The sequence below is a fragment of the Lathamus discolor genome, chromosome 5, assembly GCF_037157495.1.
Source record: "Lathamus discolor isolate bLatDis1 chromosome 5, bLatDis1.hap1, whole genome shotgun sequence".
Lineage (NCBI taxonomy): Eukaryota > Metazoa > Chordata > Aves > Psittaciformes > Psittacidae > Lathamus > Lathamus discolor.
The window spans coordinates 34,411,925-34,482,775 of NC_088888.1; the positions used below are offsets into that span (position 1 = coordinate 34,411,925).

Here is a 70,851-nt window from a genome sequence, read left to right on the forward strand (position 1 = left end):
TGTTGGATACATCATGTCCCTGAGCTTCTGTGGGCACTTAAATGCCTTTAACGTCTTACCCCCTTGGCTGGGATCCCTCTCACTTGACTACATGCATTTAATAGGTGAGCAGCTTCCCTAAGGTAATCTATGAGGGTCTGTCTACAGGCACATGAAAGACACAGTCAGCTCCAGCAGGATCTTATGGATGAGTACACAGTGAATCACTTTCTGGAGGTGTCAACTTTTTGTGCTGAGTGTAAAAAAGGCTGAGGTGAATAGCTAGGACTCTATTCTGCAGACCTAAACAGCCACATATGGAGCACGAGACCCAACTCTTCTCACATGTTTGGACAGTATCCATACATTTGGACAATGGGAACTTGGTCTCAGTAGGGAGCCTGCATACGTCAACAATGGGTGCAATTATAGGGAATAAACATGGGAATATATACTCTGAGAAAGAAAGCTTTCCTCACAGCACCGCTGTGAAAAATAGCAGAACAGAAAGAAACTAATTCTGTTTCACCTAATTGCTTTCCATAAATCATCTCTTGGCAGCCAGCTCGACTGGTCTACAAAGGGCCAATTAAAGCAAACTGAGGCTGAGTGCTGTTTGGACCCAGGGCTGTGTTTTGTATTACAGGAACTGTAATTTGTTCCAAGAGGGTGGCATTTTTTTCCCTTTCCAAGCAGAAGGAATACCCATGCCCATCTGGCTCTGAGCCTTGATGTTATTCCTTCAGAGCATCCATGGCGCATTGAATGGTGTCCTCTCCAGCACGGTGTTTTACTGTCCAGTGTGAGATACGATGCTGCGGGTAAAAGCGGTGTAGAGGAAGAAGCACAGTGACAGATGAACGATGTTATGAAACCTGGACATTAGTGGCAAGTATCTATGTATTTGTTTTAAAATCCAAATGTTGCAATGCACACAAAACTCCATCAACATGAGCCCGTTAAAATCCCTCCTCAGTGTAACATTTTCTGCTACTTTCCCTGTTGCTCAGTACACGTCCTGCTCCAAGCTCTCCCCGCTAGCTACCACCACCCCTCCCGCACACACCAAGCCCTTGCCCCACAGCCAGACCCCTACCGGGAGAGCAGCCGTGGCCATGGCCACTTCTCAGCCCTGCTGTCCCTCCTCATGTCACCCGACGGGACAGCACCGTCCCTGCTGCCGGTAACACCGGGCTGCTCCCCTACCTGTGAGAAGCTCACACAGAGGATACACCCTGCCGTGCGGCTCTGCTTGCTCTCCTCGGGCTCGCCATCACCGCACAATTCAAGGGCTGGGCACTGCAAGCCCTGAAGCCATCCCAACCTGGTGGCACCACGCACGCCCTTCCCGGCCGGGCGGGCGCAGTGGCTCTGCCCCAGGCGAGGACAGGGCACCCCCACGCCGCTCCCATTCCAACCGTGACCAGGGCCAGCCGCTTTCCCTCCCTGTTTGCTTTCAGGGTGGTTGTCTCTGCTGCTGTTCAGAGCAGGAGGCTGGTCTTGTACTGCAGTCCAAAGAGGCGCGACGGAGGAGGGCTGGAGGGCACTGCCAGCTCCCCATAGCACACTCTTTTCCTCTGCCCTTTATTTCACAAGACACTAGAGGTATTATTGCTCCCTTTTCTTTTCCTGCCTGCTCCTGCCAAGCCTCAGCTCCCCGGAATCAAATCTCTCTGGCAGGTGGGAAGGAGCCATGCCCTACCTCTACCGGGACTTGAAGCCGAGGTCGCCTGCACTGCCTGGTGCTGCATGTGCCACACACAGCTCGGGGAAGGCCTACGAGGAGCTGAAGCAGGAGTGCCTGCACAGGGGAGTCCTCTTTGAGGATCCCGATTTTCCTGCCTGCGACTCCTCTCTCTTCTTCAGTGAAAAGCCACCTATTCCCTTCATCTGGAAGAGGCCCGGGGTGAGTATGACATTGCGCTCTCGCCTTTCATCCCGCCAAAAGTCAGACCCTGCTGTGCTTTGGGATTGCACCAAACCATGGTGCGTTCAAGGAGATGAATTGCAGGGAAGATACTTCCCATCTCAGGGGAAGTGGTGTGGTGTTGGGATGTCACCCACACATTGCTCAAGCTGTGGGATGGAAGGGCTGGAAGGGCTCACACCACATCTCAGATGTAGCTCATTGTACAGTCACACTCTGTGGATGTGTATTGATGTGTGTGCTCAAACAACTGGTATCAGCCTTCTCTCTTACATGACATGCCAAACAGCTAAGATGAAAATAAGAGGACGAGCAAGGAATTAGGGGTAAAATACATTATGATGCTGTTCTAACTGCGTGAAAATCAAGTGCTGTCAATGTTGGAAACTTGTAATTAAGGTTAAACTTAAAAAATTCAAACCTTTCAGAGTATGAGACCCTTACACTTCCTCTCTTCCATCATGAAACACTGAGAGATTACAGATACATGTCATGGTTACTGAGCCATTCAGCAGTAGCCAAGGGCTTGAAAAGTATCTCTTAATGCATCTTGCATAACAACCATTAATGACACAGTGAGAGCCCGAAGCTTCAATAGTCACATGCTCTCAGATCACAAACCCAATATCACTCTAGGTTCCTTCTCCCCACTTAACTCTGTAACTAATAGCCACAGAAAATTTGTGGCTACGTTTAATTTCATTTCTTTGCTAATGACTGACATTTATTCTCTTTTTCTTCATAGTCTGAAAGCTTCTTTCTCCCTTAGTAGAAAACTTTCATTTGGTGACATTAGGAGAAAAAGAACCAAGGGAGAAAAAGAACAAAATATGCTTAAAGAAGGGTTTAAATTTTGGCTTAACTTAATCTGCTATGACAGGCATTCAAATGCCTCTGATGATAGCTAACACAGTGCCACTGCAGAGCAGAATTAAAGCTATTCTCCTGGAAAAGTTTCAGCTATGAAAAATAGGAGATCCATACACATGGCAAGTGCAGCCCCTGCAGGCACTGCTGCCTGCCTTGCCTACCTGTGCCACAAAAGCCAGGTAGGCTATGGGGTTGGTCCCCAGCACAGTATGGGGCTGTGGGGCTGAGATGCTTCTGGTGTGGTGACTCTGGAGTGCTGTGGAGCATAAGAAATGCAAGTGCCTGAAACATTAAATCAGAAAGACTGCTTTTCCTTGGGCCAGCCATTAGGTCCTAGTTTGTCTTTTTTTTTTCCATTTGGGGTTTCACAATAGTTGAACTTGTGACCAGGAGCAGCTGAGAGCTTGTGTGTCCTTGTGCGTGGTACCCAGGGACAGCGATCTGTCTGTTGTAGCTGTTGCAGTCTTCTTTGTGATCTTTGTACATTGAACTGGAAACATTTACAGAATAAATTGCCTGAAACGGGATTTGACTTTACACTCCAATTCCCACATGAAGGAAGGTGAACTTCAGCGAGCTGCACAGCAAGAAATAAAGCTCTGGGGAGTCTTAGAGGATGTGTAAGGACAGGGTTTTAGTTATGCTCTTCTCTGGCTCTTCAGCATTTCAGCTATGTCACTTTCATCTCTATTATCCATCAGGAACAGTACCAACATACAGACACTGCAACACCGTTGCAAGGAAACACATTTTACTCTGCAAGTGGGATATAGGCCTGGAGCATGACCCAGATTAGCTGCCACAGCTGGGCTGGCAGGGCTGTGGTGCTGGAGATAGTGAGCACAAGAGCACAGCCTCTGTAGGGCACCTGCATTCAGACTGCTTTTCACAGTGAATGGTTTTTACCGCCTTTCCTAACAGTAGTTTACAATAGCTTGGATGAAGTGTAGCACAATACATGTGGGTAATTGCAGGGTAACGTCAGTCTGCAGATTTACACTCTGCTAAAGTTTAATCTTTAGTCATGAGAGTAGAAAAGACTTTTTTGTTATTTTGACATGCATATACCTGCATGTATACATGTTTGTACACACTGTGAACAAGACCCTCAGACAGCTCTAATCTGTAAACCTCCCACTGCAACCAGTGAGCTACATGGATATCCACCAAATGAATATCTCTCTACATAAATCTGAAATGTGCTAAGATTCAGAAAGCAATTCTCTTTAGCAATCCCTTTTCATTGCAAATAAAACCTTTGAAACTGTAACTTATCAACATTTTAGAACAATCCAAAGAACAGAAGACCCTTTTCTCATTGTATTTTCCCCTTTTTCCTTTCCTTTCCTTTCCTTTCCTTTCCTTTCCTTTCCTTTCCTTTCCTTTCCTTTCCTTTCCTTTCCTTTCCTTTCCTTTCCTTTCCTTTCCATCTAAATTTGGCTGCTGGGATAAATTCAACAGCTCAGTGTCTGGAAACGTCAGTCATATAAGCTGAAGAATGAGAAAAAGAAAACAAAAACGAAAAAAGGAAAGACAAATGTGTTTTACCAATGCCAAATGACTCTATGGTCTGCAGAAGGAAGTAAGAAGGAAATTCTCCTAGTAAGAACAGCCATTGGTGCAATCACAAATAGAAATAAGGCCACCTAAATAGCCTCACCCTCAACCTGTCTTGGGTCTCTGTTTACCCTGCCTGCCAATGTGAGACAGGTGGAGGGGCTGCAATTTGTTTTCTTTTTGAGTCTAAAGAAAGCTTTGCTGTAGCATCGGGAGAGTTACAGGTCACCTCGTTTCATCTCTGTGAGGACTGCATGTCCCCACTTGTAGGTAATATCCTTGCACAGGCAAATCCATGAATGCTTGTTTCATGTGCTGTTTGTGAATGCAAGATCCACCTTTGGGGTTTGTCCCTTAGTATGTTAAAGCCCCGATACACATAATTACACCATCCAGTCTGAAAATCCCCTTGAAATTAATATTATTTTTGCAATATGGTTTTGTTTTGTGTAGCAGAGAAGGTGGCACAGGCCCAGCCAAAATCCTTTCTATCCCTTTCTATTGATTTTTTTACTTTTGTTTTCTGCTTTGGCATAAGAGATTGAAAGTATTTTTCCATATGTCAGTTGCAGAGCTGTGTAATAAGCAATGAGCCATGAATCTAATGTTCATACTCATGTCAGTGGAAAGGTTTTTTATCTTGCCCCTTGCTAACATGTGGAGTTTCCTGGTAAGAGCTAAATACATTTCTTGTCACGAGAACTATGTTTCCCAGGAGCAATGGTGCTAAACCAAGGCATGTTATTGAAGTTCAGCTACTTTATCAGCTGTTGTTATATTGACTTGTAAAGGCAATGAGCTGTGTTTTTTATTGTTCAGTTCCAGTCCCAACAATATGGAGTGTATTTAGCAAGCAGGTGGGCCAGATAAGGAGGGGCTGCTCTTTGATTTCCCTTTGCTCCACACACCGGTGACAGGATGTGCTGTGTTACCTCCCCCCTGGGTTACTGATGGCTGAGGCACAACCTGGCCATCACTTCCTCCTCAGCATAGGCAAACAAAACCATATGCAAACCAGCTTCCTCCAGAATATTATATTGCCTATGGAGGGTGAGCTTCACAGGAGCAGTGCTGGTTCACTTAGTGCAGGAAGCACAACAGAACTATCCATATCCTGCCCTGACAGCCACACAAAATGCGGTGATATGAACCAAAAGCAGCCCAGTTTTCTTCTAGGCAAATGCAGAGGTTAAATGGCTGAATGTGTTCTTCTATTGTGCCCCTCTTTAATTTTCTTCTGGTTTTTGTAAGCTTCTGTCACTTAGGCAAAAGGTTCTGCTTCATGCCATAGGGTCTGCAACAACATATCAGGGCAGACCCGTTAACTACAGGCGTATCAGCTAATGTATGTATTAGTATCTAATAATAATATATTAGATACCTTCTCCTCCCTTTTCTATTCAGTTCAATCAAATTTAATTTACAGTTCATGGAAAAAAAACCGAAGAGAGGTGAATTCCTGACACATTTAGTTGTTTGCCACTCTAATTTTTCTATGCAGCCGTGGTGCTAGTAGTTGAACTAGAACAGTGAATGTGGGAGAATTGCTTTCATGCCCCCGTGAGCAACAGTCCCTCTGAGCACACAAGGGTGGGTAGTGTTAGCTCTTCTATAAAACAAACAAGGCTGGACTCTGTTGTTTGCTTGTCTGAGGAGGAAATGGTCTCGTGGTTGTCAGACACTGTATATTCCAGGTACCATGTGCAGGTAAAGAAAAGGCTTTACCTTGGCATTTAAACATTCATTGACAATTTTCCTTTTTCCAGCCACCGTGGGGAAAAATAACACTAACAGAAAGCCATTAACCAGGGTTTTCCTCTAACAGTGAGATTCGGGAGCAGATTGTGCTATGATATTTGAACAATTGCCTACAGATGAATAGAGAACTCTGGCCTTTCATTAACAGATGACTAAATAGAAAAAAATGAAGGTATTTGATTCTTTAATTGCTCCATGCTGTAATTAATTAGCAAGGATTCCCCACCTAGATTTTTGTGGTGGCTACACCTCTGCAGGATAATACAGCTTATGGGACACATAGACCATGCTGCACATCTGGGCTCAGAGGTGATGGTTTCCTGGCATGCTCCAAGTAATTTCTGTGTTTCTCTCTGTTTCTCACAGGACATTGTCAAAGACCCCAAGTTTATCCTTGGAGGAGCCACAAGAACAGACATTTGCCAAGGGGATCTTGGTGAGTGATTTGCCCTGGGTGGGTGCAGTCAAGCCTACACCCCATGAGCAGCAGCAGGAGTATCTTTACACATTGAGGGGATCTTGTCCCTCCTGAACTGGTGGGAGCAGTGAAGGTGGAAGTGAGCCATGCTCACCTTGCCTGCAGCCATCTTTTTGGTAGCACCCTCCCATCTGTGCCAAGGACCATCCTGGTGCAGTGGGATTCAAGATCAGGGAAGTGTCTCCATGTAAGGGTACTGGGAGCCCAAGGGAGCCTTTTGTCTACCACCATCTCCAAACTGCAGCAGTCTGCCCTGGTCAGACAGGGACATGCTTCCTGAGGACACACAGGCTGTATTTTGGATTTCAAGAGGGGTGGAAGCTAACTTCCATAACATCTTCTCTAGGCCCTAACCCACCTTTTCTCCTCTTGAAGGGCAGAAAGTGAGGAGTTTTTTACCCTTTCGCAATTCACAGGTGACTGCTGGCTATTAGCAGCCATAGCTTCTCTCACATTGAATGAAAAAACACTATCAAGAGTGGTGCCACTGGATCAAAATTTTGGGCCAGATTATGCTGGAATATTTCACTTCCAGGTAAGATAAACACATCATGTAAGATGGCAAAGCATGAGCACTTTTCTGTCATTGTATTTCCTGGTCTATTTTGCAGTGGGGTTGCCAGTTATTGCAGAGGAGAAACTGAAAAAGACATGGACTGCTGAGCTTACACTGTTCATGTTTTGAGAAACAACCTAGTGGGCTATGTCAGCCTCCCACAGGCATGCCATTTCTGCTCTGTGGAGAGACGTATGGCTTTAGAAATTATGTCACATTTTCCTTGGCACACAAACTCCCCTTAGGATGTAAGGAATTGTAGCGGGATATGTAATACATGTGTGTCTCAGAGGTGATTTGAATCATGTGGTGACCACTTGTGTAGCTGCATAAGTAACATTATCCAGACAAGGAGCTACAGTACAGCTCTGCACTTTTAGTCTTGGTCTTTTCTTAAGATATATTACCCTTCTTTCAGAGCAGTCAAATAAGTTACAGTGGGAATGGATGGTTTACATATGACTTCTAATCAAGCCTATGACTTGCAACTAGAAGTGCTGGGACACCAGAGTCCTGCACTCAGGAAATGACATGCTGTCAGCAAACTCATGCCCCATACTTTCTGAACAGTTTTGGCAGCACAACGAGTGGCTGGATGTCGTGATTGATGACAGATTACCCACCTTCAATGGCCGGTTGGTTTTCTTGCACTCAGCTGAACGCAATGAATTTTGGAGTGCCTTACTAGAGAAAGCCTATGCCAAGTAAGTCATTGCAGATGCATAAATTCGCTATTTGTGTATATAGTAATGTGTATATAGCACAATGCGTACATACATTATTCACAACTCCAACGAACAGCTTCTATCCAGTATTTTTTGGTGGCAGTGTTTTTTGCATTTGATGTTGCTCTGAGCTGAAGATGTTATGCCTATCTCTTGTGACCTGGTCCAGCTTCCAGCACATCATTAGATAAACCCCTAGCTGATAGCAACAGGGTTGCATCAAAGCCTGAATCCTGACATTTGTGTCTCTGCTCAGACCTCAGGTGATGGTTCTGCCTTTCTAAATGATTTGGCAGGTAGCAAGCCACTGACACACAGTGGTGTTCAGTCCTTGCCAACCTGGCAACTGGCGCTAAAGAAAGAAAAACCCCAGGCTTTAGGGATATAGAGAAACAAATGAATTAAAAATGCAATTAACAAAGAAAGCAGAGTGATCCCAATGCTCCTCCCATACATCCTGGGTGCATTCTGTGGTATTTCTTTTGACTTCAGTGCCATTGCTGCAATTTTATGCCCATGTGAGAAAGCTCTCAAACGTGGGTTTCTTCAAAGTTTTGAAAGCATGTCTCATGGTCAGCATGTGTTTTCCAGGCTGAACGGCAGCTATGAGGCTCTGAAAGGAGGCAGCACAATAGAAGCCATGGAGGATTTCACTGGGGGCGTAGGAGAAATGTATGAGGTTAAAAAGGCTCCTGACAATTTCTATGAAATCCTAGCGAAAGCTCTGAAAAGATGCTCCATGGTGGGCTGCTCCATTGATGTAAGTAAGAAATAGGGTCTGAATTTCTCTGTTTAGCTTTGTGGTTTTGTGCTAAAACAATTTAATTTAAGACAGTAGGTGGATATGCACTTAACTTTGCAAATAATATCTATGAGCTGACTGGATATGTAGTATTAATGTAGTCCTTCTTACAGTTGTTTAAAAGACAAGGAGAAGATTTATCACTTTTCAGAAGGTGATGGCCACTGTATTTAAGGCAATAATGACATGAGTATGAGCACTTGCTGAGAGCGAACTTTATTTCTTGACTTACTTGGTCACTTAGCATTAAAATTGGCCATAGCCTTTTGAGGACTTACTAGTTCCAGAGACTACAAAATTGGGGTTTTTTTCAGCCCTGAATTCTGCCATTACTGCTCCATCAATATCTTTTCAGGAGAAATGAGACCATATCACACCTGACCTTGGTCTGAGAGCAGCTTTCACCATTCCTTAGCTAACATAAACTACGTTTGAATGGGAGTTAAGATTGAGATCCAGAAACACAGATGATGTTGATACAAAATCCCAGGGGCAGAGAAGGTGTTTCAGCCTGGAAGCACCTCGTTTTCCTTATGTGGGAACAATGATTAAAAAAAAATAAATTGAAAAATCCTTTCCTCAAGGGCTCAAAGGGCACCACTGCACCATCACTGCTGCATCGAGCACACAGCCAAGTTGTCTGCTCACAGTACTGGTTAGCCACTGAGCTCCCACCTAACGCTTGAAAGGGACCAATTTGCACCACTTGCAGTCTCACTCTGAAAAGAGAGACTCACAACTTTTTTCTGTATTTCAGACCAGCAGTGCTGCCGAGTCAGAAGCCAAAACCCCTTTTGGCCTTATAAAGGGCCACGCTTACTCTGTGACTGGCATTGATGAGGTATGTTCAGCAGTGCAAAGCAGAAAGATAAGGGAATGTCCCTTGACCTCAGGTGGAAGGGGTTTATCCAACTTCCCATCGACCTTTCCCTCCCACATCTTCTGTAGCAGCCTGCACCTTTTGCCCGGCTGTTACACCAGCTTGCCCAGCCTCTGCACACAGAAGTCCTGCTCCCTAGCTACTGACACTTGATATTTTCTCTACTTCCTTCTTCCCCAGGTGAGCTATCGGGGCCGGCAAGTGCAACTCATAAGGATAAGGAACCCCTGGGGACAGGTCGAGTGGAATGGCCCTTGGAGTGACAAGTGCGTGAGCTGTCCCATACATGCTGGCCTCACAAGGGCCAAATCCCAGCTGCTGCTCCACAGCTGCCTTTCTGCAGCCCCAGCTATTCCACAGAAAATGAAATCAAGAGTTTGCATGTGGATACTGGTGTTACTGCCTTACTAACATGTCACCCCTGGTGTTTTCAGAGCTGCCCATTTATGGGGACACTGTAAAGCTGTTTAGCCACTAAAATCTAGCATTAGCAAAAAATATTCATTAATATTGAATGATGGGATAAGTTAATATTAATAATGAGATAAGTTAATTTTAAGACACTACTAATGGGAAAAATAATACACTTAGAGTGAATTTTTGTTCAATTTTTACTAGGCTGTTGCTGTAGTACTTGTAACACAACATCCGTCCTTTGTCCTACTGCAGATAAGATGGAAATTGATACTGTATTACCCCCTCTAAGTAGCTTTTGAATCTCTAATTGCATTCACTGATCTTGGTTTCTAAACACATTAGGGATATGCAGGAGCCTTACAGGTTATATATGACCATTCAATGAGATCCTCTCAATGTGGTACCTACCAAAGATGTGAAAGAACCCAAAAGCACAATAGGATTGGGCTGAAAATCAGTCTGATTTTACTACCAAATATAAACAAAGTGCAGATAATAGAAAAGACAAAAAGTATAACATAGACTTTATAAATATATATATATGAATATATAGTATAGTATAAATATATACAGACACTGCATTCTCCCCCAGCATACACTTTTTGGTGTATTTTTGCACATATGTATAGCTTCATTTCTGTTTCACTTTCTTTCATCATGTTTTTTGTATTCATACAGATGTAGAGGACAGAAACCATAACCTGCCTGGCCCTTTAAAATTGCTGAGATGCAAAGTAGTCTGCAGGATTACTTTGAATGACCCTGTCCTTAACAGGACTCAGAAATGAATGAAATATTTCCACATCAGCTCTGATCCCTCATTATCTTGAAAAAGGATAATTGGCATATATAATGAGTGATTAAATATTGAATATCGAGAGGTTAAGATCAGGTCAGGCATCTGGCAATTCCTGCTGTTTATTGAAAAAGGCTGTGCAAAGCAGAGCTCTGATAGGTTTAGGTGGTAGGTTTTCTGGAACTCAGGGTGCAGAGGGGCTCACAGGTCAATGCAAGAATCTGTAACAGCATTTTGCAGTGGTTGCTGGAATTCAAAGCCTCAACACAAGAGGCCTGCTACCGCCTGTTCATTACGTCAGGTCGGAAATGCGGCAGGGCATTTCGGTTTTCCAAAACGCTTTGTCAGGTTTTTGTTTGGTTTTGACCTGCTACGGCTGGAGTTGTAGATGTGAATGAAAAGGAGGCAAATACTTCACCTGGAACCCCAGTGACTCCAGCAAATCCTTCAGCATGGGGAAAGAGCCTATACAGTTCCTATTGACTCAGTTTTGAAGAAACATCTGACCCTAAATTACTGACAAACATAAAGCAGGAGATGGGGCTACAGATGGAAAACAGATTTAAGGAGAGGTGTGACTTACCCAAATCTTGATGTTTACCAATAGCCCTGTTATACCAAACTCCAGAACCTGACAGCAGTCCCAGCTTTGGCTGCAGGCAATAACTCACACAGGACCATTCCACAGCAGCTTTGGAATCTTTGGTCCTGCTTCCAGCTATGTTAGTTGGGTCTCTAACCATGAGTAATAGCAAGACTCGGGAAACCTCTTAAATGCACCTTTCTTTGTGTGATCTGATCAAATGAAACACATGTGGAAGAGCAGCCTACTGCTGTGTCCAGCCAGTTGTTCTGAGTCACACACCATAGTAAAGCTTGGGTTTGTTTTCTTGCAGCTCTCTGGAGTGGCGTTCAGTCAGCCCATCAGAGCAGAGACGCCTGTCTCAGGCAGCACGGGATGATGGAGAGTTCTGGTAAGCCATGGGGTTTAAAGTGTGTGGATCTAGTCAGAAATCATGGTGCAAGTGAGCAATAAGGAAAGTATCTGTGTGAGAAAATGCTCAGTTTCCACCTAGGAGGTGGCAGGTAGAATGCTGACTTGGTTTTCTGTGTGTTTCGTGCGTGCCCATGTCTATTTTAATAACAAAAGGCATTTTAAAAGTCAGCTTAGTTAATGGCATTAGTATATTTCAGATACTGTGTGTCTCCCGTTGATGTAACACCCTTTAAATCCTTCCCATGAATAAAGGCACACTCTACAGAAAGGAGCATTTTATTGCACTCTGTCACCTTTGAAATGCCTTCAGGGTTGATGCTAGTCATACACTGGAATGGAAGGGAGTCCTGAGGAGCAATGCTACTTGTTACAGAAAGAACACAAAGTTATGTGTGAAATGATGGAAAATTTGAAGAAAAGATGAAATTAAAAGAAGAAAAAAAAAAGTGGTGAAAATTGCTTTCAAAGTGTGAATTGCTCCCTCATGCCAAATTCACAATCTCAGACAGAGCAGATGGCTGACTTGCACATGATGCTCCCCCCATATCAACCATGCTGTGTACTTCTGACAATGTGTCTAATCACATTTTCTAAGGCCAAATGCTCATCTCTTACATAGAGGTAAATCCAGAGAGCTATGCAGAGGGCTATTCCAAATTTTTCATGTAAGTTAATCCAAAGTTCAACTTTAGGCCCGAAAAATGATTTATGATAGACAATGCAGCAGGTTAAGCCACATAAAATGATTTATCCCCAGTTTTGATAGCTCTGGAGGGAAGACGGTCCAGTGGCTGATCCGTTACTTAAATATTTTTACTTAGGCTATTTTGAGTTATTTTGCTATTGACATTGCAAATGAAATAGGGCATTAGCAGCTTTTTCCAAAAAACTTTTGTGTTTGGCTTGGGGTTTCTTGTCTGTGTTTGACTTGTCTACAGCCAGAACTTATGGGGTGAAAGAAAGGAGTCAAAGACTTTACCTGGAGCCCAAGTAACTCCAGCAAGTCCATGCAGGGCATGACTTACAGCCTGGCTGTGTAATGGAGGCGCAAATGTGCTAGTAGGCATCAAATGAGTAGTGAAATACATTAAAAAGTCTGTCCAACAGAGCTAAGCTGAGAGTAAAGTAAGTCTCCTGGGGAGGCAAATAAAAATTAATGAGGCTGAGCATACCCAGACAAATGTTGACCTTCCTCATCCAGCATCTCAGTCATTCAGAGCAGAAACAAAAGCCCCTGGGACAGAAATTTCTACTGAAGGGGTTAAGTGGAAAAAAATTATATGCAGAAGATAAGAAATGCTTCCAAAACCAGTCAGGCAAGTTTGATACCAGCTAAACCTCCACCCAGTCCATCAGGCTTATTTTTCCTAATACCTTTTGACTTCAGTGTATTTCTCTAAGGAGTGTCTGCTTCTTTGCGTCCCTCTAAGCCACACCTTGATAGTTTCCCTATTAGGCTTCACATACAGAGTTTGCGTGAGCAGTAATGTGATATATCCGTAAAGACATTAAAATGGTCTGATGAGCTACACTGAGGGCTAGCTGGGTCCTATCAGCTACTGTTGCAGATAAAAATGCAGTCCTGGCGAGCTTTTGCTCTCCTGCAAGTCCATTCTGTTGTTAGGCATTCGCCACTGGAGGAAAAGGATGGGTGTTAAAATTTGTGTTAGGGAAGAGATCAGTTTCTCTACATTATTTCATGGTCCATGGAAAGAGAGGGGCGGAGGACACACCTGGATGCTAAATTGCCCTCAGAAAGGCCTAATACCTCTGCTTTTTTACAGAGGGAAGTTCAGCCTACCAAGGCTACCTTCAGTCTTAGAGCATCAGTGGGCCTCCTGTCCTTGCAGTGCCCACCATACAAGCTGCTGTCTCTTAGCTTTCCTTCTCTGTTCCATTTTCCCAGGGATGCATACCATGGCCAGTGGTGCCTGGCTCTGGCTGCCCCTTCTCTTGGCTGTTTGCTCAGCCCTGAACACAAGGCTGCTTGTCCAGCAGGACTGTTGGTATCTTATTGACCTTTTACTTGGTAGATAAAATCACATGGCTTATCTGCTGCTCAGCATGCTGAGCAGTCTAGTTTCAACCAGCCAAGCCTAACAGCTCAAAAACACCTATCTTGTGGCATTTGCTTCCTCCTTCCCATGGCCAAGTATAGGTGTCCACCTTGGGTATAAAACATATGTAATGCAACCTAAAACCACTCTATGATTCTGTGATTGTATGTGACACAGTAGCAGGCAGCAGTATTTCTATACCACCTTAAAGGGCAGGTAGGAGCCACTACTCAAGTCCAAACATCCTTTTTGCCTCTCATATTTGGTGTATGTTTTTGCTAGAATAGGATCCTAGGCACTCATAAAGGAGGGGAAAGTGAGCAGCTTGAAACTAGGCACCTTACCAGAGGCCCAAGTGTGACTTCAATTGAAGTGCAGACAGACTAATCATACCATGGCTAATCCATCACCATGGGTCCCCTGTAGTGCTGTCATGCGGCTGGCACTGGCTGCTTTATAGGTAGATTTAGCTCCTGCACAGTTGCCTGCCATACTTTGGTAGGCTTTTTGGCAATAGAGGTGCAGCCATTAAGGCCAGGATGGTGTTGATGAAATAACTCTTTCCATCACAGATTTTGTGCCAGTGTCACTTTTTTTCACCTTATGCTCAATGGTAACTGAATAAAATCAATAGTTATAGTGTAAAAAGAAAGGTATTAAGAGATGTCAGAATGAGACCCAGACAGTAAGGTTGCTTACAGTTTACACCACAGTGAGCGAGAGCTAGTTTCTCCCCTGAGGTACATCAGCATATCTCCATGGTCACTGAAACTATTCAGATCCACACAAGCTGGTGATCTGGCCCTCGGACTCCAGGGTGTGAGTGATTCTGCTGGGCATCCTTCACTGAAGTGAATGACTGCCTGTTCCTTCCCATGTCTTTTGCTCAGGATGAAATTTGAAGACTTCAAAGTGCATTTTGATAAAGTCGAGATCTGCAACCTGACTCCAGATGCCCTGGACGACAGCACTGCGCACAAGTGGGAGGTGACCATCCACCAGGGGAGCTGGGTCCGGGGATCCACTGCAGGAGGATGTAGAAATTTCCTAGGTGAATAGATAACTGCTTGGAAAATGAGAAGCCAGCACTGAAGTCTTTACCCACTCTCAGCAACCTTTCCTGTTACCCCATAGCAAGAATTGTGGGTACAGGCCAGGCCAGCTGATGCTGAGCTAGCAGGAGCCAGCTAAAAGGACAAATGTTCATATGGTCCCACTTGAGAGTTTGCAGTGTAAGAGCTGCTTTCTTTGCTCTCAAGTTCACTGGATCTGATTTGCCTCTTCTTTACATTTGCATGAGCAGGACTAGCTCCAAATAAGGCCCTTAAATTGCAGCAGTAAGTGTAAAATGAGAAAAAAATCCAGCTCAGCCAGCATGCTTACGTGGCTCTGAAGTGGCAGCATGGACCTGAAATGTATTACTCCAGATTGGCACCAGCACTATGGGATCATTGTAGTACTGTACTTTTAACAAAATCCCATCTGACAACTTTATTTAAACCACAGTAACTTAATAAAATATCAGGCCTAAAAACTTTTCTGCACCTAGTTCCATGAAGGACTTTAGAATTTGGCTCATTTTCTGCAGAGCTTAGTGGAAGGAAGCATGACAGAGAATGGAAAAACTGAATTTGAGCAAAACCTCAGCTTAATTGCCCTTTTTGTCTTCTTTCATTTTTTTTTTTTTAGTAGTAGTAGTGGTGGTATTATTATTCTGAGGCAAGGAACTCTGGTGTTCTTTACATTGGCAGAGACTTTCTGGACAAACCCACAAATCAAGCTGCATTTGACAGAAAAAGACGATGGACAAGATGAGTGCACATTCATAGCGGCGCTGATGCAGAAGGATCGCCGTAAACTCAAGAAGCTTGGCGCTGAAATGCTAACCATAGGCTACTCTATTTATGAGGTACTTTATTGCTTTTAAAGCGCAGTAGCTGCACTATCAGTATTAGCATCTTTCTCTGGTTTTGTACCCCTGCCAGCTATTATGTATTTTTAGGGCCCTTGCTCATGAAATAAACTTCTCGTTACATCAAGCCCCACAGAGTATTTTACACGGTTGGGATGATGCCCTCTCAGAGAAGGATTTAGGAGTCCCTACGGGGCCGTGGGTTCCCAGGGTAGACTCCTTGGCCCCACGATTCTGTCATCCTCTGCCTGGTTCTTAAAGAGGGATGTTGCTTCTTATGAGCCTCTTGGGGTGCAGGACTGCCTGCCCCCCAAGTGAGGTTGGAATTGGCAAATCTGTTGTCACTGCTCCGCGACACCCTGCCTGGGATTGTAGCACTCAATGGCAAGGAATATTTCAGCAGGAAGACAATGTCCCAGAATCCTCTTAGACTGCCCTTTGGGTGGGAAGGGACAACCAGTGGGGGGTCTTTGCCATGAGATGGCAGCTGGGCTGCTTCAAGCACCTGGATGAAGGGATGAGAGTCAGGATCCCGGCCAGGTTAGAGGCTTGTGCCAGGCAGAGTTTGGCTGTGTGACTGGGAAAGGGGCAAGGATGGCCCCTGCGCACACTGAATAGTGGAGCACTGTGTTTCTTTGCCGTTCTAGAGCCCCGGCAGAGATGGACACTTGGGCAAAGACTTCTTCAGGTACCACCCCTCCAAGGCCAGGAGCAAAACCTATATTAATTTAAGGGAAGTGTCTAACAGATTCAAGCTGCCACCAGGCGATTACATTCTTGTTCCAACCACGTTTGAGCCGCACCAGGAGGCAGATTTCTGCCTGCGGATTTTCTCTGAGAAGAAGGCCATCACTGAGTAAGTCAGATGTGAGCCCTGTGCCCTCTGGTGTTCACCTGCACGTCAGGCTGGTGGCGACTGGGGAGAGTCTGGCTGCTGGGCACCCAGCCCTAGAGCAGAGCCCTGCCATGGGAAGCTCCTGCCCATTTTTGCTAAACCTGACACTTCTTTTGGAGAGCAGTTTAGTAGGTGGTGAAACAGAGCTTGCCATGGTGAGCCTGCTAGAAGCTTGACAAGTAAGAGTTGCTAGCTACTTGGTACTGTTCAGGACCCTGTGAATGCAGCAGTTCCTGCTCGTTTCCTCCCTGAGTTTGTCCAAATGACAATTTTGTACTAAAGAAGGGTATTGAAGAAAAAGTGTGTGCGCAACAAATAGAGAATGAGATGCATTCTTTAGAAGGCAGCATCCACAGCTGTGCCCTCCCTGAGCCCGGCTTCAAGTCTGGTTTTAGGAGCTTACACCAAAATTCGAACAGTGCAAAATTGTGATTGTCAGATGGATTTTAGCTAAACTTAACCTGTTCAATAAAAAATACAGTTTTATCATTCACCTCTGGAAAACGTAATGAGCAAGCTTCCACCCCAAGCAGATGTTGAATATCTTCAGATACTGAATAAGGTTTTGTTTTCTCTAGGGATCTAGATCAGAACATTGCCATTGATCTGCCTGAGGTAAGCCTACAGAGTTAAAACAGCAAGAGAATAGCTCAGCAGAAGCCAGCACACACTTCTTTTACTGTCTTTGGCTAAAACACGTTCGTTTCACAGGAATGTTACACAACTGCCAGCTTTGTGTATGTGACTGAAGCAGCCAGTTCTGCTGAATATGGCAAAAGAGCTGTAACAATCAAAATCATAATCATTGTGCTCTGCATCCACTTGAAGGCAGTCAGCATCAGCTGGTGACAGAGGAGTGTATCAGCCACCATGGGTGCAATGAAAGCACACCTGTTAGCACCAGGGAGGCACACGGCCATTCGCATCTTTAAAGTTTGATTCATAATGAAAGAAAGAAGAGGCAAGAGAATGCCAACAGACCTACATTAGTTTTGCATACAAATGACTTCATTTTACTTATCAATATCTGCAGGCTTGGGAGGGAACGCTAGGCACATGTGTGATTGAGTTCTTGTTGTTTCTGAATGGCCTTGTCTGCCTGCTGAGCACTAATTGCAGCTGAGTCTGAGTCAGCTCCTGTTTAAGTGTATCCCTGCAAATAAACCGTTAATTGTGGTGTGCCTTCCCATGGAAACAACCTAAGCCAAGACCTCATGTGTCCTCCAAGGACCAGGTAACAAGTGTGTCTCTTTTTCTGGTTTCTCAGGGCCACGTTCAGTAGCAAAGTAAATCTGTTCACCTGTCCCAGTATCATTAAGGGACTGCGTACAAACTTGAGCAGAAATGAGGAACATCCCTGCCCATGGCAGGGGGGTTGAAACCAGACGATTTTAAGGTCCTTCTCAACCCTAACCATTCTATGATTCTAAAATACATACAGCCAAAAAAACTGTAAGTGGCCAAGAAGTGTCAGCACGGCCACTCTGGTGACAGTACACTAGATAGCACCCATGTTGTATCTTCTGTGGGTAGGCAAAACAAAGCCCTACTCTTTGCTTCCTGCACTGTGCTGCTGCCTTCTCTTTCCCCACTTTTTTGGCCCAAGAACTCCTCTCTGTTCACATGGTCACCCCAACTATAGCAATGGTTCCGTACTATTTCATCTCTCTGGTCATCAGTGTAGACTGAAGCCTGGTCTCTACACCTCTGAGACTGCACGGAGGCACTCAGCTGGCAGCCAGCTGAAAGTGCTTCCAGGCTCAGGATGGTGCCAAGTAATGTGCCAAAGTGCAGCCACCTCTGGCTGGTGCTCTAAAGGACAAGAGGTCCTTGAATGATGCTGCTGGAAAGAGCTCGGTATAGCTGTGGTTGTTCAAGGACCAGGGAATCAGAGTGGTGCATGGGTGGGATGAGAGAAGAGCTGTTTGCCAGGATGGGTGCTCTTGATTTTGATAAAGCAAAGGCAAGGGCACACTACACAACCACCCAGGGAAAGGAAATGAGGGAGTGAGACTCCCCTTGGGCAGCTAGATGGTTGGGTGGCCTCAGGTCTACCAATGTTCAGGAGTATGTGTACCCTTATTTTAACATGTACTCTGGTCCTCTGATGCACAGAGGGGTTATATGCCGGAGAAACGTAATGGTTTATAATTCGTCTAATGACTTTTGTGGTTGATGTTGCAGCCCATAAACCCAACCCCCAGCCCCGAAGAAACTGAAGAAGAAAAGGTTTTCAAGGCACTGTTTGAGCAGATTTCAGGAAAGGTGAGTGCAAAACCCTTGTGGGTCATAGCGGCATATGGAAAGAGGTGAGGCACTTCTGCGGTCCGGGTGATACGTTTCTTGGGAGTACGCTTAGTTGTAGTGTGTTGTTTGGGCACCAGATGTCACCATGCCTTATGTCTAGTTGGAGAAGGTTGCAGTTGCTGGTGAGCAAGCAGGAGGACCAAAGGGAACTCAAGGTCTGAGGGAGCTTATTTGGTTCAGTGTCCAACTGCAGTTTACTTTCTCTGAATCAATGGTTCCCGCTGGAAATCTCCTTCAGACAGCCTTATGCACAGCAGCCCTTTAGTTTTCAGCCTTTTCTGAGTTTTGTATGGTTCTCTTTTCCTGAGTTGCAATAAAGTACAGATGGGTGATGTTTGTGTTTTTGAGGGTTTTGGTATGTTTGATTACAGAAATATTCAAGTAACAGATGCTATACTTCTTTTTTTCTTTATTTTACTGTAGGACATGGAGATATCTGCAGAAGAACTTGAATATGTTCTGAATGCTGTATTAAAAAGAAGTAAGTGCTGATATCCTCTGAGGTAAGGGGTGTAAAGAACTTTATAAAAGCTGCTATTAAATACATTTACAGACAGGCTGTGTTATGACTCCTGCCTGATGTCCTCTAGCCAGCTGTGCAGAGCCAGGAAAACATCTGGTCTGTGATCTAAACACGACCTTGCCCTGCCTCCAGCATGAGGACTGAGAGGCAGCTATGCCCACTTATGAAATCCTATTTTCTACTTTCAGTTTATAAAAGGCAGATTTACCCAGTGACTTCTTTCTTATTATTGTGCTTTTTCAGCAAAGAACATCAGATTCAAGAACTTAAGTCTCATTTCATGCCGAAATATCATTTCTCTTATGGATGTATCCTTTTGAATAAGTGCTTGTGAGGCTAAATGAAAGCTGAATATAATTGTCCATAGGGTTACCTGTCATGGATATCAAAGACGAATGTGGTAATGTCATGGCAGAACACTAGCCAAAGAAAAAAAATATGAGAAACTTGTATACTGATTTTTCTTACAGAAATTTAGGGTTAGGACCTTCAAGACAGTTACTATTTTCTACTGCAGACTTGGAGGCAGATGCTTTAATGCTGAGCACTTTTAAAAGTAATTCTCAAATTACTTCCATACAAACCAGTGCATTTTTCAAGCAGTAGTTTATCTGAAAAAGGCTTAGAAGAGACAACTCAAGAAAAGTCTGTTGTCTGGAGGGTTCAGTTCACCAGGCAGAGTTGTGCCTGCAAGTTATGGGTCAGAAATCAAGGACCAGCAGAGTGTTGAAAATTACTGATATCAAAGCTGTGGGGGTCTTTGACAGCCAGACCAAAAGCTGGAAAATCTGGTCTTCCAGCTAGATCCTGGAACTCCAGGAAGCAGACATGTGGGCGAAAAGTTTGTCCAAATTTAGTCATTTGTGGTGTAGGTGTCTACATCTAAGCTAGCTTTCTAGACTTCCTTTATAGATAGTGGAAAAGATGGTTTAATTATGCTTGTTCTGGATGCGCCCGACTGTGAGGAATGCTAAATAACTGCTCAGACATTAGGTGAGATGAATCATAGCCCTGGTACCTCCCCACCAGCTTCATCCTTTGCAATGTTCTGGTGCCTGTAGAGTTTGCTTAGCATGGCTTCTCCTCAGGTAGGCCTGTTTTTCACAGCATGCTTTCCTGATAGACAATTTTGTTACATGTGCAACAGAACAGATACTGTTCTAACAAGGCAAGTATCTAACATCTGTTTTATCTCTTGCTTGTTCAGCTGAGAAGTTCAGCTGAGTTTTGCTTTATTTGCTGTAGTCCATGACAGAGGTAACTTCCTCTCAAACACTAGAACAGAAAACCAAAACAGGCAAAACTTTGTCCTGTTCAAGCAATATCCATAATGCTTACATTTAGTGCAGATCAGTCACCATGCAGATGCAGTGAGAAACAGGGCACCAGTCCCAAATTTCCTCCCTTAAGAGCCAGGCTTCAACAGGGAGCTGGTCCATGTTCACATCTCATCCTTACATGGTATTGGGACAGAGCCAGGGTCTGCACTTGACACAGGAGCATGGCAGCATTCCTAGGTTTACTATTTAGGATATAACTAAATAGTTTCCATTATTTGCAATGCTTCCAAGCAAATCTCTGCATAGTTTTGAATAAATGGGGAAACATCTCTTCCTCTGCTTTAGCAGTACAAGGAACACAGACACAACCATCACACTCTGGACATGGTATTTGGAGCACATGGAGGAACAAAATTGCATGAATTCAAACCCAAGTCAGCACTGGCAGAGTCCCCTCCCAGTGCCACCAAATTCCCTGGCTATTGTCACCATGCAGTGGCACAAAGTGAGGGCAAAGTTCTATATGACCTCAGGAAGAAGAACCTGGCTGAGTAAACTGACAGTGACTTTTTGCAGGATCAGTAATGTTCCGGGTGCCCCAATAATGTCACCATTGTAGGTGCTAAAATAATGACAGGCATTAACTTGACCCCACTTGGCACGTTTTTACCTTTATGAATGCTCACTATGCTAGTGTCCATCTGAGCAAGGGCTTTGTCTTGGCAAGAAAGATGGAAAGGGGAAGGGGAATAGGCCCATTCCTTATTTAGCATTTCAGAGTAAGTGCTTCGTCATGCAAGCGAGCTGTGCTTGGGCAACATCAGTAACTCAGTGAAATAAGTATTTAAAGACCCTTACATTTCAGGCAGAGGGAAGGACAGGCAGATCTAAATGCTGCCTCTCAGAAGTGCTATGCAGGCATTATTTTTCAGACCATGAGGACCCATATTTTGCCAGCCTCACCCCACAATGCCCGTTAATTTTTGGTTAAGCCATTGCAACAGAGCCTGGTCTCTAGGTAAAAATACTGAATAGCACATTGGTTGACCAACTAACTCCTCTGAGTACAGTAGCGATTTGTTTTAATCAGGTAATTTAATTCTCTGAATCATTTATATCCCATTTACATCCAAAGCTGTTTCTGCCTCAGAACAATCTGTCTTTCTTTCTCCTGTGGAGCCTGCATTGCTCAGCTGTGTTTTTATATCACATAATGTTCCCCAAGTATCACAGCCACAGCCATGACTGTAACTGCTCAAGCTGCACCTCATGAGAAATCCCGATATGGGTTTCAGTGGCACCATAGACATTCCAGGCAACTTCACATTTTCTGCTTAAAGGAACAGTGCTGATAAACTCAGACAGAATTTGGACCTTCAGGTAACAAATCCTTTTCCTTGATTCAGATTGGCAGACCAATGGCAACGGGAAACTGGAATTTCATGAGTTCAAAGTTTTCTGGGAAAAAATGAAGAAGTGGATAGTAGGTGACATTATTCACTGTATTTGTTTCTCCATTCCATTAGCCATTTCCTGCATAGTTTATTATGTATGTGCAGACAAAAGTGGAGACAGGAGTGTTTACAAGCCACAAATTTTAACTCAAAACAAATGTTTTAAAAGTATGGGGGCTTGTTTTGGATAGTCAAAGACATTCTTAGCTTTCCATGATGCTAAACCATAATGGTTTTCTGAAAATAACAGAGATTTTTGTAAGCAAATCAACTATGTTTGGGATAAAGAATGCAAAGGACACTAATAAACAAGCCAATCAAAATTAAACTTCAGGAGTTTGAATTACGGCTGTTGTACAGAAGTAGAAAGTGATGATTCATAACTAGTAGGAAACAATAATTTCCTATGTCACTGCATTTCCTTTATTGATCTCTCAGGAGTCAGCTGTACCGAAGTCTGCGAAAGTGTTAATTCTAAATTTAAACACATTTCCCTGCCACTGTATATGGCAGTAAGAATAAACAGGCTTGCAGAATCAGGCCACAGACTGAATATTCAAATAAACGCAACCTAATTGTTTCCTTACGGTCATTAATAGTTTCTTCTGAATTCATGCTTCACCCAAGCATTCAAGATACACAGTTCTCTGCTTCTTGTCTAGCCCATCAAAAATTGCAAATGCTTTTTTTGGGTACTAATGCCACATTTCTTTTAACAAAGCATGCACTATTCTTTAACTGGGGGGGTTGAGAAATCCTTGTATCTTATTGGGAGATTTGCATGTATGTTTGTTGGATAAATTTAAGATGAATGTGATGACAGCTCTAAATATACCCCAAGGGTAGCTGAGTTTGTCATCTCATTAAAAAGATGGAATTTAACTCTAGTTTAATAATTATTTAATATTTAGGTCTGAATGTTTGTACCAGTTCTCTTGGTTGTACCATGGATGTGGCTGCTTGGAACTTTTATACCTTCATGTTAACTTCATGTTAAACAAATTGTCTCTAGCCTTCAGAATTATAGAGAAAAACATAACAAGAGATTAAGAGGATGCATCAGCTAAGACTTAAAAGACAAAGAGCAATACATCCTTCCCAGAAAAAATCACTTTTTGAAAAATTGTGGGTTTTTTTACAAAAAGCATCTCGTTATTTTGAATATGTGCGTTTGGCAGTACTTGGTTGAAGTTTCACAACAACCTATTCATATGACAAAGAGAACTGCGACCTAGATTTGTTCCTCAGTTACAAAATCAGACTCAATCTGGACCAAAGTTTTGTCAGCTTTCTTAAATGCTCAAGTTAGCAATAAAGACCTTGCTTTTCTGTGCCATATCTGTGCTCCCTTTCATATGCATTCAAACTTTCCATGTTCTCATTTTGTTATAGAATATCTTTCTTCAATTTGACTTTGATAAATCTGGGTCCATGTCCTCCTATGAGCTTCGCAGTGCACTTAAAGCTGCAGGTAAGGATAGCACTGCATTTTATCTGGGAAACCTGTCAGGCACATCGGCTGTGGGTGAAGAGGGCTGCAGTCAATTGTGCTGGCAAGGTGCCCCTGAACAGAATGGAGGTTTAAATCCCAGAGAGGACCTGCACACCTAGAGAAGATACCAAGTAGTAATTTTGCCCCAGGAATCTCCAGTCCTGCAGGGCAGTCAGTGAGAGCAGTCTTTATATTTTTCTTGAGCTCGGTTGAACTCAACAGGGCTGAACATGTGCAGGGTTAGACCCTGAAACAAGCCACTTCAGAGTCCATCTGCACTCAAGGGCTGAAGGAACAGTGAGTAAGCTCTTTGTTATGAAGAGCAGTCAGCACATTTCACTGCAAATTATTTCTATCAAAGCACCTAGTTTTGCAGAAATCCCTCCAAATTTCAGGGAGACAGAATGGTCCCTCATACATCAAAAAATGCCTGGACTAGAAACTGCAGTGGCTGCAAAATTTCTTGTTCAGAGTTTGTTATGCATTGCAAGCTTAAAGAATTCTGTGGTCAGATCACTTTCAGGATGGCTGTGTGCCACTGAGTATCCTGCCATTAACTGGTTTGCAAGACTGGTTAGCAGAGATCTGCAGATTCCTCCCTGGCCGGTGAGGTTGCTCACTTTTCCTTTGTGCGTGTGTCTTTGGGAAGGATACCAACTCAGCAACTACCTGCTGCAGCTGATTGTCCTCCGATACTCTGATGAACAGTTCCAGATTGACTTTGATGATTTTCTGAACTGCTTAATTCGCTTAGAGAATGCAAGCCGTGAGTATCTTCTTCCTCTGGAATTTCTTTCCCTCTTTAAAAAACCCCTAATGTTCCTCTTTTGGCTGTCGTTGAGCATATTGCACAATATCTGAGATCAAATGTGTGCACGGCTAACAGAAAGGAGCCGTGTTTAGCATTTGCTTTTAGGATGGCTTTTCTCCTGTAAAGTGAAAAATGTTCTGTTGCTAATGGAAAATTTCCCTATGTGAAGAGAGCCTGCTTCACAAACTGCAGCAACATAGGAGGCATGTGAAGAATGCTGGCAAAGTCCATGTTACAGCCTTTCTTGTGGCTCACCCATGAGTTTCATTTGGCATCACAGAAGTTCAGGGTTCAAATATTGCTTGTGCCTCATGCAAAGAGATAATTGGCATGCACTTGGACAGGTATATCCTGTACTTGTCCACTTTTGGCAGAAGATATGGTTCCTCATACATTGAGCACCCTACATCCCAGTTCATTTCTGAGCAGGGTCACTCTCATTCCAGCAGCAGTAGAGATAGATTAAATGGCTGGATAAATGCTGAAGTGATCATTAGTGTGTCTCCAAATTCAAATCATATGCAGCTCTCTCTGTGAAAAGCAAAATCAACTTTCTTCGCCAGTTTTGATTGTTTTGTTCTTCTCTTTACTTTCTGTTTTGATCTGTGGCTACAGAAGTATTAAGCTATTGAGAGAGAAAAGTTAAATAAGATGAAAGAAATGCAAATTGATTGGCTTCATTTTTAGAGTATCATCCAAATGTGATGGTTTAGTATTCAGGACACCCTCTTCCAGTCAAGTCCTGAAGTGAGATATGCACAAGGGCCTTACGTCACCAAGACATCTCCTCTTGCAAGGACTCTGTTTTGTCATAGCAGCTACCACCACCAAGCAATCCTAAGTGATTCGCCTCTGCGCCAGGCCCTCCCTCTCCTTGGCACAGCCACCCATCGTTGTGGGATGGGGAGCTCATGTATGAATATGAATGAGGTGTATTTATAGCACTGGTGTCCTGTTTTTCATTTCAGGAGTATTCCAAGCTCTGAGTGTGAAAAACAAGGAGTATATTAACCTGAATATAGGCGAGGTAAGAGCACAGCTTCATAAACACTGACAAAATGATGGGGCTTCTCTAGAGCATTTTCCTCTTGTAAGAACCGGAACATTTCTGCATGGCACTTAAGGTGACATCTGTGTCCATGAGAGTGCAGGGGGCATCTGCCATAGGTTTCAGCAGGGCTGGGATTTTACAGCACGCACATTGGTTACATCTCTTCCATGCTATTGCCTTCCTTCCTTGCTCTGTGGCATACTGACAGCTCATCAACCTTTCAACATTCTCTGCTTTTTCCTTCCTCAGGTGCCAACTCTCAGTGGGGGGAAGCGGAAGCTGCAGATGGGGATGGGAGGTCTTTCATTATCCCTGAATCCTCCAGGAGTGCAGAACAGCCTTGCCTGTGCATGTCCATCATCTGCTTCCCTCACCATTCAGAACAGGCTTCTTGTTTTCCTGTGCTCTCTTTGTCTCCCTGTCATACATGTGGGTTGTCTCTCATTTAACACTAACTCAAAGCTTCCTGGGGCCAGGCACAACGAATTCTCTGACAAAACAAGCATGGAAGCCCATGCAGACTGCTGGGATGCAAAGAAAACCACTGCCATTATGGGTTTCTAGTGTTTGGAGAGCTCTTCCTCCTTCCCTCAAAACACAGAAGTAAATGCTGGCTGAAGTTTGTCCTTAGTGACAGGATATAAAAGCCTAGTGAGCAAAAGGTACTCTTCTCTACATGGGGTCAATTCAGAGCAAAGCAAAGCTTTTGAACACCTCTTTCTTTTGGGGAAAGGGAAGGGGAAGAAAAGGGCCTGAAATCATTTACTGTAACGTTGATCTTTCTTCCAATCTTAGTTTATCAACCTGGCAATGAACATCTGAAGAAGTCTGACTTGGATGCCAAAAGCTCCTGGTGACATTGCTGCTGATACTTCTGCCCCAAACAGCTGAGGTCCCCTTTGCATGCAGACTTCACCAGGAGATTTCATGAGCAGGAACATGCATGCTGCCCACCCTTTCTGGTCCCCAGCCCTCTTGAGGAGTTTAACAGTCAGATCATAGTTTGGTTTTGGTAAAGCCTGATACTGGATTTAGTACTGTGAGAGGCATTTGGATGGGGCACACATGCCTCTCAAAGAGCCTGAAACTGATATCCCCGAGTGACCACAGGTTTTTACAAAATAGGATTGTGTTTAGTTTCAGCACAGCACAGACTATAGTGATTAAAGGTCTTTATTGCTCCTTGGGTAGAGATTACTGTAAGGTGCTTTTGAAAATATAAGGTTGCATAAAACTTTGTTCCATTTGGAATTTATTTCCAGCATGCTGTGTAGCTACACAAAAAGCCCCCTGTTACAGCCACCTGAGCTGAAGTCTGGTGGACAAAGGAAGGCCACAGAATGTCTGGATTAAATTCAGCCTTGAATATTTATGACAGAGGTCCTTGGTCCAAGCTTCCTTAGAAGGATGCTTAAGCTAAGGTTTGACATTCATCACAGATTTAGTTTAGAGAAAAAACGTTGCGTTTCACTTTCTATCAGTCCTTTTCTGCCACCAACAAAGTTCCTCTGTTACACGCCGGACCGTGTCCCCCACGCCAGTTTCGGCAGCGTTGCACACAGCTTGCCTTCATCTTCAGAGGAACATGTGGCCCTGAAACAGGGATCTCTTGTGTTGGGCCATTTTCCTCCAGGCAGTCCAAGACTGTGTCCCACAACAACCATGCTTCAGAAGAGCAACTGTAATAATTTTAGATGAATTAAATGTGTTCATTGGTAAGGCCCTGATCTCTGCAGCTATTGCTGTTTTGCATTGCTATTTTACATCTGTGACTTACATAGTATGATTCATGTGATGTGGGTAGCCAGTGCTGACTTTAAAAATAACATTAATAGAAGCCAGGGACTTAAGAGGTCTTCATAGGATTTGTTTCCATGATTATCTTCATAACATATGTCTATTTTATAATGAATCAACTGTCTGGATTTGTTTTCTGAAACCTTTCTTGCAGTGACAGAGATGGCCCTAGAATAACCTTGCATTCCCTACTGTCCAGAATCATTGAGACAGCCAGGGGTTTGTTTTCTCTAGATTTAGACCTAATGAACAGTTCTGGAAGGAAGATCAAGCTGCAGGAAAGGTGAAGTTCAAACAGTGAAAAATGCAGGGATCATGATATTTAAAATAACCACTTTCTTTTTTTCTAGCAGTTATAATCTTGTAACTATGCAGAAAATGCTCTGGAGCTGACTGGAAGCTGAGCTAAAGCTAATGGTTGCAGTATTTGATTAACTGAGGTACTCAGCCCCATGAGGTGTATTGATTTTCAGATGTGCTGATTGTATGCCCTTTTGACAGCACTGGAGGCAGCTGTCTAAATTCGTGAAAGTTTGGATTAAAATCTACACTGTTCTCTAAACATTCAGCCACATATTTGAAATGAAAAATCACAGACCCTTAATTGATTCATTGTGCAAGCTTAGACACGGATACAAATTTGTTGGAATACAGTGTCATTCACAAGCTATGCAGAAGAAAGAAGAAGAAAAGAGATGTCTCAATGCCTGGCATCACTAGTGTAGCATTCTGTTCCCTTACACAGAGCTGGGAACGTCTTGGTGGAATCAGGATTGATATAAGACAGTGATGAATATTGAGGTGGGAGCAATGGAGCACAAGTGAAAATTTCTTCTGCATTTAAAAGAAAATTAATGCATTTAAGAAAAAACACCCCAAGGTGTTTTCTGACCACTTGGAGCAGTTGCCTCCAAGGAATTCGAAAGCAAACATTTGAGTCCTTTAAGAATCAAGCCTCTTTCCTGGCCAGCCAGCTCACTGTGTAAAGCCTGTCCTACCCTGGGGTTTACACAACATCCCATAGCCACAGCAGAGGTGCATGTAAGGGCAGTTAAGCACAAGAAAACCTGTACATCTAACCAGGCTGGCCCATGACCACACAGACTCTACTGCAGCACAGTCCCTATCTCACCCCTTTGGTTATAAGGATATTATGGCAGCTGTGACAAAAAGACTTGCTAATATCAAGGTGAAGAACAGCAACTGCTCCCCCTTGTCCTATGCACTAGCCCATTTTCTTTCTGCATGGGAGTAAGACCCACCTTAAAAAGGCAAAAGTAACTGTAGAAATGCAAGTGAAGATGGATTATTATATAACCCCTGCTAAGGGGTTTTTTGGTCTGCTATTATACTGCTCGTGTGAGTGACTGAGTGGGTGAGTGGGAGACATTTGACTTCGCAGCCCCATCCAGATATGACAGTGTTCATCAGCACAGCACCCACCTGGTGTGTGAGCAGGAGGCCCACTCGGTGCCCAGAAAAGGGGGTTTGGGCTTGCTGGTCTTCTTTTCTTCTAATTAAGGATCTTGAATTTAAAGCAAGACCTTGATGCCTTTTCTGAGTGAGATGTAGGTACGTTTGGCTCTGTACCATTACAGGAGCAATGGCGAATCACTTACAGTGCTCTAAAAGCTGTGTGAGTGGTGCTTTCCCTAGTGTGGTACACACAGACCTTGTTAGCGAAATCTGGTTCATGCTGAGAGCCCTGCCTGTCTGCTAATAGCACCATTAATGGGGAACATGAGAGGCATTTTTCATAATTATACTACTGGAAAAAACTAAAAATCACTTAGCTACAGGGTTGCAATCTGAGCATGCTCTCCTACTCCCTCACAGAACCACAAATCTGTCTAAAACCTGCTGCTAAAGCTTCAAGCCAGATGCTAGCAGGGGCTGCCTGCTGCCCTGGTACTGGTAGTCTGTCCTTTGCTCCCCTGCATCCTCTCAGCATCCTCAGCTCCCCAAGATATTGGGCAGTGCTCAGAGACATAGCACATTTCTGAGTTTAAAGTAACAACATCAGCTTAAAGCCTAAACCTTTAGAGAAGGGATTAATTCGGTGTTCGTACCGAGCTCAGCCACCCCAACCACCCTGATGGGAAATTTGAAGAAGGCTTCCTGCCCAACCTGCTGATGAGGCCAGGAGGGATATATTTAATGGAAACTACAGTGACGAACTGCTGTAAAGATGTAAAGAAACTGAAAAATAGTGAAAGAACATTCTGCTATTTCTCCATGCAAGCAGAGACAGAAACTGTCAGTAAATATCTTGGGCACAAGTATGAGCAGAAGTATCCCATGCCGCTTCAAAAAGCTCCCAGGCAGGAGAGATGCTAGAAGTGATGCGGCGGCTCACCCCATTTATAACAGTTGCAATTGCTTCCAGTCGTGAAAACTAAATATTTGTGCATAGATACCGAGTTACCTAAGTCATTTTCATTTCAACTGCATCCTGTCCCCACTTCTCCCCCGCCTCTCCCCTGAAATATTTGAGTCTTTGTGCTTTTTGCCTCGTGGCAGTGTCTGTTTTGGAAGCACATCAGAGTGCTGAGGGCAGTTTATACTGTTCCCACTAAGGCTGGAACTTCAACATTTTAAAAATGAATTACAAATACTTGCTGATTGAGGTAAACACACAACTGCAACGCAACTGCCAACAACCATCTTTTGCACGTCAGCCACTTATAAGGGCAACTGTGCTATAAACTGCGCTCCTAAAAACCCTAATTAATTTTTATCCCTTGCCCTCTGCTTGCCCCTTCAAAGGAAGTCAGCTCCACTGTGCGGGGTTTGGACTCCAGGGTAGCCTGGATGCCTCTTTGAGTATTATCCACAGAGGCAGAGGAGTCAAGCAGGGCAAGGACAGCAGCAGGCACTCATCACTGGCCCAAAGAATATATAGCTATAACTTCTGATTGCCATTTTTTTCTTTGTGTTGATTTAAAATGCCCTGAACCAAAATAAGACAGTGTATTCATCTCCATCTCCCCCAAACACAGAGTCAGGAATGGCGAGTATTTTCCGTTTCAGGTATTTGACAAGAATACTCCAAATGTATTGTTTTGATGGTCTTTCAGAGAGGAAAAAGCATTTATCCACTCAGATCCAACAAGGCATTGTGATCAAGAGTGTCCATGTTTCATCTGCCCCTGGGGTACCAGCAGCTCTGCAGGCAGTCAGGAGGAGGGGAGCTGCCTGCATGCCTTGCCTGCAATGCAGTGTGTGCCACGCATGAGGGACAAATTCCCTCGTTCCTTTGGGACAGCCCACGGAGGGGAACAGGGACAGGGACGAGGAAGGGAGTCCCACCGTGAGCGCCATGTGGCCACCTCTCCTGGCTGACAGCCCCCCCCCGCCCCGGGACACAGCCCAGCCCCTGCCCTGCTAGGGAGGGCACTGCCCGCATTTTGTGACAATTTTATCCAGTTGCTAAGCAGCTGGGTCCGGGGACACAAACACAGTGAAAACAAGCTGCCCCAAGGGAAAACGGCTGCTCCGGGAGGGCAGGCCCTGCCCTAGACCTGTGTCTGCCTCTCCCCTGCTCTCCCAGGCGCATGGTTTCATGGGGCTGCGCCAGCGTCTGCCCCGATACCCGAGCAGGGGTGGTTGCATGTGCAAGGCTTTGGGAAGGGGCTCTGGTCCAAGCTGAGTTGTCTCCTCAAGGGGCTGTTAGCCCATGCCTGCTCACAGAAGGGTGAGGGAGCAGATCCGGCTCCTCCAGTCCCTTCAGCTGTGGCCGTGTCTGCAGAGGGCAACGTTAAGCACCGCCGGGGCCAGATAGCAAAGCCATGTCCAGCTCTGCAGCCCAGCACTCAGGGCACCCGCTCCTGGGTTTCAGCAGTTCCTGCTGCTCTCAGTGGTTAAAGGTGTTATGGCAAGTGTGCTTGGATGAGCAGCAGGACCATGAAATCATACTTTTAAATACTTGCATACTGCCTCCTCCATCCCTGACCTCTCAAAGGACTACCTTGTTTCAGCGCAGAGCATAGCATCCCCAACACAGGGAGCTGAGAAGACCCCTACCACCACACCATATCCCAGTGGTTAGAGCAGAAACAGGAGATCCAGGCTCAAAACCCTCAAGCAATTAAAATTACATTTACCTTTCTCCAGTCTCCTCTAGTTGTTAGACACTCACCTTTCCTGCATCAGTGTAAGAGCCATATCAAAGGCTGTCTGCCATCCAGGAATTAATCTGCAGGACCTTTAGGAGGCATCCTTCCCATGCAGCATGTAAGAATGGGATGTGTCACACCTCAGAGGGCATTTTGGGACACAACACTGTAGCAAACCCATTTATTGTACAAGGGGGCACTAACACCAACACATCTTCAGGGATGCAGGCACATTGCACTACAATGCCCTTGGTCATCCAGCAGCAGGCTGCCAGAACGGGCATCTCAGCATCTGCTCCAGCTTGAAAACAGATTATCTGGTGCCACAGAGAATGGATTTATCATGGCTGATCCCATTCATTTCCTAGAGGACATGCCAAGTGACTGAAATAGAAATGGGGTCAGCAATTAAGAGGGTAGCTCTCCATCACTTTCACTGTATGTTGATATGATGATGGCTGGTTTACATATTTACCTGAAAAATAGCTTACTGAAAGTTTTAGAAGTACACAGATCAAGGAGAGTGGAAACAAACCTTGGGGGGCTGTTGTACAGAAACTACCATCCTCACAGATCTATTCTCTGTCATGAAAGCATGCATGAGAGAGCTGGAGAGTATGGAACTCTGCCTGGGGATGGGTGATGGACCAACAGAGAGCTTGTGGGTCAAGGTCAAAGGGAGAACAGTGATGGGGGACATTACTGTGGGGGTCTGCTACAGGCCACTGGATAAAGAGGACTCTGTGAATGAAGTGCTCGATAGACAGATAGGAACAGCCTCACGCTCACAGGCCCTTGCTCTCATGGGTGACTTCAACCACCCTGACATCTGTTGGAACGACGGTACGGCCCAGCACAAGCAGTCCGGGAGGTTCCTCGATTGTGTGGAAGACAACTTCCTTCTGCAAGTGATAGAGGAGCCGACAAGGAGAGGTGCCATGCTTTACCTCGTGCTCACCAACAGGGAAGGGCTGGTTGGAAATGTAACACTCCAGGGCAGCCTTGGTTATAACAATCATGAGATGGTTGAGTTTGAGATCCTCAGGACAGTGAGAAGAGCGTGCCGCAAGCTCACTGCCCTGGACTTCAAAAGAGCAGACTTTGGCCTCTTCAGGAGCCTGCTTAATAAGTTCCCAAGGTTCCATGGGATACAGCCCTGGAGGGCAGGGGGGCCCAAGACTGTTGGTTGATATTCAAGGATCACCTGCTACAAGCTCAGGAGTGCTGCATCCCAACAAGAAAATGGTGCAAGAAGGCCAGGAGGCCTTCATGCATGGATAAAGAGCTGCTGAGGAAACTTAGAGGGAAAAAAGAAGCTTATAGAAGGTGGAAGGGAGGACAGGCAGCTAGGGAGGAATACAGGGACATTGTCTGGGACATGGTCTAGTGTGAGGTGTCCCTGCCCATGGCAGTGAGGTTGGAACTTGATGATCTTAAGGTCCTTTCCAACCCTAACTACTCTGTGATTCTATGATATATATTCCTTCCATCTAATGAAGGGTTTCTTCACGTCAGTGAGGAAAGGGGAGTGGATGAATGGCAGTCAGCTGCAGCCTCAGCTCAGTTTTCTGCCCCACCAGGCTTAGCTGAAGAGTGACTGACTTTAAATCTCACAAGGATGTCATATATGCAGTATTTTCTTGAACTGGGGTTGCCAAACATCTAAGCACAAGAAGCAAAGGTTGAGAAGTGTCTTTAGGAAGGTGCCACAATGGCAGTGACCCAGTGTCCTATGCTGGAGCCATCCCCAGTGTTCTGGGACATCTTTAGTACCACCACCACAAGGGCTGTTTCAGTTCCTGATCCTTTTGGTAAGTCCAGCTTTCTCTGCAGCTCATGGGTATTACCTCTCCAACTGAACCCACAGCGCTTTTAGGGAAATGTTATTCCTTCCCGAGGCAGGAAATTTCAAGCTTGTCAAAGCACTTTTCTGAGCCAAAAAGAGCTACAGTAGAGAAATCTTGATCGAAAACAGGTGCAAGGCTGGCTGGATGGCTGAAAAAGCGCCACAGTGCAGTTTGTATAACCCCGGGGGGAAAGACATGTTCTCAGTGAGAGGGAAAGAAAATAAGCGCTGCGTTGAGTGTGACTTGGTGAGCCTGCAAGGAGCCAGGGCGCGATGGCTCCCTCCGCAGCTCGCACTGCGGTCTGCAAACATCTCACTGCAAGTCTGGTTTAGCTGGGTGGCAATCCAGCCTGCATGGCCCACAAGGGAACAAACGTGCTGCTTCCTTCTGCCAGTGCAGTGAAAGTGTATGAGCCATAAACAGGCGCAATTGTCATGGGTTTAAGCCTAGGGAACCAGAATCAAAGGCTCCATCCCTACTCTGAAAGGCCTAAGAAGAGACCTGTTTGTCAGGGGGACTGACTGTCACACAGAGCCCACTGGTGTCAAGGAACAACGGATGGGCAAGTCCTTCTATGAAAAGAAGGCCATCTGTATGCAGTTTCTGGGGATAGAACACTTGTCTTCATTGTTTTAGCCTATAAAGACCTCCAGTGAAACCATTTAAGCTGACCAAACCCTATGGATGACGTTGGAAAGAAACTCTCCCAGCTCACTATAAATTTTGCATGTGAGCTGACCTCATGCTCTTCCATGCATATCCTAGAGGGAAGCTATCTAACTTCTGCATTGGCTATAAATAGATGCCAATTTAGAAGTAAAAAAGGTTTCATATCAAAGGCCATTTGAAGAGCTGCGCCGACAAAGTGGCATTGTTGCCAGGATCCAGCCATGTTGCACCCCTAATACCCCCATAAGGATGGCGAGGGGGGCTTCGTGGGCAGACCCCTCTGCTCTGGATGGATGCAGGGATGTACCCACAACACCCAAGGCACAAGGACAATATGCCTGTGTAAGGCAAATGTGGCCCCATCCTTATTTCCCCCCATAGACCACAGCAATTTTCTCCAGCAAGGTGCCATTACCGTGAAATCTGGGACCTAAGACAGCCTAGAAGGCACCAGGCAAGGTATCTCTGCCCTGGTTATGATGGAAAAACATGGTCTGTGATTTGGGCTCACTAAAAGACGCTTCATGTGGGGTAGAAATCACTCCACTGCTGCTCAGAATGCCAATCTGCATTAGAAAGGTGCCTTCCTTGCTGGCAGCCTTTACGGTTGTGCTGCCAGTGCCACACAAATCCATCTTCTCCAGCAGCCTCTGAGAAAGGGAGAATTGCCAGCTTTTTTGCTGGAAGTTTCAGCTTTTACGTTTACAGATAATATCTATAAAATGGCGTTTGAACAGGACTTAAAGGTGCAGGAACCAGCGTATAAATAAACACCAACCCCAGTTTGTTGGGTTTTGAAGTCTAAACCCTGTTGATAATTTTAGTGGCCCTAATTCATGGCTTGTTAATGCTTTGATGTGTTGTTCCTGCTCCTGATATAAAATAACCCTACATTGGCTGTGTTTACGGGCAGGGATTTCCTTCCCTAATAAATGATTGAAAGTGTTCAGACAATTAAGTCTCCAAAGCTGTTAATTTAGCAGTTTCCTTGATCGCTAACAACCAGTTCTTGAGAAACATTAACACCAAACCAACACAAGAGTGGGAATTAGTGATTTAAAGACACTTGAAGACCTAACATCAGTTTTCTAGTGCTGCATTTTTAAACTAAGTGGTATTCCTTTTCTTCACGTAGTCTCTCTGCTCTTGGGCATCTCTCAGATGCATAGACAAGGGAGGGAGACATGGAAAACCACTACTTCAGAGGCATATTAAGTTAGGTGCATATGCTTTATATAAAGTATGTATTATAAATAATGATTTTTTCCTGTATGTTTTTCTATTTTATATATGTGTAGGACATCTTGTGTACAAGGCTTCAGTCACAACTCTCAGCAGTGAGGCATCTGGTCCCATAAAGGTACTTACAGCCAAGTTTTGACACGCCATGCATGGATTATCCAGTTTCACATTAGCTGAGGTAGGGTACCAAATCCCCAAGCTTGCTCTGCACAGTTGCCTGTAGTCACAGACCCACCTCTGTCCCAGGGGGGCAATTCAGTTTCTCCAGTTACTCAGTAACACACTGGGCTTGAAAAGCCAACAGAAATACACCATGGGCATCATTGACTCCTGAGGGGAAAGACGTAGGCACATGTGTGTGTGTCTACATGGGGAGCCTGGATGTGGAGGCCGCAAGGAAGAGCCCACTTGGCCACCACCTGAAGCAGGCAGGGAACCAACCATTGTGGGTGCTCTCCATCAACAAACCCCATCATGCCAAAGGCCCTAACAAACTTCCATCACTTGTTTTGCTTCTAAATGGGAGCCAACCTTCAAACCCCCAAATAAATGGCTGGGCCAAGAAGGCAACAGCAAACGCAGAACTCCCAGCAAAAATACCTCTTCTTTTCCAGTTGGTCCCTTTGCAATGTAGGTTGGTGAAGCCTCTACAGTGCTGAAACAAGGAACCAGCTGTCCCTGGTTTCCACCCATAGACCTGAAGGATGTTCTGCACCCTGCAGGTATTTGCTGCTTACTTCTGTGCTTTTAGATTTCATCCTTCATGTACATTGCACACGTAGTTTTGTTCTCAGTCAAATTTGCATTAGACAGCAAAACAAATATATCCCAGGCATTTTTTGCCCCTTCCTGGTGTCTCTTTATTCCCAGTCCCTGCAAGCCTCAGACACCCTGGGTAGCTCCTGAAGCCAGTTAAAATTATGCTTAAAGTTTAGCACTTGGCTTTTCTGGTCTGAAAGCCAGCTGTAGGCCAAGCAGCATTGATTTAGATGACTTACAAAGGTATGCTGCAAGTCAAGAGGACTCTCAGTGCTCCTGAGGCTGAATCAGATGCTCCAGCTGTTTCGGCATTGGTGGAGCACAGTGCCCTCCTCTGCTCCAGCTGGTGTGGCGGCTGTCGCACCAGGGCAAGATGCTCTGCGGTGGGGTGAATCCCAGAGCCCAGTCATGCTCCCCTGATATAGGAGGGTCTGCCCCATAAATCAGCTGGAAAGCCACAAAACTGACCTTCAGTGGGACATCGTAAGTGATAATCCTGTGCTCAGTTTTGGCCCCCCTCACCACAAGGCAGACATTGAGGTGCTGGAGCGTGTCTAAAGAAGGGCAACGAAGTTGGATGAAGGGTCCAGAGCACAAGCCTTATGAGGAATGGTTGAGGGAACTGGGGTTGCTCAGTTTGGAGAAAAGGAGGCTCATGGTGGGACCTTATTGCTCTCTCCAACTGCCTGAAAGGAGGTTGTAGGGAGGTGAGTGTCAGTCTCTTCTCCCAACTAACAAGCACACAGGACAAGAGGAAATGGTCTCAAGTTGTGCCAGAGGAGTTTTAGATTGGATATTATGAAACACTTCTTCACCAAATGGGTTGTCAAGCACTGGCACAGGCTGCCCAAGGATGTGGGGGAGTCACCATCCCTGGGTGTATTTAAAATATGTGTGTATGTGGTGCTTAGGGACATCATTTAGTGGTGCACTTGCCAGTGCTAGGCCAACAACTGGAACTGGTGATCTTTGAGGTCTTTTCTAGCCCAAACAGTTCTATGATTCTAAGGGATGTAGAACCGAGCCTATTTTGCAGGTAGATCCCTGCGAGCACTGAGGCTGTTGAACTCAAAAACTATTTTAAATGTGGCAGCAGTAACTCAATGCCTATGAATTTTTAAACAACGAAGCTCTGGATCAATTAAAAATCTTTCAGTGCACCTCTCTAGTAACAACTCGTTTATGTGCCATGTGCTTTCCCTCTCTCTTTAACTGGGTCATAATTACTCTGCTTACAATGCCGTGTGTGGTGAATGCACTTGCACATCTTGCCCGCTCTTCTTGAGACAGTCTGGCAGCTTGGATCTGGTTCTTCCCCATCCTTCACCAGGGCAGGTTTGCAGCTGCTTGGCCCTGCCTAGGTGGCTCATCTGTGTGAGCAGAGCAGGAAACTGAGGATGCCGAAGCTGCGTGACATACCTCAGCTCTGTCTTGAGGCAGTGCGAAGCTCTGGAATGCTGGACTTCCCCCTTCTGTGTGGGGCAGGAACCTGGTTCATTCCCCCACCAGTCACAGTGCCTTGTCTCCCCAGGGTGGGTGAGGCTGTGGGGTGGGCACGGTGCTGTCCTGGAGGCTGAGACACCGCTGTGCTGGCAATCACCTCTCCCAGCCATGTGGGGACCAGTGGCACATGCAGCTCCCTGTGTCCGGAGTCAACCTGTGATGGGCGAAGCAGGAGAGCGCTTCTGAAATGCTGGGTGCAATGTGTCCTAAAACCCCACTTTTAAATTGGAAGTTTAATAATTTCTTCCCTAAGTATTTCTACTGCCTGACCAAAAATGGTGCCTAAAATTAGCTTTCCCTGATACAGACATTTTTGTCATATTTGGTGCATTCCTATCCGAACATTGAAAGCCAGCTGTTTGGGCTGGGTTACGGGGACCAATCTGTTTGTAACTATACTGATCTGGCATTGTTAGCCCTGGAATTAATAGCTTTTTTATCTGTCTGCGTCCTATGCTCATTTTTTCCATACTAAGAGAGTGCCAGAGGAAGCATTATAAGGGCTATATAATTAAAACCAGAAGTGCCTCCCAGTGAACTAAACAGTAAATGCTAATGGCATTTCTAGCAAAAGCAACGCCTTGGGGAACTCATCGCAAATGAACTAAGAAGGACTCAGCGCTGTTGCTTTTATGGGTTTTAACTGAATCTGTATATTTGAAAGGAGGAAGATTTGGGGTTTTTTCATGTAATTTGAAGTCCTCTGTAAATGCGGTCACCGACTGCTGGGTAAAGCCTGTGAGACCAGATTCAGAAGCCACCCCTGATTCTGTTGTTTCTTCCCTCACCAGGATTTTTCCATCACAACCCAGTTTTTCCATCTCTTTTCTGGTTCTACACTGGAGAAAGCCACTTGTCTTCTGGGAGTGGTGCTGGAGTGAGAAAGACCTGGGCTCTGGTGTAATGAGAGGGCAGTGGGAGCCTGGTGACCTTGTGGTCCTCAGTGTCCATCTCTGGTCTGATGCCAGCAAAGAGACTGAGGGCTGGCCCTGATCATCTCAGAGCTCTGCACCCTTTAGGGTGGAAAATAAAGATGTTGAGAGAGACAAAAATAACCTATTTAAAGAATGCCCACAAAAATCCAGCGGTCTCGGAATGGCCGTGCTGTGTAAATACTTCCGTGCCTGATTTTCCAGGCATGTGTGAGAAGTTTGCACAGGGAGTTTTAAGCAGAGTGTTGACTTTGCTGTAGCTGGTGAAGCCTCCCAGTGGCCTGGCCACTGAGATGCTTGCTGCAGGGATGGGGGCTCTGGCAGGAAGGCAGAACACTGGGAAGCAGGTAACAGCTCAAGATGAAATGTTTCGCTGCACTGAGGGGCATGAGGATCACACCAGGGGGCTGCAGATGGGCTCTGATGCCTGGCTTACATGCTCCTGGCAGCTGAATGCCTCGTAGGGAAAGCTTCCCGTGCTGGCACAGGGCCTTTCGCTGAGCTACTTCTGCAACAACAAACCGTGCTGCTGGGGAGGGGGCCGGGAAGTCTTCCTTTAAAAGTGCTGGAGCAGGCTGGTCTGGAGGTGGGTGATATAGTGACCACCTTCCCAGCCCCAGTTCCTGCTCTGGAGAGCCCGCATAACCCAAAATGGATGGATGGCTGCTAGAAGTGGTCTAAGCCAGTCACTGTCTGGGCAGGGACAGGTCTCAGTCCGTGGAGGATGGCTGTAGGCTTGAGGGACCTGGCCTGGTGCTTGGGCAAATTCCTGCCATGCTGGGAATATGTAGGGAGCAAACATCATTCCTGGCAGAGAGAAGCTGGACACATCAGTGACAAGAGACTGCACAGGGCTACAGGTCAGAAGCTGATTCATCTAAGCCATAAAGCAAGCTTTGCTCGCTCCCAGCCAGGATGGGTTTTGAACCAGCTGGTGGAAAGACGATCCAGGAGCATCCTTAGCTCCTTGGTAAGCTTGTTCTTAGTCATCTGTGCTCCTGCAATGTTACTGGTGAACTCTGAATGGTGAGGAGCTTCCCTGGTGCTGTTGCTGGAGTTCCTCAATCAGTTGAGTTGGTACCAAAACTTGCAGGTTGACCCAAAGCTTGGGCCAAGGCTGGTGGTAGAGATATGGTAGAACTTGACCAAAGGTAGGGCAGTCAGAGTTATTTGATCTAGCATTGTCTTCCCCTTTCTCAACTCCTTTTAGTGGTTTCTGGAGGAAATGCAGCCAAGATATGCATGAAATCCAATATGCTGAGTGTGCCTCGGTGCAAGGAAGCACCTGACACGTAGTTATATTATTAAAATGTCTTGCAACTTTACATCTTCTTGCTGATACGATGCTGTGTGACCTTCAGTGACAGCAAGACCATTGTTTTGGTGAGATGAGTGCCAGGGAGGACAAAACAGAGGACAAGCAAGAAGCAGTACTCCTGCGCTGGCAGGGCAGTGGGCCAAGAAACTCTCATCTATTGGTACTTCTGCTGTGACTTTGGCCAGGCTCAGTTCCCAGAGCCAGCTCAGTGTGTCTGAGGCTGCAGGTCATGGGATGTGCTGAAGGGCTTGGAGGCAGTGGCACGGCCGTGGGCAGCAGCTATGGGCAGCTCAGTCCCTCCAGCAGTCACCAGTCACTGTGGGCACTGCTGCCGGCCTGGTGGGAGCTCCCATCACCGTCAGCAGCTCCGTTTCCCCAGGATGGAGAAGTGAAAAAGAAGCTGTAATTACTGGCCACAGACATTTGCTCAGGCAAACATCTGCGCTCTGGCCAAACAGGGGTGGAAGCCAAAGGGTTCAGTACAACACCCAGGCCAGAGCAGGCTCCCTTACACATAAGCTTATAGGCACACACCAGAAGTTTCCTTCTTGGCAGATGCAAGCTCTGAAAAATGTGGCAAGGGGAGCAGGATGTTCGGTCAACCCTTTAATAACAAACAGCTGTCATAATGCGTGGGCTTCCTACAAGCTTGCCACCAAGCTAACTGGAGCCAGTGCCTCAGCTCACGTAGCAAGGAAATGTCAGGGTGGAGAGGGCCCATGAGGTGAGTCTCCTCCTCCCATACGAACATCGTTCCTTCTTCCACCACCTTTCTTTCTTCTCCTGTCTCTGCTGCAATGCTGCATGGCACTGCATCTTTTCCTAACAAAAAACAATGCCCGTAACATACTTTATATCTAGCTGCAAGTTGGAAATTTCCAAAGGCTGCCTTCACTCTGGTTATTGGACCACAGAGAACAAGCCCAGGAGGCGAATAGCCAGCTGAACTTCAGGGTCGCCAGCACTCTTGCCACTTTTGGTAACAAGGGAAGCTGAGGCTGAGGTCCGGCCCTTGTGTAAGCCTCTGGTTGGTCACTGAAACCATTGAACCATCCAAAATACACAAGACTCGTTCCCTCCCCCACCCATCTCATTTTGTTTTTCCTTTATTCCCTTGTTCATTTTGGAAACCAGCATTATAGGAAAACTGCAGTCAGCTATTTTCGGGGCAGCTACATGGTTTTTGACTTGCTGGCATCCCAGTAAAATCCTGACCTGCCAAGGGCATTTAGCCCAGTATCTTGGTCCTGTATGAGGTCCAAGTTTCACATCCATTAGGCAGCAGAGCTGATGATAGAAGCTGTGATTTAGAGGTTGCCTAATGGAATCCTCTGCCCCAGAAGACATTCGGAGTAAAATTCACAGTGATGCTCAATGAAAACTGCTAAGCTTGAAAAGTTATGTGTTGGGCTGAAGGTGAGTAGAGACATGTCTGCCAGGCTTCAGCCAAGCCTGGCTAAGGGGTAACAGGCCATTGTCCAGCCCAGTAGCTCCCTAACAGAAGGCACCTTTGCTGTGCTGTACATGGGAACTTGTCCTGGCAGGAAAATCAGGTTGCTGGTGAGGAGCAGGATGAGCTCTTGCCTGCGCCTTGGCATCTTCACTGTGAAGAGCAGAGAGGAGAACAAGGAGCATGCCCCTTGGAAGACAATTTTAGGGGACAGAGGGTCTGTTGAAGAAGAATGTCAAGAATTGAGATTTCCTTCCCTGCTCAGTTAGGGTGGAATAACCCGGGTCCCAGATCAGCATCTTTTGGTTGCAGTTCAGCACCAGTGGGGAACTGCTGGGTTAGGGGTGCAAACCAATCTTGTGATTATCTCAAACCTCACATCACTGACTCTAGAGGGTATTGTCAAAGCTCCCCATATGGTGGGAGGTCAGATGAAGCTGTAAATCCTCCTTGTGAACCTGCTGGTTATATTATGTGTTGAGTTGTAAAGCTCATATGTGGAAAGTGGACAATAACAGTGATTTTCCATAGCCATGGTCTCAAAGACACCTCTGTGCTGTTTGAACCTCAGCAGCTATGACTGAAGTCACCAATAAGTAAATCGATTGCTACCTTTCGGCAGGCAGCTACAGCATGTTTTCTGCTCTGCCTCTGCAAGTCTTCACTCAGTCATGCCGCCTGCTGACTCCCATGTGCTGAGACAGCACCCAGATGCCTTTATAAGAGGACTTTTAAGATGGAGCTTAAAACAAGACTGAAGCAAACTATGTGTAGGCCAGATCCTAAATATAGTTGTAACGCCATCCCTTTAATTGGGTCTTGATTCTCTCCTAACCAAATTCTTCAAATGCCTTTTTAGTTGTTGGTAGAAATTCAGCTCGAGTATAAAGAAATGGAGTTGTTTTTCAAAATACGTTTCTGGAAGATGGGAATGTGGGCATGCAGAGGGAAAACTATCCTTGTAGGTGCACATTTGAGTCTCTTACACCTTGATAACTTGCTGCATAAGGCAAAAGGCAGAAAGCGAGTCTACCCAGTAGCCTCTGCTAGCATCTTCCCTGTTGTGACATGCTTTTAAAACCCATAATGTAACTATCAACTGAAAGGAAAACTGCCTGAAAGTTTGTCATTGCCAAGTTCTGGTCCTTTGCACTAAGTCCAGTGAGCCTGCTGATGAGAAGTGGTGAATGAACTCCTTACTTTGCTTTGCCTGTGTTCATGGCTTTTGCTTTCCCTATTAAACTGTCTTTAGTTTAGTCTCAACCCATGCATTTTTGCACTTCTACTTTTCTGATTCTCTCGCCATCCTGCTTGGGGGAAGTGCGTGAGTGGCTGCGTGGTGTTCAGTTGCCACCTGGGGCTAAACCATGACATGCCATTTACAAATTGCTCCTGCAATCTATATCCAGACACTGCTTTGAATTACCTGAAGATAGTGTGTGTGCGTGTGTGTATTAGGTTTAAGTTTATTACAGTGAAGTACAAATACATTTTAGTCTTTACCTGTCCCCAGCCATCAGATAAGATGATAAAGCAAAGACACTTTCCCAAACAGCCTCACTTAAAAGCCTGGGAAACAACTGTGCTGTATTGATTTGTTTTTCCTGATCTGAAAAACTTGGTTTCTAAATTCTAGACCAGATCATTCTTAGCTGACTCTCAGGCGGATTCAAGATGCCCCAAGCAACTCGAATGGCACTGAGGAAAGCAGAGATTAAAGTACAATACACAAAGCAACACAAAAGCCTTGAATGTTCTATTTAAAGTGACTTTATTAAAACATTGTTAATATAAAATGTGACCAAGTACATTTTTTTTGTAAGAATGTTTAATAAAAACATACTAAAGAAAGAAGGAGCATCAACTCTTGTCAAAGCACAGGAAAAACCTACCAGGATAAGTAAAAAGTTCTGCAGCATGTTCTACCAGCTGGTCCCAATGTGTATTAGGGTCGAGTTAGCCGATGGAATCGACAGGCAGCCCAGGTTCTTCCCTAAGAAGCTTTAAGGTATTTAGCAGAGGTTTAAAATGTCAGTAGGAGACTTTGGTTTTAGATCTCCCCATATCAAAGCAAGGTGCATCTTCACCTTCGATTTACAACTTTTCAGCAGCTGAATGTACAGCAAACTAGGTTCACTGGTAACTGTAAGCCCCAGGGTTAACATCTGTCAGCTTTGAAAAGAAGGTGCAAGTCAACACTAATTACACACCTGAAGAATTTGTGCTGAAGTTGTTCTAAGCTGGATTAATGCTGGATGCTTGTAGCAAATGCTAAAAATGGTCAGCTAAGAGAAAACCACAGTAAAGTCCAGGCTGGCTGAAACAGCAAGTGTTTTCTGAACTGCTGAATGCAGAGACAATATCCACCAGTTACAGGAGTTTGTACATCTCAGGAAGGATGTAAAGAAGCTCTCAGAAGTCTATAAATAAGGAGGCTACCGAATCACTTAACTCTGTGGCAGTCTTCCTCATTAGCTAAGAAACCTTTTAAGAAAACACTAGAAAAACTTGGGGTTTTGGGCTTGGTGGTTACTTACAGCATTTTCCTTCATCAACAAGTAAGTTTTAAAGTTTATCAACATCTTGCTCTTGTTCAGAACAAGCAGCACATCACTTAGATGCAAGGATTTTTCCAGTACATCTCAAACTTCCTGTAACAGGCAGAAGAAAATCCTGCAGCATCCAATTCTGCACATTTAACTGCCCCTGGCACTGAACCAAATGTCAAGTGCTAATCCATGAGAAGCATAGTATAATTACGGTCTAGGAGATGGTGACCTTCATAGCCTTGGCTGGGACCCATGAGACCCATTAGACCCCTGTGTTTTGCCTTCTACCCCAAACAAATACTATGGGACTATTGCTGAGGTAAAGGGAAAGGTCAAACCTTTGGCATTGGAGCAGACCAGTCACTAGCTGTGCGTAGGGGGAATTAAGGCTTCAAGGTGAGGTAAACACAGTGAGAGTCAGTGTGTAAATCATGCTGCATTTCAGAGACAACAGATTCAAACGACAGCTAGTCATGTTCTCTACATTTAAAACACCAAAGATCATTCAAAAGCAGAACTGGGGACAAGTCTTCTGAGGGCCACCTTGAGATGCCTCGGCACCTCAGGAACAAATGTAACCCACATCTTGAACACTGAAGAGAATGTACCCACAAGGAGGAAAAAGCACCAAAGTTGATGAGTCCTTGAGACGATAAGCTGCTTAAAAAACAAAGAAGCCTTATACTGCTATAACCTCCCATAAACATAGTGGTTGCCTGACAATCTAAACTCCAGCAATTCTCAGTGCTGTACTTCCAGCTACTATCACAAAGAGCTACGCTCTAGTAAGGAGGCAGTGAAATAATTAGGCTTGTGTTCCCTGAAGATAGTTTCTCCCATTTGTGAGGTGTTATCCCATTCCACTCCACTCACCCCCAAGTCTTTAATCCAAAGACCAGAAAAAGGTGTCATTTCCCCAGGTCATTTTTCTAACACGCTTATGTTATTTTAGCAGATTTGTAGGGTACAAACACAGTGCTTCTTTGGATCCATCATTTTGGCAATGCCTTTGCCCTCTTTAAAAGAAAAGTGTTTTCAAGTAAGTGGTACAAAAGTTATTTTCAAACAAAATGAAGTATAGAAATCAATGCAACTCATCTGTATGCTTTTTTTCATACTGTTTTTGCTAGTTTTCTGAAGTACAGAGTTACTTGCTTATTTGGAACCACTGCGTGTGCTACGCTATCTCTTACAAGCCATGCCAGCAAGGTTTCGATTGAAAACAGCAATCTGATCCTGTCAGTTCCACTTGTAGCATGTGGAGACTCTCATCTGTTTTTCTTTAACAAGTGTAGGGTAACTTCTCGCATCCTCTCAATACAGTAGCTACTAAAAATTTTAACAGATATTAAAAAAATACCCAAATGAAACCACACTTCTATCACTGTTTAAAAAACCAAAACCGCATATGGTATTACAAAAGTTTATACAAAGGCAACATTTAAGAGTTTGAAATTTACTTCTAGAAAAAGACACAAATGCTAGTAAATTAACGTACAAGGAGCAAGATATTCCACTCCTTCCCCAAAATTGATCTGATCTATTTTGAAGTGTATTTTACCAGTTGTCTAGAAAATCAAAGCCAGTCTTCAAGATAACATTGCTTGTACTAGTCTGCAAGGGAAAAAAGACAGAGAAGAAATAAGATGTAGTTGTTAATTACGGTATTGCAAACTCAGTACTCAACTACCAATCTACAAAACAAAGTTTAAAATGTTGTCTGCCAACATTTCATTACCTTGCTCTAGCATACCTAAGAACCTACACCAGAAAATGCTAAACATGGAAAATCACTCACAATGACCAAAAAGGCAATTCCAGATAAAAACCAAAATTCTTGTAAAGGTCTGCAGGCAAAATGTTGTTTCACTATTTAGACTAGAGTGGGAATTGCAGAGAATGAAACACAGAATGTAAGCATCATTATTCAATGGACTGGCTGTTGGAATGACAGCCAGCTGCTTCCAGAAAACTATACACCCTTTAAACTTTGTTGACAAGTTATTTACTAGGCCATCAAGAACATGGTCATTCCTGCAGTGCTGCACTTCTAGCCATGACATTTAAAGTGATCCAGGGACACAGCTGAGTCTCTGGATTCTCTTCCCCAGAACAGGGAAGATAATCCAGAAACAGGAAAGGAGGAAAATTCAGTAATTCAATCACACCATCTTCTCTGCTGCTCTGTTCACATTTTGACATGGGAGGATTGTTTCTCACCAGGGATGAAAAAAGAAAAAATAAAATTAGGCTTCTCAAACTATTTCAGTTAGCTAGAAAACATTCACAAAGGATTGAGAACCGTAACAAGCCATTAAATTTGTAGGAAAACGTGACAAAGCCTTTAACTAAAATTAAAGGATTACCATGGTCACAATTTGTAGCAAAACAGCTCAAGAAGCATTATCTCTTAGCTTCAGAGAAAAGAAAAACCCAACAAAACAAACCCAACATAGGGCTCCAAATATTCAAGTGGTTTAAGTACTGTCCTCTTCTAAGTGCCACCACTTACTTCTCTTGCAAGTATTTACCTCATGCTGCATATATTTGACCTTACATCATCTTGTCTGGAATTTAAACACCACTGTTGGGAAAATGTGAAAGAAAAAGCTATGTGACATGCTGAAAGTCTATGTCAGGCTTATGCCAGAGTGGTGCCACATGTTCCAAAGAGAACTGCACGGCTCTGTTTGAAGAACAACTCCTCTAGTTTACAGTTTTCAGGCTTTGCATCCCTTCCTTTTCTTTCCCTCATAATGTCATATCTTGTTGTTCCCTTTCTTTTCTCACAGATCAGCATTTGCTTTTCAAATAGCTTCAGTTGGCTATTGAGCTGCTTAACGTTATTTTTTTATTAAAACCAAAAAACAACCAAAACATTAAGAAGGCTAATTCTGCAGGCTCATTCCACTTCCATTCTGGACCTTAGAGAAAAAACACATTTGAAAGCAGCCCAGCTGCCTGGGACAAAGCACTGGGGCACAGCCGTTGGGCTACCACTTAAAAGAGCTGAGAAACTGCTTTGACATTCATTGCTATGCTGTGTGTACCAACAAAGTATTCTAGACTCTAGTTTATCTACTTTTAAAGTTTAAATTTTTTTTCCATGTTTTGCTGTTTTAAGAAAAAACAAACAAAACCCCAACCTCTTTAGTTGATACAGCAAGCCCTTTACCCCAGACTGCTAGGTAGCTTGCTGTCGGTTAGCCACTGGATGCCACATCAGTGTTTCTGGCATTATATTTAAATGATGCTTTTATCCTACGCACTTTATTACATTGAAGAATACTTGACTGAAACAAACAGTAGCAGTTAACATGTTGGTTAAACAGGTATCTTTGGATTTGCAGGATAAAAAACCAGCAAGCTTAGCTATGGTTTAATGCTTTATGGAGTCCCTAATCTAGAGCAGCCTTGTCAGATTTTCATGTGCTTTTTAGTTTTTTAAAAATGTAATGCTTCGATTTAAAGTTTTTAAATCTAAGGACAGTGGATATAGCAGTCCTTACCTGTCCAGGCATTTGTGGATCTGTAAGTATAGTACCATCAGGATCTTCCTTGTTTGTCCTAGAAGATGCCAGGTCCTGTGGTGGATCAGGAAGAAAGAAGTCATCTAGAGGACTAGTAGGGAGTTGAGCAGGTCGAGGTTTCTCCCATTCAAGAGATACAGAAGGTAGGCTGGGGGCAACAGACTTCTCTGGTTTAGTTACGCTGGGCTTCTCAGCTTTTGCCATCTCCTTTGGAGTAGACTCTTGTCTGTAGAAAGAGGGAAGGGGTTTCTCTCCTTTCTCCATGGACTTGATCTGGCTGGGAGTGAGGGACTGAAACTCAGACTTGTGTCCTTCAAACTTTGAGCGCTCTGCATTTATCTTCCAGAAAGAGGACTCCTCTTCTTTTCTGGATGCTATCAACCCATCAGAGCCAGGGGTCTTATTGGCCTGAGAAGATTTAGGGACTTGGACACCAGGTGCTGCTTTAACAGGCTGCCTCTGTTCATTTTGCAACTGGGCACCACTTTGTTCTTGTATGGACAGAGATGCAACGCTGAACTCCATCTGACTCTGTTCAGGGTTAGAGACATACAGTATTTCAAAGCTCTTCACAACGACACAGTTTTGAACTTCTGATTTTGAGTCACATAGAAAACACCTTTACTCACAGCTAAGCAACTCCCAGATAGCAGATACCACAGCAAAGCTACATATTTTCTCCATAAATGTCTACCTTTGTAGCTACATAAAAACAATACTTCTTAAAAGTCTGAACTGCAAGAGTCCTAGACCTGGTTCATAGGAGTCAGAGAAAGCAATCATATTTGAGTTACCCGATGCCATCCGAGATAGTGCACAGCATGCATAGCCATAAAACATTTGAATAGCATTTTGAAAGCCACAGACGTTTTACATGAAAATATAAAGCAAAAAAGCTTTACAGTGTAGTTTAAAAGGCAATCTTCCATTATAGTCTTTGAAATAGTTGGCAACATGCTAAAACTCTAACTACTTCCAAGATAAAGGATTAGATGTAACGGGTATGCGTAGATAAGTGCATTTTACAATTCTAATGCCCCTCTGAAGGAAAAGAAATAACTCCAGCAGGACCAGTTCTTCCCTTATTCCAGAGCCTTGTTTTGTTTTCCCTTGCAGTGCAGATAACTGTACTCATTTCTGAGAGGTAACACCAGGTCAAGGAAGCAAGCGACCACACTTAGAGCATGATACAGATCTTGCAAAAGCCACCCAGAAGCAAACAGTACTTCAAAATGTTCATTTTACTTATCACCACTTCCGTAACCTTGATTGTTAACTGGCTGGACCCCCTTTAGGCTAATAAAAGTTAAGCCTTATTTCACTCTGAGGAACACGTAAGAGTTACCGTATTTAGGAGCGCAGCATCATAGCAAGGGCCAGAAAAGAACAACATAATGGCTAGACTTGTGTTTGTAAAATGGAATGAACTATAGAAAAATAAAATAAAATAAAGCAACAAAACCCACTTATTTTTGAAAAATAAAAATAAAAATCAGAAGACATTTCAAATACAAGCAGTTAATAAATACTTTTGAAGTTAATTACAGATTTGTGATGTTTTCCCCATTTTACTTCATTACTTTGCCTTTCCTGAATAAAATTGCAAAAGCACCTACGGGTCTGAGTCTAAAACAAGTCCCAGTTGCATATCATTTTCACTAGAAGTGTTTGATCTTGGGTGCTACGTTATTGTGCATGTTAAGTTCAAAGGGACTCTAGAACTGGCAGCTCTCACATGCCTAGTGTTTAATATTCAGAAACTTCTCATCAAAGTGCAAACGTTAACTCAGCAACTGATTATTTATCAACCAATTTTTTTAATCAGTCAGCAGCTGATGACACATAATTTCATTCAGGGACCAGCACCCGACCTTTTTAAACAATTAGATACCTTAGATATTTTTCCAGGGTTATAGGCAAAGAAGCACCAAGTTCCGTGCTTTCATTAACAATATCCTCTGTTATCAAAAGACGCAGAACACAAACAAGCGATGTGTAATTATAGCTCAGCTAAATGAAGGTGAGTGCAAGGATGCGTGCAACTCTTACCAGACAGCTCAACCCCCCACCCTGCCTGCAAGCAGGAAAAACCTGAGTGCTCTAATTTTTATTTTTTTAAACAAAACTCAGGACGTACAATTAAGAGTGCGATCCCTAAATAAATTCTGCCTAAACAAACTATGGGTTCAGTGATGTTGAGGATTATTTACAGTGACTGCCATTCCCTATATTAAAATACACGGATTTATTTCCCTAAGCTTATTTGGCAATACTATGAAATAGAGATTTACCATCCTGAAGTTAAGATGCTTTAAGACTTCAGAACTGATAAAAATCCCAGCTTAAAAAAAAGCAATAATATGAAATAAACCTGTACTTCCCCAGTTTCCAAAGAGGGGAGTGAGGGGGAATCCATCCTGGAAGACCTTGTAATTTAGGAATTCTACCTTGTAATTTAGGAATTAAAACAGTGCTGCTTTCCATCCTTCAACAGTCTTCCTTCTGAGCTGCCTGCCCCAGGACTCACATTAGAGATGACTAGCTAAAGGCCACTACATCAGCAGTCAGCTTCACTAATATGATTCCTTCACCCTCCAGCCACAACGAGAGGGAAACTCAGTGCCCAGAGGGCAGAGGGGCTATCAGAGCCCCAGATCCACCAGAACAGTGATGGAAATAAGATCCAGGAAAAACACTGATAGAAGGGAAGTAGGGGTCTGTTAGAACAAAAATTAGAAATGGCAGCAAGACAGACAAGCAAAGTCGAGCTTCCTCGAAGTTCTTATGCTGTGGAGCAAAAGCCACTGCCCATGGTCATGTTTTATCTTATGCACGGGTCCAAGTATCAGCTCAGAGGTCTGGTTTGGAAGTGGCAGACTGCTTCAAGTATAGAGAAGAGTGTGGCACTACAGCACAACTTCAGGCAGTTGTACCCTTTCCAACCCACTTGTGAGTATGTTCTGGAGATGATGCCCTCTTTGTCCTTTTAGAAAGGAAACAATATGATGTACACCTTTCCATTTCAGAAAACAGGACAACTCAACATTTAGGACTGCATATTTGTGTCGCAGTGTGCTTTGGAGATCAAACAGGTCATGACCTGACATCGAATAGCGGGAATGAAAATAATTCTTCAGGAGTTTGCCTTTTCCCTCCAAGGAAAGCAAAGAAGGTAAGACCATCAGACAGGTTCTGAGAGGACTGCATCTCAGCATGATGTGAGTACAGCCCCAAGAGGTCAGATATACAGTTCTGGTTCTAACATTTAGCTCAAGAAGCCAAGAACTTCTGGGGACCAGTCACAAGTTATCCTGTTTTCCTTGAAACATATAATGCTTCTATTCAACTTCCAAGTTTACTTAAGACATCTGAATCCCTATGAAATGTAGCTGATGGAAGAAAATTATTAATATGCAGTATCTTTCAAGTCACAAAGCTAGCAATAAAATATTATAAATACCCCCCCAAAACCAAAACCCAACCAAAAAAAAACCAACCCAAAACCAACAACCGAGCAGCAGTGAGGGAGGCAATTTCACATACAGAGGGATAAGACCCACAAGTGAAATACCCCAGGTTGACATCTAAGTCATGAGTAATACTGTACATTCTAATGAGTCACTAGACATTAGAAATCCAAGTTTAATTAGTGTTCTGCTTTCAGTTTCTTACGTCAGATTGCAAGCTGACAATTGACTGGGTCAGCAGGAGGAGGAAGGGTGACTTTTTAAAGACAGTTCCCTCCCCCCCCAAAAAAACATTTCCTTTTCCCTTTGCCAGCCACTAGAATATCTTCATGCACATCTCTCCTGGCCCCCATCAAACTTATGGTGGCAGTACCACATGTTTGCTTTTCTCAGGCAGAGACAGGACTGCTGTGAGCTGTGTTGTGCACTTGAGCATTTAGCAGCAGAACTGCCCTTGTGACACCCTACGAGCTGCCACCCCAGGGAAGCAAATGCTTATACTGGGGTAAGATCTGATGGTCAAAAGTGAATTGTCATTTAGGCAGAGTTTGGGATTCTCAAGATGATAGGGTTTCGGTCTCCAGCTGCTTTCACTGATTTTGTATGACACCGAATGAATGAGCTGCAGTTTCTGTACTGTTAATTCCCCATCTAAAGAATCAAATACAAATACTTCTTTTCCCACCATTTGTATTTCTGGAAAGTGTTCAGCCCAGAAAGTCTTGACAGTTTATGGACAGGCCAGTACAATCCCAACTGTAATTTTTAAAAGTTATCAGAATTCAAATAAAAGCTATTAACAGCAGTAGTATTTTCAAGATATTGCATGAGAAAGTCATTCTCAACACACTGCAGGGGTGGGGGGCAAAACTAGAAGTCTGTTCTTTTCAGTCTCATCTCTCTGGTCCCAAACCATTCCAAGGGTTAAAATAAAGGATGACTAGGTCCTGGATCATCTTTCTGTCTAGTAAGTATATTACACATTGTGGGGTTTAGGAAGTTCTGTGTCCATCTTTCCTTAAAAGATGATGTTATGGCACTCAAGAATTCTATTTATTGGATTAAAAAATTTAGACATAACTTCAGTCTCAAGGCAGGGCTAATCCACCAAATCATAATACTGGCTGTACATACTCATGGGAAACCATGTATTCTAAAAGAGAAGCACCACACACTAAGGATGAAATGATTTAATAATACTGTATAAAATCAGGACTCAGTTCATAAGTTTATATTAAAAACAAGATGACCACAAAGAACCCAGGAGCTTGCTTTTTTGGGTTTTGTTGGTGTTTTTTTTTAAGCATCTTATTCACTTACCAGGAATGTGTAGTATTTTACTAAACAGTCAAGCCAACACAGCCAAAACAAATTGTTTTGTTTGGCAGCCTGAAAAATCCAAATCGTTGAGACAAAGGCTGCAGAAACACTGTCAAAATCAACTTCTTTTAAGCACAGCCTGATATGCAGAGGTAAGAAAGCCAAGTTTAAAGTGATATAGAAGATGACTTTGCTTTGCTGAATGGACAAAACCAAAATAAATACGGGACCCAAAGCAGTTGCAGTTTTTGCTTTGTTTCCTGTGCACACCATGGGTGTTTTCAGGATCTCCCGAGAGTCAGAAAGAAATCCTTAGGTCAGCAGAGACCAACTGTGAGGGCAAAACCAGAGCAAAGCACTCAAAACCAATCTAAGTAATTTTCATCCACACAGGAAGACAGTGCCAAAGGTATATAGTATGGAGCTGCAGAGGGAATTCAGTGATCTGCTCTTTGGTGGTAAGACCAGCAGTCTAGTCTGCCACTATCACTGGTGAGGCTGAGCAAACTCATACTGACAGTATCAGGTATGTGCATGGGTTTATGCTCATAAACCATCTAAAGACTGATGCAGGTAACTGAATCCTTAGCTGAGAACACCTGGCAATGAAGATTAAAATAAACCCTGAACACAGCTACTACTACCACAAGTTAGGGTTTTTTTTTTGCTCAAGAACTAATAGTCAACAGCAATCGTAGAGCACTGTTTAAATGTCTGTAGTCTAGATCAAAAAGTGAAGGAAAACCCCAAAGCCTCAGGCATCACTCTTCTTTCCTTCCAAGGAAGCACTGCCATTTATGCCAGCTTGATTAAAATAATCACACTGAAGTATGGTTTGTAACCAAATTTCTAATATCAGGCTGCTAAGGAAGGAGGGGATAAATTCTTTCCGCCACTTTCTTCATATTTAAAAAGCAACAGCAAACAAAAGCCCCAAACCAACTAGGACTTGTACAAAGAAGGATATTTAGTCTTTTAGATAAAGGAAACGGTTTGCAAAACACAATTTTTCTAAGTGCAACATTTTTTTTTCCTTTCTAAATGATCATCAGATCACTTCCATGCAATGTAACTAAGGAACTCAGACAGGGACGCAGCAACCAGATTACTGAAGGGATTGAAGCTTGGCACTTTCTCTTTTAGTGTTTGGTTTATTTGTTTTTAAACACACCTCAAAGGGTTCTCCTTTCAACAACTATGTGAGGGCCTCTTGAAAGTAGGAGAGCTGAAGGACAAAAAAGCCAGAAGTTAAAAAGAGAAACGTACAAAAAGGACTCTTTAAAGCTGCCTTCACAGCTATTCTACCTGTATCAAGACCAACAAACTTTTGGACGTGCATGTGTCAATTTTAAGCATTTGGAATAAACTATATTTCAGTTAAGAGCATGAATTACGAGCAGCTTGCTCCCATGCTGCTCTGTGCATTCAGGATGTCAGCTGAGGTGGCAGACTGAAATTATATTTTCCGCCCACTACTAATTTTTATTTTTTTTAAACACATCAAAACCAGAAAGTTCTGAGTTCAGGAAGAGTTGCAGAGAATTTTTATTTCCAAACCCAGGCGTGAGTCTTGTTTTCCATTTATATCCTGGGGTCCGTGCCGAGTTTCACTGACTTTTTACTTCAAACAAACCAAGAAACCGCAAAGGCTAAACTCAGCCAAAATGGCAGCTTTCATCTCACTCAAACCTGAAGCCATAAATAGAATGCCCTAAGTTCATAAATCTGGCTTCAGCTCCTGTTAAAAATGTAACCCATATTTCAAGATATGTTATGTCCATAAGGGCTCCACCCACAAACCAAATCACTCCAAATTCAATCTCTAGTTTTAAAAAGTCAGTTTATTTGCAATGCCATGAGAACGCATTGCTTTCCAAGCAGTTTTCCTTCTGAGAAGTGCTACAGTTTTCTACTAAAAATACAAGTATTTTAAATGTCTCAATGTCAAAACAAACAAGCAAACACTAAAAGGTGCCTATTGGTTTTACTGATTTACTTCTCTATTTGCTCCTTCTCTTCAAATTCAGAAGGCAAAGACCACATTCCCTTCCTTGGGTAAGCCAGAGCACATACACGCAAAGCTGCAAAAGAACGAAGGAATTTCGCCATCACAACAATAATGAAACCAAAACCTCTGCATTAAAGGGAGATTGGGGAAAAGAATGTTATGGAAAGAATAACCCACCACAGGGTAGAGCTCATGGAATGGAAAGAGCCTGACAGCCTGAAGTAACAGTGGGAACAGATCTGGCTCACAAGGCACTGAACGCGCATTACAACATATCAACCTTATTAAACAGCTCATTCAGGTTTCTTCACTGTTTCCCCACGCTGGACCAATTGGGCAAGGATACTTTTTCCTCTCCTCATGGAGAAATTGCCTTCCATAATTATCTCATTAAAGTACTTGGTCAGGGAAGAGATCAAAGAGTAAGCACAAAGCAGGATCTCCACCTTTAGAAATGGAAGACTCAGCAGTTGAAGGATTTGGCTAAAAGGCTGACACAGTATGAGGCACTGGGGAAAAAACAAAAGGAAGAACCCACACAATCCAACCAACACACACCCCATAAAAGCCAGACAAAACTGTCTAGTTTTGCTAGAGGAAAAACTCATGCAAATTCTCAACCTACAGCTGAGGCACAGCTTTTATCTCTGGTCAGCAAGGAGCGAGCAGTGAAAAAGAGGGAAGCACAGCTTGATTAGCTGAAACAACTATTTCTAAAGCAACCCCCTCCAATCTCATTTTTCTCATCAGTCACACAAACGTTCCCATATCATTCTGTGATCCTCCATTCGTTACAGAGAAGCATGAAACTAGAGCATCTATCCATTTCAGTCCCTTATTTTGAGACCAGGAAGAAGGTAAAAATAAATCTGAATCAGCAAGGGATAAACCACGGGCTTGGTTGAAAAACACTTCACTAGGCATACGAGTATTTAAAAGAAAAGACAACTATCAATTAAAGAGAAAATCCACTTGAGTGCAGATGCATCTCATCGTAGATTGTGCATTACACAAAGCACTATCTCCAGAAGTTCACATATTCAGAACTTTAAAAATCCCATCAAGACAGAGCTTAGAAGTCTGATTACAGCTATCACACTCCCAAAACTGAGTTTTAGCGTTTGCACCAAAAAGTAAGAGAGAGACAACACTGCTGTCTCCAACATATGATTTATTTCACCCTACTGTCAGTGAGCTCTACACTCTTCTCACTACTTTTCTTTTCTTGACAGTTTCACCAATGCTGAAAACCTCTTTAGTATTACACTAAAAACCAGTGGCGGCTTCTTCTAAGGGTCCTGAAAGACAGGAGGGCTTGCTTGAGCTACCAGACTTCCACTGCAGGAAATCCTCCACTGGCTCCTGAACCATCACAGCTTGTAAGGGTGTTTTAATGCAAGTGAAGATTGGCACTGGTTTCTCTTAAACTGAAGCACTGTAGACTGCAGGGACCAAAGAGTCACTTCAAGTTATAGGTTAATGAGTATCTGAAAAGCAGGGAAGGGGTGCTAGCTACCAGTAGTGACCTTGAGTTGGGAAGGCTGACGTCTAGGGTCAACCAGATTAATTTAGTATTCACTGGCATTTCCAAATAATTATTCTGCATTAGGCTAAGATTATATTTGTAAGGTCAGACATGATTATCTACATAGTTCAAGGGCAAAAATTGGAAGAAACAGGGGAAAAGCAGCTTTCTCTGGCAGATAAAGCCAGAAAACAGAGAGTTTAAAATGTGATTAAACCTACCATGCCTACCATACCCAGTTTAGAAAGGCAATGAGCTGTGGTTTTGCTCCCAGATTTTCTTCAAGAAGAAGTAAACTTGATTTTAAGCCACAAACATGGTGCAACTGTATTTCCTCACACTGCAGGTTCAGAAAGATAGGAGAACTCTGGCTCCGTGTTAGCCTTATGAGAATCCCATCATAAACAATGCTTTAACAAAACACCAGAGGTACAGGGGGGAAGAGAGACACGAAACCCCAAACCAGCCCACCATAGAAAAATACTTTATTTCATTATTTTTTGGAGAAGAAATAACACAATTCTAGCATAGCCTCAGGCTTAACAGGTTTTATTACATTCTAGCATGTAACAAAAAGCTGAAGACAAAGAATGTAGTGAAGTTATTAGTTATCTGTACTTCCTCACTCCATTTCCTAGCTACTTTACTCCTGATGTCAGAAGTGAAATGCAGTTATGTTTATACAGTATCTGAGACACTGGTGTTGTTAAACATGTAAAGCTGTTTTAAAAGTTCACAACAACAGAAACCCAAGTAACTTGTAATGAATCAGTATTACACCTGCACTTGAGGCCAGAACACTGGTCCATGAAGTACATTGTGTTTCTGTTGATGTAAATCAAAGACACCAGTCCTGTTTCATTTGCAGGATGTTCACTTTGCACAGCTCTCACAGAACAAAGGTGACATTATTCTGTCAAGTCTCAAAACGAAGACAGTGTAAGTGCACAAGGAACAGCACAAAATGACAAACCAACATTAAAAATAAAATTGCTGTGTATTTACCTTTGTTTCCCAGGAGAATGGAGCTGAGTGTTCATCTTGCCAAGTTATGTCCTGAAATAAAATTCAAGAATGACTAAAAATTAGACGAGCAGCTTTACCTGCTCAGGAGCATCACACAAATGAAATTACATTGCACTGCTGGAAGCATAACAACCATTACCAGAGAACTGGCTAAAAGGTGGAAGCACTACTTATAGAGAGCACTGACTGTATTTTAAGACTGATTGAAAGCAAGTTCTCTGAAGGGAAGATTACCAGTTAGTATACCAATTTACCCTACAAAATACATGAAGGTTTAAGGTGGTCTAAACCTCTTGAAACAGCTTCTCTATAAATAGCTTTAAAAATGTATTATATCTCCAGTTTTCTACTAGGCATTTTCTTTCGTAGCCATTGGCAACACACAGGGACAGAAATAACAAGAGCAGCAGAGGCCTTAGGGAAATAAAGTCCCATTTCCGCCCCTTCACAGACCAAAACACGTGTGCAACCAGGCAGTCACGTGGCAGTCCAACAGCTGTGTGTCCATCAGGCTATGCCACAGCTGGATCCAGCCCTGACAAGACACATCATTACACCACTTCAGTGACAATCACTCTGAAGCACACAGTGCTGTTGAAAGAACCACACCATGTCCAGAGTAAAATCCCAATCTGAAATAGCTTCTTTTAAACTATTTTTTCAGACATAATCTCAATTGGAGAAATTTAAACAATCTCTTCACACGCAGCGTGCCTTCCAGAAATACACATGACCCACATCAAAAAAAGAAGGGGTGAAAAATCAATCAATAAATAATTGCTATTCACATTTGCTCAAGAATTGCAACAAAATGCTCACACCTCTATTCCTAGCGGTGGATCAGACTCATTTGTACACTGGATGTTCACGCTGGTAGAGGTAATGAGTTGCCCTCTCCATACCACTCCTTGGACACCCCAGTACTTCACGGAAGAACAGGGGTCAGAACAGCAAATGGAAAGAGAAAGGCTGTAAGTAACCATGCACAGGGATGGAGAGGACAGAACAAGACTTGCAGTGCTTGTTTCACACTCTTGCTGTGCAGATAATAACAGAACTAGACCATGTTTTAAGCTAACACAGGAATCCCACATCTTACCAGACCGCCCTTCTCTTATTTCTGACCTCTGCCTTTATAGAAATACATTTCTCAAATATCTGATAGCATTCTCCTGATCTGCCATCTCTTACTTTACCACCTTGATAGATTTTGCTGGCCAAGGGCGATGAAATCACAGTTAGAAGTGTCTGAAACCACCTCCTGAACATGAAAATGTGTCATTCTCGAACTATTACTCATCTGTGAAACAGGGTTTCTAGCATCACAGTATTTGTGGTATGTACAAGGGTGATCCCATGCTTTTAAAAAGAACTGGGCTGATGGAGATCATCTAAAAGGAAAGGCCTGGGCTCTGCTGGACCACACATTCTGGCCAAAAAGGAAATCTGGTACAGGAAATTTTTGTCAAGAACACAAGTGCAATACGAGGTTCTCTTAATTCCAGGAAATAGATGCTCATATTTATTAACATTTCAGGGAAACAAAGGGAATAAAAGTCTGCTTTTTAGTACGTGTTCTGTCAGTATTTGCACTGTGGAGTGCTAGTGACCGTATGGGAACACCACACCATTTAGGTGGGATGCCTTGCAGCATGTGAGCATCAAATTATTCCCAAAATCATTTTAGGACTGCATCTTTTGCCTCTGAAATGGTGGAGCTGGCACTTCATTTCTGAAGCACACATGACAGTAATCAAAGTTCAGGAGGGAAGAGAGAATGGAGAGCCCAACCACAGGATTGAGTCACACACACAAGGTAGGACCACAACCCTTCTGTCCATATGGGGTCTGGACAAATCAGTACTTGACTTCACCCACAGCAGTAAAGACCAGAAATGAAGTCCAGCCATCAGTGTAGCACTCCTTCACACTGTCAAAGCACCTTAAAGCTCCAGGCATGTACACATGTTAGTGGGTTTTACCTAAGGAGTTCAAAGGAAGCTCTAACTTCCTGCCATTTACAGGACATGCAAACCAGCTGTGGACCAGTTTTAAATCTGGGAGCAAGCCAAGACAATCCTCATCCTGCATCTGAGACAGCCAGTTCTTTACTTTCCTGTATTTGAGGCAATTGTAGACAGCACTTAGGAGGGACACCTCTTCCCCCAACTCTCCCTGCATACCCTCAACTCAGTGACAACACTGCTGCTGCGAGCAAGCCCTGCTGACAAAAGGCTGCCCTCAGATGGGTAGAAAACCAGCATGGGAAGGGCAGAGTGAAGGTATGAGGTTGCCATGCACAGGATGAAGCTGAAGTCAGCTTCCCACTTCAAAGAATCTGATGTCTTCTCAACCCCATTGCACTTGTTGGCACCTCAACTTGTAACCTCAACCTCCAGCTTAGACAGACAAAAAGCTCCTGAAATGAATTAATGGTATTTTGGTACCAGTTGTTAAAAAGTTTTTGTCAGAGACAAAATCTAAGACTTTCATAGATTATTTCAATAGAGGGAAGTAGTAGACACTTGTTAGGCAGGAACAGTTCCATGAAAGAAAAGGACCATAGATTTTACTTCTTAAAAGATGTCTCGTATCTCAGCCTGCATGGCCCAGCACACCTCAGAGCCAGTAAGCTAGAGGAGCTTGCCCACATTCAAGAGATCTTCCATGGGATCTAGTAAAGGATAAAATAGGATAAGACATGGTTTGAGGATACAAAGCTTCAAGGAGTTGATGTCTGTGGTTATTTGAAATGTACTTGAAGCTAGGATGGAGACAGTTGTCAGATTTTGTCCATTGCTAGGGAAAGGAAGGGAAAGAAATTTGTGGCTTCCATCCTTCCATCTCTTGTGCTCTCACACACAGGACATGCAGAGGACCAAAGGAGAAGCAGGAGAACAACGCAGTTCAACAGTTTCCTGACTGATGTGCCTGATTCATGTTTATCACCAACAAAATCTGAGAAATAACTCTGCTTTCTGTTGAACAAACAAGTTCTCTCATGCTTGAAAGAAATGGGAGCAAAGGCACCAACTGTTTCAATATTCACACAAGTAAATTATGAGTGGAAATTTTAGAGAAAAAAGCTTCAAGGCTATTTCTCATCAACCCAGATTAGAAGAGATCCATATCTGGTCAGCTGTTGTTTCAGCACACAACGAAGCCTTCTTTCAGAAAGAAGGCAAATAAACAAACTTTTGTTCACCAGTGCTAAAGAATTTATTTGTAAGAAACGGGGCCTCATGCAACATATTTCATAGCCGGAAAAAGAAAGGGGAAAGAGAAAGAGAAGCAAAAATCTGGTCATACACTTGATATCAATAACCAGCTGCAGAGTATCTAAAAAAGAATCACAAATTACATTTGCTATATGTAGGCAGCTTGTTGCAAAAGAGCATCTGAATTTCAAAATGGAAGACACTGGTAGAAACGTGCCAGCGTATCTGACATGACCGTTGCTCAGAGAAGGGGGCAGTAACCAGGTAGTCACAGACCCGCCAACAAATGCATCTTAGAGGTGTTATCAGAACAAGACTTGCTGGTTATTGGAGTTTAACTGTGCTCAAAAAGCTGCCCTTCATTTTCTGGTTTTTTTTTTTTTAAAGCACAAGTCTATGATCTGCAAGTCCCAACGTAAATGTTCTTGCTATATTGAATATTTGTTGCTTTAAAGCATTTTTAAGTAAGACATAAAGGGTTGATCTTTTGGCTTGGTGCCCAAGTTCTTAAGGCTAAGCAAAACAAATACCCTACCTGCCTTTGGGTAGGCAAGTCAAGCTTCCCTGTTAAAAGATGATGAATGAAGCTAACCAAACTCCTTCCTCCACATGTTTACTACTTGCTAATGCACGTGGCATTTTTTTCAATTAAAAGTGTAGTTATTTCAAGTCAAATCCTTTTTGCTGCTGAGTACCACTCAAATACTCAATATCCCTTCAAGGAAAAAAGGAAAATCAGAACTTAAATCCATGTGTATGCCACACATTTATGAATAGGGGGAAAGTATTAAGAGAACAGTGAGAACTTGTAAACTGAATATCTAAACTACCTTTCACTGAACTAAACAAGGAGGATTCAGTGGCATCAAGTAATATCAAATCAGATGCTTAACAAAAGCTGACCACTACAGAGCCAAAGGGTGGTAGCCTCTCACACACTGCTGGTTTTCCACTTACTCCTTTTTTGATGGCTCATAATTCATGGTGTATTCCAAAAACAGCCCATTTATACTAAATATATAAAGGTCTTAACTTGACACTGTGAGGCCAATGGTGGACACATAACGGCTGGTGTCAGCTCTTGCGGGTTACCTCAGCATCGACAGCACAATGCACACAGGTAGATGCCAAATGAATTGGATGCCACCCAACTCTGTGCTTGAGAGAGAAGTGTCATCTGGGGAACCAGGGAGCCCACTCCTGTACTTCCACTTCTTTCATCAGGTTTTTTTGCGACCTTTTAAAATATCTTCAACTTTTTTGACAGCAAGATGGGAGACTAAAAAGGCAGCTCTGGTGTCCTGGTACTGAACCTCTTTCGGAACTGCATTCGCAGCACATGTACAGCTTCAGTTACTAACTCCATGTCTAGCAATGCCACAGTGTAGATAAGAGAAGGAGCAGTGACACTCTAGCTGAGATCAGGCATTTGCTAAGAGTCACACGTGGTGCTGCAGTGCTCAATCATGACAAAATGTCTGGACCATGGCTATAGGATGCCATGGTCCTGTTACTGCACATCTATTTTCCATCACCGCCTTCCCACACAGCCACCATACGTAAAGGTGTTTTGAAAATGTAAGCGATGCTTACACTTTGAGAACTTACAGTCCTGGTTTACAAGTTCAGAAGATCAGCTTGGTGTTAGAAAAGACATATGGGAAATGGTGTGAGCAAGAAAGAGAGAGCCGATTGTCCAGAGGTAGAAGACCACTATATATATCTTCTGGACCACTTTATCAAAGTGATCACATGCATGAAAATGGGATTGAAATGGTGAGAGTCATGGATGGGTAAATCAGTATCTTCAGCATTCATCCTTGTTTTGTTTTCTGCCAAGTCCTCCAGAGAACACAAGGTGAAAGATATCAACTTTCCATGCTTAAGCAAGCACAGGTAGATCACTACAGATTTCAACATCAGTTAACAGGGAAGATGAGCTGTGGCTGGAAACATGAAGCTTTTGGAGCAGGTGTCAGCAAGAACATCATCAGACCAATGCACACACACTGAAAGCACTGCAACATCAACAAGTGATTCTAAGGTACACGGACTACTCTCCATCTCCCTGCCATTCACCATGAGACAGGAACAGCAGCCAGGACCAACCTAGTTGCCCTGAGCACAGGCTGGGGTGACCATGGTGTGTGCAGCCGTTACGTCTCACAAGACAGCAGCATTACAGCTCAATAAGCTGTCATACCAGAAGACAGCACGATCAAAAAGCTCTGTAGGTGAAGCATTTGCAAGCCTGGAAAGTTGAACTGAAATGGCAAGACAGCAGCCGCAGTGGTTCTGTAACAGCAGGACAAGGAGAAACAATTAGTGAGCCAGGGCAAATGTCCAAGAATCAGGTCGAATGCCAGCAAGGGAGCAGGGGGAGAGGAAGCTATCAGATGAGGAGCCAGGAAAGGCTCCAAAGCTCAATAGTGCAGTTGGAAGAACTAAAATGGAAATGAAGGATGCCAAAACAAGTGGAATCTCTTTTCTTCAGAAATATGATTTATATTAACTTCAGCTTGGAAGTTAAGGAGGAAGTCAGTAGAGGCAGTTGCTTCCAAAATTAAACACTTTGCATCAAGCATTTTTATGAACCATACTTTCTTTGCTTAATGACTACACAAATGCTAACAGCAAAGTTATCTGTATCATAGCTGTATTTTGGGGGAAGACGGGAAAGAAAACAGCTTGCCAGATTTCAGATGGGATCTCTAGCTGTTTTTTCAAGCAGCAAATTATTATTTCCATACAGCGCAGCACAACAACCTACAACATGCTTACTTTCCTTCCAGATCCACATAATTCAAAGCCGAAAGCACAGCAGAGCTGTCTGAGACTGGGAAAGCTGACCATATGTACTTCCCGTAGTCATGGACTTCCACAACTAACTTAATTGTTTAGGTTTTCTTTCAAATACTGCTTGCACAATCTCTTTCACTGTCTTGTGTCCTTCTATAACCTGGAGTTATGGCCTATTACTAGCAAATATTTACCCAAAATTTCTAGTATCACAAGAGTAAACAAAACTGAGCTTGACCATATTGTTCTCTGACTCTAGATGTGATGTGCGCATTGCACATCGTCACACTTTCCTGACAGGTGAAACACAGGCAGCAGTCTTGTAGCACAAAGCTGGCTGGAACCACGATGCCAAGTATCTATGTGCTTCAAATGCTTCTTGCAAACCCTATAGCAAAGGACATTGGTGAGGAGACTAAAAGCAGCACTGTTCTTTTTAAATTGGACTGATGATCACGAATGCAGAAGCAGATATTTGTTTTTTTCTGGTAGAAGCCACATAAGTTAATTAATAGTAGGTCACTTTTAGATACTGTATGAACATAGTGAAAGATACTGGCTCTGCAATCATACCAAGATATAAAAGAAAAGGAAACAAAGGAAATCTCATAGGCAGGATAAGAAAGACGGCATCTGAAGAGCACCGTCAGGTCTTTGCAAGCGTTATTAGACCCTCCTCTTCAAAGGATCACACTGGCTAACACGACCCACTGCTATGGACGAGGTACCCTTATTCCTATGGGTTTCTAGAAGGGCTGCCATGCTTTGCCATTAGACAGACGGCTCTCAGAACCTTCAAAATCCATACTTTTTGCCATCTGTCTTTCCACACCCTTGTTTTTCCTGGCATGTGACATGGAACAGGCTATATTTTTTTAAGGTGTCAAGAATACCAAGAGCTGGAATGCTTTCACTGTTATATTTTTAACTGTGTCTAAAATTAGAAGGAAAAAGGAAGAGAGTTAATTCAATGTAAACATTTCCTACAGCCCATTTTCAGCAAGGGACTATTCCGAGAGCTAGCCACGGCCGTGCCCCGCTTTCGGGGCAGCCGGTACCGTACTCTTCCGTAAGTCTGCGCTTCACAAAACCCACTTTAAAGTCACTTCTGCTTATCACAGACGAACTCCTCAGATTTGGTGCCTTCCGTGCTTTTACGGTCTGGTCTAACCAAGTCCCCTCGCTTAGGGCGTTAACATCCCACCCTCCTGCATCGCCGTTGGGGTCGGGAACGAGATCAGTCCCATCACCACGCAGCTCCCCCCGGAGCCAGCGCCTACCAACGCCCTCTCCCCTCGCCCTGTCCCTGCCGTCAGCGGCACACGCGAGCAGAGCCAACCGCGAAGCCGCCCGCGCGGCGGCGCCGGGGCTGCGGAGCGCCCGCCGCCCCCAGGCCCCGCCACAGCGGACCCCGCTGCTGGCCGCGCCCGGCTGGTGCCCGCGGCCCCCGCCCCGGCGCCCCTTCCCCCGCCGCGGCGGTACCTCGTCGCCGAAGTGCACCACCTTCTGGCCCGTGCTGAGGCGGAGGCTGGGGTAGGAGGCGGGCTGCGCGGCGGGCCGGGCGGCCCCGCGGTGCGCGGCGTAGCGGGCCTGGATGTGCGGCTCCACCAGGCACTTGTCGATGATCTCGTCCTGCTGGCGGGGCGGCAGCCGCTCCCACTCGGGCCCGTAGCGCTCGCGGATCCGCTCCTTCTCCGCCATGATCTTGCGCGCCATGGGGCTCAGCGAGGAGAAGTAGCTGAACCGCTTGCGCTCCCGCTCGTCCAGCGGCCGGTTGCCGTTCATCACGGCCGTGCGGGAGGCGGCGATGGCCGCCGCCATGGAAGCCATGGCCACCCCGCCGCCGCCGCCAGCCCCGCACGCACCGAGCCGGGCGCGCTCGCACGGCGGGAATAGGAATAGGAATGGGGACCGCCTCCTCCCTCCCCTTCCCTGCCCCGCTCCCTGCTGCAGACGCCGCCTCCCCTCGGTCCCTATGAAGGCCGGCCGCCGCCCCGCACACCCCGCCTCCCGCACGCCCAGCGCCGGCGGCGGCCGCCCCGCGCTCCTGGCCGAGGAGCGGGGCCGCTCTGCCTCCCAGCTGCCGGCGGAGGGGCGAGGAGCCGCCTCCCGAGCTGGCTGCGGTGTTGCTGCCGTCGGTAGCGCGGGCTGACCGGGTCGGCCCTCGGCGCTCCTGCCCAGAGGAGGCGAGCGGCTGTATTCGCACACCGCCGGGGCCCGGAGCACTGGGAGATGACTTGCCCCGGCCGGCAGCTCAGCCCCGGAGCAGAGAACCTGCCTTGCCGCACTCCTAAATAAGTCTTGGTTGTTTCTTCGTGTGATTGATAGAAGGTCCAGCAGCTCCTGTCAGAATCACAGAGTGGCTGAGGTTGGAAAGGACATTAAAAGATCATCTAGCTCGAACCACCTGCCATGGGCTGGGACATCTACTAGACCAGGTTGTTCAAAGCCCTGCCGAACCTGGATTTCAACACTGCCGGGGATGGGGCAGCCACAACTTCCCTGGGCACCCTGTGCCAGTGCCCCATCTCCATCACAGGAAAGAATTTCTTCCTGAAGTCTAATCTAAGTCTACCTTCCTATAGCTCAAAGCCATGTCTGGGACAGGCTATTTCACCCAATTGAACAGGTTGAGCAGCAAACTGGTCCAAAGCCTCTGTATTATTTTGTTACATTAAAAAGTTGCAGCCCAAGTGTATCAAGTCCCTGCAGCAGGCATCAATTATATCGGTAAAGCAGATTCCATGCAGGCTGAAATAACTGGATTATTTGGTCTTTGATATGCTGCAGCAAGAATAATGCTTTCTTACAACTGTTCAATGAACTAGGAGAATGGGGGTAGAAAGCTGTTGGTAAAGAATAATCGAGGCATAACACCAACATGTTAAAATATTGTTTCACTGCCAAACTGTTCCAACTTCCTGAAATGTAGTTATACGAGTGTTGTGACCAGGTTGTGTCAAAAGCAGGGTCTGTTTAGCCTTAACTCTTTTCTCTGAGTCTGTTTTTCCGACTAATGCATTACAGGGAGATGCTGTGGTAAATCAACCTTAGCTCCAGCACCCTGCACTCTCTGCTGGCCCTTCTCCATGCTTGGTGCTGTATGAAGTCATCTTTACTGACCACGCATGACCGGAGTCATCCACCAGAACTCCCCATTACACCCGTAGTGCAGAGGGCAGCCCATCAGCACTGTGTGACAGCGTGAAAAACTACCGCCTCTCTTTCCTGGCACATGCACCTTTCCCCAGCCATCCAGATAAAAGATAAAAACAAAAAAGTTTATTGGTTTCAACTTGTATTACCCAAACTTGGAACTTGTAATTTCCAAATACCAACATACTTGAGAAGAAATTGTATTCAACAGAATCCATTTTGGGTACTTTCAATTGCTGACTTCTCCCTACTTGCTATTCTGAGCCTCATTTTATTAACATTCCAGGACCTGCAAATTTCATTGGGAAACTGAACTACCAACCTTTGCTTGCCTGGCAGCCCACAACCCCTCTTGCTCTCTTCCTGACAGCTCTTCACTCACTGTACAAATGCTCTCTTTTCTTGTCTCAAGTCCTAATTTTGTGTATGGTACCTCAGCAAATGCTCTGCCAAATTCCCGAGAGACCCCCATAGTCTCCAGAGGTACACAAAACCAAAGCAAGCTTTCCAAAGTCTGGTAACTATTTCACAAGATTTATCCAAGACTAAACCTATTTTGTCTTTTGTCCTCGGTAGTTGCATGGGAATTTTTATCATCTTCAAATTACATTAAAGTTGCACACATATTGAGATTCAGATTAATGGGTTCTCATTGCTTAGCCTATTTTTCTTCCTCACTCTCTTTAATGTTATTCTTAATAGATAAATGGTTGGGGCTGCAATACATTAGTGTTCCCATTTACGAGTTCAAATGGTATCGCTAGACCAGCTGCCTAAGATGACACAGAAGAGGATGGAAAATGATAATTAGGTTTATCCACGTATCTGGTTCTTAGGAGGTGATTACAGTCCTCCAAGTCATCACATACCAGGCCATTTATGTAATCCTGGTTTGTTAAACTTGTTTGGGTGCATTTGACTTGAGCTTGCTTTCTGTCTTAGTCATCTGTATCACGCCCAGAGAAACAAGCCTATGAAACACGTATACACACACGCACTCACAGAGGTGTAATGCATGTTACACCTACCTTTCCTTGATCTCCCATTAATACCATTGTTTCATCTGTTAGCAGGGGGTAGGTATGAAGATAGTCAAAGGAGTAAGAGAAATGAGGAAAAGGAAACCTGTACAACTGTACATGATTGGTTTGTCCAGGGGGTTTTCCTCTTCCCACCACCCCTCCTCCACTCTCTCTGGTGTGATCCCTAAAACAAGAAAGCTCTTATTTTATTGTTCCAAGAACTGTCTGGTCAATGCCAATGTAGATTTCACCTTTCTCAATGGGTAATACAAGGTATAAGAAAACTTAGAGGCCTAAAGGAAAGATCATACTATTAGAATACAATCAAGACATAAAGCTAGACATCTCTTCAGGCTATTGTACCTGTTTCTGCATAAGGTAGGCAGAAAAAGACAAGCCCTTTCCTCCATAATGAAATTTAGTAGAGGTTTCTGAAACTTCTAGACCTTTAAATAGAAGACACCATAGAAGCAAACTCTGCTTAATTTCTAGTGGGGTAGGGAAAGGTAGCTGGACAAAAGGAAGGTGGGAAAATACCTTTTGTCACAACTGGACAGCAGCCTGATTCTTCAATGAAAACTCACAAGCCTCCTTTATCCTTACATGGAAAGAAGTACCTACTGTCACCCTTTATATAAATTCTGATCAAGAAAATGTAAAAGGCATCTTCATTAATTTCAGCCAGACAAGTGGTCGAATTTGCCTTACTACACAGAGAGCAACATTTGCTTCAGCAATAGATGGCAAAAGGTGTTAAATGGAAGGAAAGCACTTACTTTCGCTACCCTTGTATTTTCAACATACAATCTGAATGTAAGAGTTCATGAAAAAAAGTTCCCAGAGGTATACGTGTACCACTGGCTTAATTTGAGTTGGGAGCACACTTTTGAAGTGAGTCGCCTCACCTTTGCCACTTAGCACCTTTTGGTTCTCAGTCCAGAGAGGTTTCAGAACGCAAGCCATTTCATCCAAGAGATCCAATTTGGAAGATGCATTGCTAACATACATTCAGATGCAATGAGCAGCATAAACGAGAAAAGCAGACTAAAGTAAAACCTCTGAAACGCACATAATGTGGGAAGTGAGTTACTCATACTGGGTAGGATGAACTGCTTGCTAATGCAGGCATAGTATGCATCCACTTTCTGGGATTCATCTTCTATCTCTATGAAAATCCTTCATACTTAAACACTTTGGTCTCTAGCAACCCATAGGTGCCCTATTCTGCCATTGATCAAGGTAATAAATAGTGAAATCTAAACCATTGGGGCTTTTCTTACAATGGATGTCAGGATTCACAGCAGCTTCTAACTTGAATCTGATATATACTTTTGTGGAATCATCAATAAAAGACCCTCCATTCAATAAATCCACCCTGCTTTCAGTACCACTATAGAAGCATGTCACCTATAACAACACTCTTGATGCTTTGCTGCATTTCTTTCTTCATTAAAGAGGGGACTGAGACTGCCCTTCACTATAGCCAGAGAAAAACAACCACACCACAGCTACTGGTACACTTTGGGGTATGCAGGATGTTTTCTCCTCTCCCTTGGTAAATAACTTATTCTTTAGCATATCTCATATTACATAATTAGGCCATATATTTGCAATTGCCCAGCAAAGCCCTAACCTCTGGAAAATTGGAAGCAAGCAAAATAAATAATTCGCGTAAAAGCTAACAGTAACAGAATCACAATTTAGACCATCAATATTGAACAACTCGAAAGCTATGTCTGAAACAGAACAGTTCTGTAGATTTTCTGAAATGCTGAATATTCAGGCAGGGGAAAAAAACTTGTTTAAAGCCACTGAGGAAACCAGATATTTTGCCCCACCAGTGCTTGCTGTTTCTGAAATCACTTAACCTAATAAACAGTTCTAAAGTCACAAAGCTCAAGCTAAAATGAGTATAATTCAGTTAGGACTCACCAGAAACAATATCCTCACTATTACAGTCAGACACTGGTTCATGATACTGTCCATGTTGTTTGAACTGAATTAGCCCTGCCCTACAGGGAAGCCTGCCTTTCCAGAATGCTGCCAGGCCCTTCCAACACAAACAACTCAAGGCGCCTTATAGCTCTCCCAATGTGTTGTCAGTCCTTTGGTATCTTCTGCCAGCCACCAGTGGATACTTGGGACAGGAGGCTGACGTACAGTTGCTGTGTTTCTGACATTTACTCACCAAGAGCTTAACTCCAAATATGTCATTTGTTTGTTTTGGTTTCCAAATGATATTTTCCTGAAACCCATTCTTTTCAGCTGACATCTGGCCCTTCACTGGCCCGCATTACATGAAATGCCTGTGTATTTACCAATTGCACATATACAGTTCATGAGGTTTCCCATGCAGGAGACAGAGGTTTTGGAAAAAAAAAAACCCCACAAAAAACACAACAAACCAAAACCAACCAAACAACAAACCAAACAACAAACAAGACAACAACAAAAAAAACCCAACAAAAAACCCCAAACTCTCCCCTCCCCACCCCCCGCCAAAAATACCACCCAAACAAAAAACCAAGCGGGAAGCAGGTTAGTGGTATTTCTAATGCAGATTACTTTTACCTTAAAAAATAAAACAAAAATTCACCTGCAACATGTTCAGATCATAACTGTGATCAAGTTTCTTACTGCTTTTTCGTTTGGTCCCTGAACAGCTGTATTTCTTGTTAGAGTATGTCTCAATACGGAGGGAATCAAGTGTTCTTTTTTTCCTTCTTAATATTATTGGTCATAGAAAGATTCCTTTTGTTCTAGTCATAACTAGTCAAGTAAGTTTAATCTATTAAAAACAAAAATACCCCAAAAAACAAAACCCACAAAATTATTTTGACCACAATTTCTCCTTGAAAATAATTTATGAAGCAGTACCTCTTGGCCTTTTATTTGTATAAATTATACAACAACTATAGTTTTTTTTATACAATGAGATGAATCTGTATTTAGTACTTCAATCATCGTTCTCAGGGTTGGAAAAGTCTCCGATACTGATGGTAGGCTCTTGTAAGAAGGTGAAATACTGAAAGAGAAGGAAAAAAAAAAGAAAATTATCTTTTAGTGAGTTTTATGATTTACCTGGAAGTTAACATGTTAGCTTATATTTCTCTTCACGGCCTTCTCCAACAAATTTGGGACCCGAAATCAAGAATTTGTTGCCCACAACGAACTCTTGCTTCTTGTAACTCTTCACTCCCTATACAGAATGAAAATAATGACAACATAGAAAAGCCTTTGGAAGTGGCAGAAGTTAAAAGCAAAATTTTACTGCTTCAAGTCTTCAAGCCTAAGTTACTAACCATTATTACTCTTCTACCACAGACAAATTAGCTGCTCAGGTTAATTACCTCCATATTATTACTTGAAATCCTTTGGGCTATGGTTCTACAGATATTTTTCTCAGCATCAAGCAAACCCGACTGCAGCATTTTCTCCACTATGGCTCATTCCCCAGCCATTTTGCATCTCTCATTTAAGCCAGAAATACTATTGGTGGGACTACGCTATGAAATGGTCTCGGTTAAAAATAAACTTTGGTTTTGGCACAACTATTTTTAACACAAATCAGTTTCCTGATCTGGTTTGCTATGGATTCCCACAAATTTTAGCAGTACAACTGAGAGGGTCAGACACACATAGGTACAGTTGAAATGGCTTAAACTGAATTTGCTCCCAAGAGAGAAGTTCCCCTTTGGTAAAGATATGTCTTAAAACAAACAAACAAAACATCCACCCATGAACAGAGGATCAAGAAAGAAGCTGAATATATAAATTGGGAGATTTACAGTGAAAAAAATTGTGGGAATCACAAATATTTTATATTTCCAAGACTACCAAGTCAAAATATTTGCACGGACTACTTTTAATAAAAACCACAACTTGGTACGCTGTAGTTTAAAACTGTTACTCTTTAATAAATGCTGTTTTTAGCCTGAGTTTTATGAAGATGTCCTTGAGTCTTCACAATAGCTTTCTTCATTTAGGAAGGGATTTTAGAGTCTAGCGAAATTCACCAGGCTGAGAACCACTGATACGATGTTAAACAACACTAATCAGTGTGAGATATTCACCA

General features: G+C 43.9%; 3 protein-coding genes across 8 annotated transcripts in view; 1 reads left to right on the plus strand and 2 right to left on the minus strand.

The window, feature by feature from the left end:
• The first annotated feature begins 1,299 nt into the window (after positions 1-1,299).
• CAPN9 (calpain 9) lies at positions 1,300-27,883 on the plus strand. 4 transcript variants are annotated; one of them, XM_065680316.1, is made up of 21 exons: positions 1,303-1,584; positions 1,660-1,885; positions 6,458-6,527; positions 6,986-7,104; positions 7,696-7,829; positions 8,442-8,610; positions 9,410-9,493; positions 9,713-9,798; positions 11,642-11,719; positions 14,690-14,850; positions 15,551-15,708; positions 16,359-16,567; positions 17,185-17,221; positions 18,791-18,871; positions 19,337-19,394; positions 19,680-19,744; positions 22,131-22,199; positions 23,563-23,641; positions 24,312-24,428; positions 25,442-25,500; positions 26,320-27,883. In XM_065680316.1, the coding sequence occupies exons 2-21, from the start codon at positions 1,673-1,675 to the stop codon at positions 26,344-26,346; spliced, it is 2,073 nt and encodes a 690-aa protein (XP_065536388.1). In that variant the 5' UTR covers positions 1,303-1,584; positions 1,660-1,672; the 3' UTR covers positions 26,347-27,883. The 4 variants fall into 4 exon arrangements, 3 of the variants coding, with proteins under 3 accessions (XP_065536389.1, XP_065536388.1, XP_065536387.1); XM_065680315.1 differs by having other exon boundaries at positions 1,303-1,885; XR_010613035.1 differs by lacking the exons at positions 25,442-25,500; positions 26,320-27,883 and having other exon boundaries at positions 1,300-1,885; positions 22,131-22,203; positions 24,312-24,399.
• A 15,027-nt stretch (positions 27,884-42,910) lies between these two features.
• On the minus strand, positions 42,911-64,515 carry C5H1orf198 (chromosome 5 C1orf198 homolog). Of its 2 annotated transcripts, XM_065680320.1 has the most exons (4): positions 64,081-64,515; positions 56,561-56,611; positions 47,215-47,766; positions 42,911-45,319 (listed from the first exon to the last, which is right to left on the minus strand). In XM_065680320.1, exons 1-4 carry the CDS (start codon positions 64,426-64,428, stop codon positions 45,263-45,265), a joined length of 1,008 nt encoding a protein of 335 aa, XP_065536392.1. In that variant the 5' UTR covers positions 64,429-64,515; the 3' UTR covers positions 42,911-45,262. The 2 variants fall into 2 exon arrangements, with proteins under 2 accessions (XP_065536392.1, XP_065536393.1); XM_065680321.1 differs by lacking the exon at positions 56,561-56,611.
• Positions 64,516-69,638: 5,123 nt separating this feature from the next.
• The window catches only part of TTC13 (tetratricopeptide repeat domain 13), a 40,843-nt gene continuing 39,630 nt past the window's right edge, over positions 69,639-70,851 (minus strand). For both annotated transcript variants that reach the window (XM_065680323.1, XM_065680322.1), the window contains exon 23: positions 69,639-69,801. In XM_065680323.1, the coding sequence (XP_065536395.1) occupies positions 69,678-69,801 (124 nt within the window). In that variant the 3' untranslated portion in view covers positions 69,639-69,677. The remainder of the gene's footprint in view (positions 69,802-70,851) is intronic.

Coding starts and splice junctions, on each gene's coding strand:
- C5H1orf198 (XM_065680320.1), bottom strand. CDS start 64,428: ATGGCTTCCATGGCGGCGGCCATCGCCGCCTCCCGCACGGCCGTGATG. Junction 56,612..64,080: donor TGGTGCACTTCGGCGACGAG/GTACCGCCGCGG, acceptor ATTTTATTTCAG/GACATAACTTGGCAAGATGA. Junction 45,320..47,214: donor ATCCACAAATGCCTGGACAG/GTAAGGACTGCT, acceptor TTTCCCTTGCAG/ACTAGTACAAGCAATGTTAT.
- CAPN9 (XM_065680315.1), top strand. CDS start 1,673: ATGCCCTACCTCTACCGGGACTTGAAGCCGAGGTCGCCTGCACTGCCT. Junction 7,830..8,441: donor CTAGAGAAAGCCTATGCCAA/GTAAGTCATTGC, acceptor TGTGTTTTCCAG/GCTGAACGGCAGCTATGAGG. Junction 17,222..18,790: donor TTGCCATTGATCTGCCTGAG/GTAAGCCTACAG, acceptor TTGATGTTGCAG/CCCATAAACCCAACCCCCAG.